This window comes from Lotus japonicus, chromosome 5 (assembly GCF_012489685.1).
Source record: "Lotus japonicus ecotype B-129 chromosome 5, LjGifu_v1.2".
In the NCBI taxonomy this organism is placed as follows: domain Eukaryota; kingdom Viridiplantae; phylum Streptophyta; class Magnoliopsida; order Fabales; family Fabaceae; genus Lotus; species Lotus japonicus.
Genome location: NC_080045.1, coordinates 25,241,613 through 25,313,701, shown reverse-complemented (window position 1 = coordinate 25,313,701; position 72,089 = coordinate 25,241,613). Strand labels below are relative to the sequence as shown.

Here is a 72,089-nt window from a genome sequence, read left to right as displayed (position 1 = left end):
AGGTTTTGTCAAAAACATTGTTTCATTTTTTGTTGTAATATCTCAGACATAAAACCACGCATGAGCCTCAACTTAAACACTTAAGCTTTTGAACGAATTGGCTTTTGACATACTCCCTCCGTTTCAATATAACTGTCCACTTAGTAAAGATGCACACATATTAAGAATGCAATAAATTTTGTTAACTTTTTAAAATATTATATGTACTTTCCTATTTTACCCTATAAAATGCATTATTATCTCTCATCATTTATTTTACTTATATGGGCATTATATAGAAAAACACCAATTAATGCTTCATTGGAATTATAAGTGGATAATTATTATGAAACAATTTTTTTTTTCTCTAAGTTGATAGTTATTTAGAAATGGATGGAATAGTATTTTAGCCTCTGACAAGGTGGTCATGATTTTGATCCTTCCTTACCCATTCTCATAAATGAAGTTGAATTTCACCCCAAGGTAAAACCGGCTTGTGTATGATCCATGCATCAAGCCCAAAAGTTTTTTTGCGTGAGGGAGGGAGTGTATTAAATACACTCCGTTCCAGAAAGTTTGTTGTTTTGCACAATTTTTCAATATCCCAAAATGTTTGTTGTTTTAAAAAACCAATGCATTTTTTGCTAATTTTTTCCACCTATACCCTCATTTAATACATTTTCTCTCACTTATCACCTTTCATATTAACCAATCACAACTCTTCTCTATTAATTACATTCTTTTCTATCTAATTATAATTTAATAGTTGCACATCATACTAGTAAAATTAAATAAGGGTAATGTAGTCAAATTATACTATAAATAATTACTTTCTTACTCTTTGTGCTACAACCTTAAACTATAAACTTTCTGGAACGGAGGGAGTATAAAACTATAATTAGTGAGACTCCATTAATAACTAGAACCTTTTGGGGGTTTGGTCCTTGACAGTTTATTCTAAAGTAGCTGATGCTTTCAGCTTTAGCAAACTAACTAGTGCTGTTATTACTGATTCACACGATGCTTTAAACAGCCTTGGCAAACCGGTATTTCCCTGCGAAAGAGTTGATGCAAGGTGGGGCAAACTGGAGTGTGAGCAGAAAGCATGTGAAATTATTGGAAGCACATCATTTTTTGGGAAGATTTAGCAGAATTTTATTTCAACAATGACAGCTGCATATATCATGTGAAGTATGTCCTGCATTTGGATATTGCTATGAGTAGATATGTGCAGATATTCCCATTAGCCATTTTTTTAGTATTATTCTTAATTTATTAAATTTTCGCGTACCTTAACCCAATTTTAGAAATTTATTTTTTGTATGCGCCCGTTTGGATTGCCGTCTGCCATGCCGCAAACATTAAAACTTACATCCCAACGCATCAACAGAAAAATAGGTTTTTGCTACGTCAACTCAATTGTGGATCTGCTTGAGTTCAACGGCAAACCAATAGGTATATTCTCAATGATTTATAGCTATAGCTATAGCATGGATCCTCATATGGTTTTGGATGAGAACCTAATGGTTAGAAACTAATGGCTGCTTTTGCGTACGTAACTAGAAAGAACCAAAAGCAGGTGAACTTACCGAATGAATGTTTAGAAGTTCAAAATTCAAGAAGCACATAAGCTGATGAAAGTGAGAAGGATCACATTTTAAAGAAGTTTAGCTAACAATTAAGATGGTGGAGGCTTCAGTGAGTCAATCGATCAAGTAAATCACCAAACACAAAAAATAACCCTTTGGCAATTATAATATTTCAAAAATACCCATCACCTCAATCTGACCACAAATAACCCTTTAATATTCCAAAAATACCTATCACCTTTAATTGACTCACCCTCCCCCTTACCATCCCCCTCTGTCGTCCTGTTTCTCTCAAGCTTCTTAATGCTCGAATCTTATGTACGCTGTATGCGTTTTCTTTCCTTATTCACCACAAGGTAAAATGTTTGATGATGTGATTTTGAAGCCATCCTTGTTCACAATGTAGGTACTTTTTCAACCTTTGGATCTTCTCAAGAACTAGTTCTTGTCTGAGTTGGTGCTTAAACTTCATTTTATCGGATAACTAGGTGGCATCGTCGTTGCTGTGAGGTGTAGTCGAGGAAACCTTTCAAGAGATTTATCTCGTCCTAGTCGATTTAGAAATGTTTTTCGCCTTCTTGAAATGCCTGAAAGCTTCTCTTCGATTTACTCTGCGTGTTGTTTTGAATCAGAGGAATTAGCGACGACATTTGTGATTGCTGTTGTTCCTTTGTCTTGGATTATCTAAATTTTAGCTAAGTGTTTCTGTGGCAAAATGTGGGACACGATGTTGTAGCATCTTGGATGGCACATTTGTCCCTATGGGCCTGCTGTGTGAGATTAGTGTTGTATCTCTGAAGCATTGTATTGATCAAGTGTTTTAACATGCTAGGGTTTGTTATAAGGCTTCTGCGCGCTGCTTAATGTTTTTATTAAGTGTGATCAAATCAACTCTATCAGATTTGATCTAACGGTTGTTTATGGAGGGTTTATCTTTTGGTCAAATCTTAATGATAAGAGATTTGCTGCTGGTTTAAAAAGATAGACTTCCTGTTTGTGTTGTGGACTCTTTGTTGCTCAAGCCCATTGAAGACAAGGCCTGATGAACTACTATATGTGACGACCAAGACCTAACTGAGAGTTGACGAGTTTCAGCAGATAAGAAATTAGGGTTTTCTTGTGAGTTCATACTGTGTTCTTGTGTGTAACTCTCTTAGCAGCTTTCACTGAATTTTGTTAGGCTGAGAGTAGTTTGTGTGATTGTTTGATAGTGTGATCCGTCTTTACTTTGTTTGTAAGGGATCAATCACTGTGGCAGTGATTGTGTGAGAAAGTGAGAGGGGTTCTCATACTTAGGGGGAGGACTAAGTAATAAGACTATAGAAATAGGGAAAGAGGCTATGAATAGGGGCTATTCATCTAAGACCTTGTGTACTTGATTATCTGATATAGTTGATTATCTTTCTCGGACTGAAGCCCTCAAGACGTAGGTGATTTTGCACCGAACTAGGTTAACAATCCTATGTGTTTTGTTGCTGTTATTTTTACATTCTGTCAAAGTTGTTTTCTGATTGTAATATGTTATACAAGATGTCATAGACTTCGTGTAAAACATTTGTCCTTACGTGTGCCAGAATTTCAATTGGCATCAGAGCAGGCATCCTGTTCTGCTTAGGGTGAGATCCAGGGAGACTACATTCTGGTATTATGGACAACATCAAGGAAGAAGGGTCTATCAACAGGCCACCCATTTTGGATGGAACCAACTATGATTACTGGAAGGCTCGTATGGTTGCTTTTCTCAAATCCATTGATAGCAAAACTTGGAAGGCAATTGTCAAAGGTTGGAAACATCCGGTGAAGGTTGACAAGGAGGGAACCTCAACAACTGAACTGAAACCTGAGGAGGAGTGGAACAAGGAAGAAGATGAGGAAGCTCTAGGCAACTCAAAGGCACTGAATGCTATTTTTAATGGAGTCGACAAGAATATGTTCCGGCTTATCAACACCTGCACTGTGGCAAAAGATGCTTGGGAAATTCTCAAGGTAGCACATGAAGGTACATTCAGAGTATGCATGTCCAGACTTCAGCTGCTTACCACTCAGTTTGAGAATCTGAGAATGAAGGAAGATGAGACTATCTCTGACTTCCATATGCGAGTACGTGATTTGGCAAATGCATCATTTGCTCTTGGTGAACAAATGTCTGAAAAGAAGCTTGCGAGGAAGATCCTGAGATCACTGCCTAAGAAATATGACATGAAGGTTACTGCGATTGAAGAAGCCCAAGACATCAGTAGTATTAAGGTGGATGAGCTTATTGGATCCCTGCAAACTTTTGAAATGTCTATCAATGAGAGATCTGACAAGAAAAACAAGAGTATAACGTTTGTGTCAAATACTGAAGATGATGACCAAAGTGAGAAAGATGCTGATGAGAATATTGCTGAAGCTATAGCTTTACTTGGGAAGAAATTTAACAAGGTCATGAGGAAGTTTGATAGGAGATCAAAACCCAACACTTCAGTGCTTTGATACTACTAAAATTTTTGTTAATTCTCGCAAGGGCAAGGAAGAAGACAAGACTAGCAAAGGCAAGGGGATCCAATGTCATGATTGTGAAGGCTTTGAGCACATCAAGGCAGAATGTCCAACCTATCTGAAGAAGCAAAGCAAAGGAATGGTAGCAACATGGTCTGATGATGATTCTGAAGAAGATGAAACTCAAGTACTAGGCTTTACAGTGAAGTGCAGTTCAGAAAATGAATCCAGTGATGATGATATCTCTGAGGAAGAGCTTGCTGAAACATATAGGTTGCTGTTCAACAAATGGGAAGAGGCATGCAGTCATGGCAAGAAACTGGAATTGACTGTAGTTGCACTTGAAGCTGACAAGAAGAGACTGAAAGACATGAATAAGAGTCTTCAAGAGGAGATCTCTGTGCTGAAATCAAGACATGAAGAAATGATCAAGTCTGTACGAATGTTGAACAAGGGCAGTGATGTGCTAGGTCAAATACTGGAGACTGAAAAGATGGCTAAAGATATGAAAGGAATTGGTTATGGTCTGGAACCCACATCAGAAGAAGGTAGCAAATCTGAGCACAAGTTCGTTCCCTCAGAGAAAAGAACAGAATTCAAGGTGACCAACCAGATGTTCCAACAAGGTGTAAAACATCCGTACCCTCAGATACCTTATGTGTATCATCAAGTGAGGAGTGGGAGAAACGCTAGCTGGAGATGTCACCATTGTGGTAGAGTTGGGCATATAAGGCCTTACTGTTACAAATTGTTTGGGTTTCCCAGACCAAGTAATAGATACTATGTGAACTATCAGCATGATCAACGAAGACAAGAGTGGAAACCAAAAGGAGGTGTACATGCTCTCATTGCTCATACTTCTCTTAGGGTATCCTCAAAATAAGACTGATATTTTGATAGTGGATGCTCTAGACATATGACTGGGGTAAAGACTCTTCTTGACAAAGTGAAACCTCGTACTACCAGCTATGTAACTTTTGGGAATGGTGCTAAAGGGAAAATCAAAGGATCAGGAAAATTGGTCAACTTTGGGTCACCTAGGATAGATGATGTTCTGCTAGTGGAAGTCCTAACTGCAAATCTGATAAGTATAAGTCAATTATGTGATCTAGATCTTGATGTGTCTTTCAACAAAACTGCTTGCAGGGTCACTGATAGCAATGGTGAAGTGGTTATGAGAGGAACTCGTTCAAAGGACAATTGTTACATGTGGATATCACAAGACAAAGCAATGTCTTCAAAGTGCTTATCAACATTTAAGGAGGAGGTCATTCTATGGCATCAAAAACTGGGTCATCTAAATCCCAAAGGCATGAAGATGATCATTTCAACTGAGGCCATCAGAGGACTGTCCAAACTGAAGATAAAAGAAGACAGAATATGTGGTGAGTGTCAGGTTGGCAAACAAACTAAGGCATCACATAAGAAACTTCAGCAAGTTCCTACATCCAGAACTCTTGAATTATTACACATGGATCTTATGGGTCCAATGCAAGTGGAGAGCCTAGGAGGAAAAATGTATGCATTTGTTTGTGTTGATGACTTTTCTAGATACACTTGGGTTAATTTTACTGCAGAAAAATCAGACACCTTCAGTGTATTTAAAGAACTGTGCCAGCAAGTTCAAAGGGAGAAAGGTTATGGCATTGTGAGGATTCGTAGTGATCATGGGAAAGAGTTTGAAAATGGCAAGTTCTCTGAATATTGCTCAGATGAAGGTATTAATCATGAATTCTCAGCTCCCATCACACCTGAATATCGTAGTGATCAGGTATTAATCATGAATTCTCAACTGAATATTTTTTAAAATAAAATAACAAAAGATACAACAACAAACAAAAGAACTTAGAATGTGCCTCCTCTTCTCTCTCTTATTGAACACTTTCTTCCCTTCTATATAAATAGCTGCAAATATTAAAACCATTATATCACAACTGTAACGTATAATTGATTGAATAAAACTGCTACTCTATTCAATCTATCGAATATAAATATTTTTTAAAAAAGCTGAAGTTTATTTCCAAGAGTAAAATTATTAAAAACAAAGCATTAGGCTTGAGAGTTTAAAAAGTCTTATGCCAGAAATTGAACAACTAAGAAAGAGTACATAGAAAAAGCAAGGCTACTTTAGAATAGAAAACTAAAGCTACCACAAAACAACATGACAGAAAAAGAAAATGAAAGCCTGGACTTCAAGCAATCTTCCAGCAATTTAAAAAGGACCAACATAGGGCAGAATTGTGAGCAAACGCGTGCCAGAAAATATAACAGCAAGAAAACAGCGCTGCAAAATCAAACAAAGCACTCCTGTAGCTCGAGCAGCAAGTATCTCAGCGTTGGAATTGTAAGATCAAGGTTTGATCAGTGGTTGCATCTCTATGTTTTGATGATTACAATTAAGGTTTGTGATGATGAACAATTGTGGTACCCTAACGTTTGTCTCTTTTAGTTGTGACAAACAGGTTCTGAATCTGACCCAAGCCTACTCATTCAGAAGAAGAAGAACCAAGGGTTACTAAAAAGAGAGCTCTAAAGCTTACCATGTTCGTTCAGAACAGTGGCAAATCCTTCAGAAGTTTTGAAGATAGAAGCTCTCAAGAGGTACTGAAGAATCGGAGTCAGAAGTTCTGAAGACCAGATGTTCTAGAGAAACGGTCCAGAAGTAGAAGACTCAAGTTCTGAAGATCTGCAAGAAGTTGGTTCTGAAGACCCAAGCTATTCTAGCTCTGACATTCAGAGGTTCTGAAGAACATGTCCAGAAGCAGAAGTTGCAAGGTCAGAAGAATCCAAGCTTCCGTATAACTTTGATCAGAAGCTTCACCAACGATCATCTGAAGCATTCCAGATCATAAGTTAGCTGGTGAAAGGACAGGTCACTATCATAGTACACATCGTACAGTCTCAGTCTGTCCGCCACCTACCTTGTTCAGCCTAGCAGTCTGATATTACAAGACTGCCATTCAAACGGGCAAAACCCTAGCAACGGCTACACCATATGCCTTGGAGTATTTAAAGGCTGAAGAAAGAAGAAAGAAGCTAAGAAACTTTGCTGAAACCATTCAACTTATTCGAACTAATCTCTTAGCATTATTTCTTCACTGTTCTTAAACATCTGAGTTTACCATTAGCTTTTTAGAAGCATTTCTTGTAAACCCGAAACCTTTTACAAATAATTTGTAAAGTTCCTTAAGAGACCAAGGTTGGTCGGATCTTAAGAGGACTGAATCAAGGTTGATTCAGTGTTTAGCTAGTCTTAAGAGGATCGGTAGATCAGCATCTTAAGAGTACACTAGTGAGAAAATCAGTGTATTGTTAGTCACTTAGCAGGTAGCAAAGTGCAGTTGTAACACTCATTGATTTAGTGAATTGCCTTCATCAGAAGAAGGAAGAAATCACCTTCACGGGTGGACTGGATTAGCTTGAGCTTTTATCTCAAGTGAATCAGGATAAAATACTTGCGTGCTTTACTTCATATCTTTCAGCACCTAGTTCTTATCTTTGAGTTTGGAAAAAGTTCAAAAGTTTATCCCTTATTCAAAAACTCTATTCAAACCCCCCCCCCTTTTCTAGTGTTTGTCGCACCTTCAATTGGTATCAGAGCTCCGGTTCTGATTTAAACACCTAACAGTGTTCTGTGATCCAGAACCTAGTGTGAAAAACAACGATGGCCCAAGCCAATACTTCCGCTGACAACAACAACAACAACAACAACAACCAACTCAGAGCACCAGTCTTTGATGGTGAAAAGTTTGAGTACTGGAAAGATAGAATAGAGAGTTATTTCCTTGGCACTGACCCAGATCTCTGGGATATGGTCATGGAAGGCTATACTGATCCAGTAGATGCTTCAGGAGTGAAGATCCCCCGTTCTGAAATGACTGACGCTCAGAAGAAGCGTTTCAAGGATCATCACAAGGCGAAGTCTATGCTGTTCAGCTCAATATCATATATTGAATATGAGAAGATCTCTGACAAAGAAACAGCAAAATCCATCTATGACTCCTTGGTCTTGACGCATGAAGGAAATGAAGAAGTCAAGGAGACCAAGGCTCTTGCTCTCATACAACAATATGAACAGTTCAAGATGGAATCTGGTGAAACCATTGAGGAGATGTACTCAAGGTTTCAAACTCTGATTGCTGGAATCAGAGTGCTAAACAAGAGCTACTCTACTGGTGACCATGTCAAAAAGATCGTCAGAAGTTTGCCTAAGGAGTGGATGACTTTCGTCACTACACTAAAACTCTCCAGGAATCTGAACTCTTTGAAGCTAGAAGAGCTTGTGAGTCATCTCAGAAGCCATGAGATTGAACTCAAAGAGCACAAGCCTCAAAAGAAAGACAAATCTATTGCTCTTAAATCAAAATCTGACAAAGCGAAAGCTTATGAGGCAGAAGAGGAAGATTCCTCTGAAGAATTGTCAGATGCGTCTGGTGACGAAGAGCTATCTCTTTTCACAAAGAGATTAAGCAAACTTTGGAAGAACATACATAGCAAGGGCAAAGGACTAAAGAAAAGTACAAGAAGATTTGAATCTTCATCTGGTCAGAAGAAGTCATTTGAGAAGGAAGTCACTTGCTTCGAGTGCAAGGAATCTGGGCACTACAAGAGTGACTGTCCCAAGCTAAAGAAGGACAAGAGACCAAGAAAAGTCTTCAAGAAGAAAGCTCTCGTGACCTTCGATGCGACTGATTATGATGAAACTAAGTCAGAAGAAGATGAAGCCGTGGAAGCTCTGATGGCTACCACTAGCAGAGGTGATGAAGCTTCAGAAGATGACTCAGACTCTGAGAATGACGATGAGGTATTCTCTAACTTTTCTCCATCTGAGCTAAGAACTGCTTTATCTGAAATAATGGAGAAACATGATGTTCTTGTAAATAAACATAAAGAGCTTAAAAGAAAATATGCTGTTAAAACCAGTTCATCAGAAGTTCATGAGAAGTCAGTCTCTGAACTCATTGAAGAGAATCATTTTCTCAAAAATGACAACTATTTCCTTCGTGCTAAAAATGTCATGCTAGAAGATCAACTTGCATCATCCGATGTTAAGCAAGAAACTTTATATGAGAAAGCGTTTCAGAGGTTCCTAGCTAAAGGCATAGATAGAAGTCTTATGGCTTCAATGATCTATGACATAAGCAGAAATGGGAACAGTGGCCTTGGCTACTCTAAACCTATGAGAGGTGAGTCATCTGAGCCCAAACGCGAACCTTTGCATAAGCATTTTGTTTCTGCCGGTACTGTTGTTCCAGAAAAGGTTACACCCAAGATGGTAAAACCAAAGGGAAAATTTAAACTTGACATGTCTAAATATTATAATCAAGTTCCCTTGTATTATCCTTCTGTTGCACCCAAAGTTCCAAGAACTTCTGGGAAAACTAACAAGAAAGTACCCAAGATATGGGTACCTAAGACAAAAATTATTCCTGTTGCAGACATCTTATGCAGCTCAGTTAAGACACCTGTCATGGTACCTGGACAGTGGATGCTCGCGACACATGACGGACATAAGGTCTATATTCCAAAAACTGGTGCCGCTTAAGTCAGGAGGAGACGTTGGCTTTGGAGGAAACCAGAAGGGAAAAATTATTGGAAAAGGCTCCATAGGAGATGGAAAAATTCCAGTTATTAATGATGTACTTCTGGTGGAAGGATTATTGCATAACTTGCTCTCCATAAGCCAAATAGCTGACAAAGGTTATGATGTGATCTTCAATCAAACCGGCTGCAAAGCTGTCAGTCAAACAGATGGATCTATTCTGTTTTCTGGGAAGAGAAGAAATGATATTTACAAAATCAAATCTTCTGAACTGCTTTCTCAGAAGGTCAAGTGTCTCATGTCAGTTAACGATGAGCAATGGGTTTGGCACAGACGTCTAGGGCATGCCAGCCTCAGGAAAATCTCTCAACTAAGCAAGCTAAACCTCGTCAGAGGATTGCCTCGTCTGAAGTTCTCATCAGAGGCTCTGTGTGAAGCTTGTCAGAAGGGAAAATTCACTAAGAAGCCCTTTAAAGCAAAGAATGTGGTATCTACAACAAGACCCCTGAAGCTACTTCACATTGATCTCTTTGGACCAGTAAAAACTGAATCCATTGGAGGAAAGAAGTATGGGTTAGTCATTGTGGATGACTACAGCAGATCGACATGGGTAAAGTTCTTAAGGCACAAAGATGAAACACACACTATGTTCACCAACTTCATTACCCAAGTTCAGAAGGAGTTCCAAACTTCAGTGATTACTGTCAGAAGTGATCATGGTGGAGAATTTGAGAACAAAGCATTTGAAGAATTGTTCAACTCTCAAGGGATCTCTCACTACTTCTCCTGTCCACGCACTCCTCAACAAAATGGAGTTGTTGAAAGAAAGAACAGAACTCTTCAGGAGATGGCTCGCACCATGATGCAAGAATCAAGTATGGCCAATCACTTCTGGGCAGAAGCAATCAACACTGCATGCTACATCCAGAACAAAATCTCCATCAGACCAATTATGGAGAAGACTCCTTATGAGCTGTGCAAGGGAAGACAACCTGATATCTCCTACTTTCATCCCTTTGGAAGTACTTGCTACATGCTCAACACTAAGGAGCAATTGGGTAAATTCGATTCTAAAGCTTTAAAATGCTATTTTCTTGGCTATTCTGAAAGATCTAAAGGTTTTAGAATTTATAATATTGTTCCTCAAACTGTTGAGGAATTTATCCAAATTAGATTTGATGACAAGCTTGGCTCAGAAAAGTCAAAGCTGTTTGAAAGATTTGCAGATTTAAGCATTGATCATTCGGAAGCAAATCAACCAAAGAACAGCCCAGAGAATGTTACTTCAGAGGCAGAAACATCAGAAGAAAATCCAACAACTTCTGATCAACTTCAGAAGAAGAAAAGAATAGCTGCCTCTCATGCAGAAGAACTGATTATTGGCAACAAAGATGCTCCCGTCAGAACCAGGTCTATGCTCAAACCTTTAGAAGAGACTCTTCTGAGTCTGAAGGGACTTGTATCTCTCGTTGAGCCCAAATCAGTTGATGAAGCTCTTGAAGATAAAGGCTGGATTCTGGCAATGCAAGAAGAGCTAGATCAGTTCACCAAGAATGATGTATGGTCCTTAATGCCTAAACCCAAAGGTTTTCATGTCATAGGAACCAAGTGGATATTCAGAAACAAGCTGAATGAAAAAGGAGAAGTAACAAGAAACAAGGCAAGACTGGTGGCTCAAGGCTACAGTCAACAAGAGGGGATTGATTACACTGAGACCTTTGCTCCTGTAGCAAGGCTTGAAGCTATAAGGCTACTGATCTCCTTCTTAGTGAATCACAACATCATTCTCCATCAGATGGATGTCAAGAGTGCCTTCCTCAATGGCTACATTTCTGAAGAAGTGTATGTCAAGCAACCTCCTGGCTTTGAAGATGACAAACATCCAGAGCATGTCTACAAGCTCAAGAAGTCACTCTATGGACTGAAACAAGCTCCTAGAGCTTGGTACGAAAGACTCAGCTCCTTTCTTCTACAAAATGAGTTTGTAAGGGGTAAAGGTGACAATACTCTTTTCTGCAGAACCTATAAGGATGATATTCTTATAGTTCAAATTTATGTTGATGACATTATATTTGGCTCTGCTAATCCCTCTCTTTGCAAGGAATTTTCTAAGATGATGCAGGCTGAATTCGAAATGAGCATGATGGGAGAACTCAAATACTTCCTGGGAATTCAAATAGATCAACGACCAGGAGTCACCTATATCCATCAGAAGAAGTACACCTTGGAACTTCTGAAGAAGTTCAACATGAGTGACTGCAATATCTCTAAGACTCCAATGCATCCAACATGCATTCTTGAGAAAGAGGAAGTTTCCCCTAAGGTTTGTCAGAAGCTCTATCGTGGAATGATAGACTCTCTTCTTTACTTAACTGCTTCCAGACCTGATATATTGTTTAGTGTGCATCTCTGTGCTAGATTCCAATCAGATCCTAGAGAGACTCACTTAACTGATGTTAAGAGGATCCTCAAATATCTGAAAGGAATCACTAACCTTGGCTTGATGTATAGAAAAACATCAGAGTATACACTTTCAGGTTTTTATGATGCTGACTTTGCTGGAGATAGAGTGGAAAGGAAAAGCACCTCCGGAAGCTGCCATTTCCTTGGAGAAAATCTTGTTACTTGGTCAAGCAAGAGACAGAACACAATTGCTCTATCAACTGCAGAAGCAGAATATGTCTCAGCTGCCACTTGTTGTACACAAACCATATGGATGAAGAATCATCTGGAGGACTATTGTTTGTCTCTGAAGAAGGTTCCTATTTACTGTGACAACACAGCTGCTATCTCACTCAGCAAGAATCCAATTCTACATTCAAGAGCAAAGCACATAGAGGTAAAGTATCATTATATTCGAGATTATGTTCAGAAGGGCACTTTATCATTAGAGTATGTTGATACTGACCATCAGTGGACAGATATTTTCACTAAGCCCTTAGCAGAAGATAGGTTTTTATTTATTCTTGAAAACCTGAACATGGACTTTTGTCCAGAGTAAGGTTCTCCTCAGAACTTCTGACCATGGTGCCTCTGAAGTCATCAGATGTCACCTTTTCAGAAGGTACTCGATCAGAAGCACTTAACCCACTGGTTAAACTTCTGTGGTAGGCAATAATACACGTGTCACTTCATTTGTGACATAGTTCCTTGAGTCGCGTGGTGTATCTGCTATAATGATGATGCCTACTCTCCTCCACTATGTTATTTTCAGACTAATTATTTTGCTACCGTTGATCTTGCTTTTACTTTTTGCCTCTTAAAATCTCAACGGTTACCATTAAACCCACTATACGCACATTTCACACACGATCTTCCACACACTTACACAAACGGTTTTCAAAAACGCTTGTGTGCATTGATTTTCATTCACTCTTCTCCCTCCAATATTCCCCTCTCTCTGAACCCTAAAACCTCACATTCCTTAGAATCATGGGCAAGTCAAGGAAATCAAGAGCGAATGTTATTGTCTCTTCCAAACTAACTGCTGAAGAGCAAGAGAAACAGAGATTTGAAGAAGCACAGCAGATTCTGAACACGGAAAATGTGGTCACCTGCGTCAAGAAGGCTGAAGAACTGGTTGTATGCAACGAAGCAAGAGTAGACTTCGACAATCTGGCTGAGCATGGGTTCGACATCAGGGATCAAGTAAACTTGCAAGGTTGGTCTGGTTACTTCAATAGGCTATGCGGACCCATCTATTATAAATTAGTTGTTGAATTCTGGAAAAATGCCGTTTGCAACGACTACTTTGTCGTCTCTCATGTACTGGATAGGAAGATTGTTATTTCTGAGGAGTCCATTGCAAAATTGCTGGGAATGGAGTTCCAACAGGGGAAGAGAATAAAAAACGTGGATGCTAATGTTCCTGGCATGAGGAAATTAGTAAATAAAGCCATCTATGACAACTGGTCTTTGGAGAAGACGAAGTATGGCATAAAGGATCTGAAGCCAACAATGAAAATCTGGCAGAAGATTTTCATCCACTGCATTCACCCCAGAACGGGAGGAACTGATTACCTGAATGCAACTCAAAAGGTAATCATGTATTATATTTCTGAGGGTGAGCCCGTATGTCTTCCATTTCTGCTCTTCAACTATCTGAAGGAATGCATTGAAAAGTCAAGAACTACTGGAGTTGAGAACAAGAGGTCTATCTCCTACATTCTGTATGGCAGGCTGCTTTCAGATATCTTCATCCAGAATAAACTGGTCAAGACCTTGTCTGACCTCGGACTTCATGAGGATCTGGCTATGTCCATTAGAGATGCTCTCAATGGGACTAAGTTGAAGAGAATGCAGATCATTGAGAAAGTCCAAGTTGAGCCTACAGAAGATACATCTGAAGAGGTTCGTCAGAAGAACTACCCTATTGATGACTTTCCTCTCTGGTCCAAGAAGGACAATCCAGCCATCATTCTGGAATATGTGAGAATGCTCAGAAGTAAAGGAGATCCAATCACTCTTGAGGAGTTCATCAGGACTCTTCCTGACAGTCATCCTGAGATGCCAACAAGGAGATCCAAGAGAACAACCAGCAAGCCTTCAGATCCCAAAGGCAAAGGGATTCTGATAGAGAAGACCAAGAAGATAAAAGCAGCATCAAAGTCTGTAGTTATTAGGGAACCAATTCCAGAACCCTCTCCTGAAAGAACTCCAGAAGAGTCATCTGAGGAATCTCAATCTGATAATTCTGAGAGCTCTATGGATTCTTCTTCTGGAACCCAAGAAGAAGAAGTTCCACCTAGAAAGGATGTCAAGAGGAAAGCAATCATAGAAGAATCATCTGATGAGGAAACTGAGGATGATGATGTTCCTCTGGTAAAGAGGCAAAGAACTCAAGCAATTCAAGTTGAGGAAGAAGCTGAGCAGGATGATTGTGAAATCATTGGGAACGTGCTTCAAGCTATAAGGGAATCTCCAGAAGCTGGAGAATCCACTGATTCAGATGTAGAGCCCACAGGCAAGAGATTGAAACTGCCTATGAAGGGTCCACTTCAGAAGAAGGAGTCAGAATCAAAGCAAGCTTCTGAAACTGCTGCCGAGGTACAAAGAGAAAGGAGATCAAAGATAGCATCAGATCCTGCAAGGACTGCTAGACTCACCAGATCTACCATACTCAGAGAATCAAGTAAGGAATCTACTAAAAGCATTAATTTAGATTCTGCTTTAGTAATTATTCCTGAACAACCTGTGCCTATATCTACATCTCTGCCAACCTCAACCCAAACAGCCTTACCTCAAACAGAACCTCAAACACAAGCTCCCCACTCAAACATCCAAACTGCTACCACTTCCATTCCATCCATCCCAATTCAAACCTCCTCCACATCCACCGCCACTGAGTTTGCACCTATCTTCAATTCATTCATCAAGGGTATTGCTCAGAGTGGGGCCACCTTGAAGGAGTTGGTTCAACAATTCACACCCAAACATCCATCCACCTCAAGAACCCTCATGATTACTGAATCTGGTGAGATTCCTGCTGAGAAAGAGGATGAAGATGAGGATGTTCAGATCCTAGAGCCTCCCTTCAATGTGCAACCTATCCAGCAGGTAGCATCTTACTTTGAAGACGTGCTTCCAGATGCTGTTGCTGAGTCCTCCTATGTGTCATTGTCTCACTACTCCACAGTGAACTCAAGAGATCTGAGTTTCACCTCACCTGAGAAGACTGCTACATCCAGGCAGAGACAAGAGACCATTCTGGAGATTGAACGAATGGATGAATCAGATCATTCTGGACAAGGAAAAGCTCATGTGGATGAACCAATGCCTTCAGGGCAAATGAGGACTGAAAGCTCTAATACATCAAGATCAAATGCAACCAACACTCCTCAGCCAATCATGGATCTGGCACTCTCCTTCCGGCCACAGAATCTTATTCAGCTCATTCAGGAGTTCTCTGATGAAGCAACCAGAAGACTGCAATGGCTGTATCAGGTAACTGATAATCAATTTGATGCATCTCTGGTTGATGGCATGTGGTATGCTTTTGGAAGATAGTCAGAGAGTAGGGCCTCTGAGATTGAGAAACAGTTGAGCAGGGAGAAGCGTCTGAGAGTTCATGATGCCTCAGAGAGAGCTTATGAGCATAGGCAGAGGGTGTTACACAGGGTTTGTGAGCCCATGAGAAGGGCAATGGCTGCAAGAACTCATGTTGTCTCTGAACGTACCTCAAAAGATGCTGATATGATTTCAGCAGAGGTTGCAGAGGATAGTGCTGAAGAGATCATTATTCATGAGGCTGCAGAGGTTGATGAAGTTCAGATGGAAGTACCTACTCAAGCTGTGGCAGAAGTTCAGGCATCTACAGATGTTCCTACTCAGACTTCAGAACTAGCTCCACATCCAGAAGTTGCTACCCTGGCTGCCAGAATTGATTGGATACAAGATGATCAGCAGAGGCTGTTCCAGATGGTTGAGCAACAAGGACTTGTTCAGAGTGAACAAAGCAGGCACATTCAGGAATCTTCAAGCAGAATGGAAGCTATGATGAAATATCTGATCGAGAACCTTCCTTCTTCATCAAAACCTTGAACCCCTCTCATCTATCCTTCATGCATTTGTTTTAATTGTCTGTGAATTTATTTCATGTTTAACTGTGTTAAATTCTAATTCACTTATTCAATGCACCGTCCACTTAGTAACTCACATGCTTTTATGATTTGATGAGTTTTATGCATGTTTTTATGTTACTTTTCTTCCTTATAATCTGTTGCCTTCCTTCTTCTCCATCACAACGCAATTCACTTCAAATCAGTCATTTCATTCTCTTCTCTTCTAAATCAAAAATGACTTCTGTTGAATTGATCTCTGAACTCAAGACTCTGGTATTTGACCAAGTCTTTCCCTGGAGCGTTAATCTCTCTACTTCTCAGATTTCTCAAGCTCTTGTGAAGATTGAGAATCTTCTGGATTGTTGGCTGACATCCCATCAGACTATTTGTCTTCAGAATCTTCAGGAAGTTCTGAACGACCTCCTTCGCCTGGCCTCTCGCCGGAAGGACCTTGAAGCTCAGTTCGAGGGCATTTGTATGCTTCTTGAACATGAAGAAGATCAAGAATCCACTCCTGCTATCCAGGAAAATGAAGCTCTGAAGGAAGAACTGGCTACCCAGTTAGCCTCCATTGATCAGGACGTTCGTCCCCTGCATCTTCAGCTTCTTTCCATGAAGAACTCCCGTGCTTTCCTATGTATCTAGGACTAGTTTTCTTCGTCTCTTCTATCCTCTGTACTCATCTTCGTTAATTAATAATAACAAGCGTCTTATTTGCATCACTTCCTTGTTTGTTATTGTTATTGGTTTGTTTTTCACTCTTTTTGCTTATGACAAAAAGGGGGAGTACATAAAATGGTTTTGATAAACTTTTTCTTATTATATATAAAACCAGTAGAGGAGAATAAGTATCAAATACTTATAACACATAGATATTGCCAAGCGTCCTAAATAAGGAATACATTTTGTTCATATTCCGAACGTATTTGCTTCTGACGCCTTATTCCAATTATACCTGGACAATACTCTATGTTCTCATGTGATCTACGCGAGTTCTGAACCATCAATTTCTGATGAGTATACATTCTTCTACGCGTATCTTCTGATCACATCACCAAGACTCCGAATCTAGACTCTTCATCATCTCATCAAGTCATAGATTCAGGGGGAGTCAGGGGAGACTCTAGCTCAGAATCAAGTGCAATACTAGATTCAGAATGAGCAACATAAACCATTACACAAGGATAAGTTTAAACTCTGATCTCTTCTCTCTTGTGTATTCAGTTTATTGTTTAAGAATTGTTCATCAAAATACTTGTTTTGTCATCATCAAAAAGGGGGAGATTGTAAGATCAAGGTTTGATCAGTGGTTGCATCTCTATGTTTTGATGATTACAATTAAGGTTTGTGATGATGAACAATTGTGGTACCCTAACGTTTGTCTCTTTTAGTTGTGACAAACAGGTTCTGAATCTGACCCAAGCCTACTCATTCAGAAGAAGAAGAACCAAGGGTTACTAAAAAGAGAGCTCTAAAGCTTACCATGTTCGTTCAGAACAGTGGCAAATCCTTCAGAAGTTCTGAAGATAGAAGCTCTGGAGGTACTGAAGAATCGGAGTCAGAAGTTCTGAAGACCAGATGTTCCAGAGGAACGGTCCAGAAGTAGAAGACTCAAGTTCTGAAGACCTGCAAGAAGTTGGTTCTGAAGACCCAAGCTATTCTAGCTCTGACATTCAGAGGTTCTGAAGAACATGTCCAGAAGCAGAAGTTGAAAGGTCAGAAGAATCCAAGCTTCCGTCTGACTCTGATCAGAAGCTTCACCAACGATCATCTGAAGCATTCTAGATCATAAGTCAGCTGGTGAAAGGACAGGTCACTATCATAGTACACATCGTACAGTCTCAGTCTGTCCGCCACCTACCTTGTTCAGCCTAGCAGTCTGATATTACAAGACTGCCACTCCAACGGGCAAAACCCTAGCAACGGCTACACCATATGCCTTGGAGTATTTAAATGCTGAAGAAAGAAGAAAGAAGCTAAGAAACTTTGCTGAAACCATTCAACTTATTCGAACTAATCTCTTAGCATTATTTCTTCACTGTTCTTAAACATCTGAGTTTACCATTAGCTTTTTAGAAGCATTTCTTGTAAAGCCGAAACCTTTTACAAATACTTTGTAAAGTTCCTTAGGAAACCAAGGTTGGTCGGATCTTAAGAGGACTGAATCAAGGTTGATTCAGTGTTTAGCTAGTCTTAAGAGAATCGGTAGATCAGCATCTTAAGAGTACACTAGTGAGAAAATAAGTGTATTGTTAGTCACTAAGCAGGTAGCAAAGTGCAGTTGTAACACTCATTGATTTAGTGAATTTCCTTCATCAGAAGAAGGAAGAAATCACCTTCACGGGTGGACTGGATTAGCTTGAGCTTTTATCTCAAGTGAACCAGGATAAAATACTTGCGTGCTTTACTTCATATCTTTCAGCACCTAGTTCTTATCTTTGAGTTTGGAAAAAGTTCAAAAGTTTATCCCTTATTCAAAAACTCTATTCAAACCCCCCCTTTCTAGTGTTTTTCGCACCTTCAGGAATCACCAGCAAGCCTTTATGATTATCTAATATGATACTATGATGATAATATTTATTATCCTGAGTTGAATAAATGTTTATTATGATGCATAAGTGATATAGTGATGTTGCATAGAGTAATGCAACTAGAGATTCGCAAACTTGGGGATATAATATTGCTTGTGAAGTGACACACCACAGAGTTGCAGAGTTAGCCTCGATATGGTAAGAACATAGATATGTGATATATTGGTTAACCAGGGACTAATGGAACAATTTGATGTGCCCACTCGGGTAGACGTCTATGCAATTAAAGCTGAGTTTTCAAAATACATTCGCCTTCTTCAAGAGAATCCTATATTTTCAAAAGGTATAATAAAGACGGTTTTTTTTGTAAAAACTCCTAAAGAAGTGAATGAATATTTCAAGAAGTTTATCTTTTGTGTGTTGAGAAAATTTAATAAAAATAAAGACTAATTGCATAGACTAGTTCCCGAGGATATGGATTAGGTTTTTCCACATAACTTGGACTAGTAGATAGACTAAGCAAGGTATGAGATATATTACATAGCACGAAGGTCTAGCTTGTCATCATCATAGGTGTGCGGAATTAACCTCTAACATGTGATCCCCTCGTCGAAGTAGACAGTGCATATGAGGTTATGCCCATTAGAGTTAAAAGATGTCCGTTAGGGGTAACGAATGCCTGTCAGAATTGACAAAGGATGATAGGGGGAGATGATTGATAATATATATTGTATTTGACGTGTATCATTTGTTTTGTGCATAGAAAATGAGGAGCAGGAGAGCGCGAGATCTTCCACAGGGACCCCGAAGTGCACCCAACGTGGATGCTTGATATACCTGAGGCGACACTTCAGAGATGAGGTGATCTGGAGACGATTCAATGGTACGACTCAATAGTAGACCGTTGAGTTTGGGATCCCTATGTTTTCAGCTATTGTAGGGGGAAAACCATGAGCGGTTGTGTCATCCAGACTGAGAGCTAAGATGGTAATCATTGCTCGATAAAGAAAGTGGGTCAGAGTTGGTACATATGTTCCTGAACGGTATTCCAAAGTAAAGTGGTGGCATGCATTGCAGGATTGTATTTTATGTGTGAATGATAACATGATGATTCATTAATGTGTTAGATCATAGAATATTTGATAGGCCGGTAGTACAAACGATACTCATGGTATTATTACCCATGTTTGTAGCTTTGTACTCAGAATATTTATTGACTCATGATGATTCATTAATGTGTGTATGATAGAATTGAGTAAAATATTCCTATAACGTAAAATAGGTTAGAAAATAGAATTGAGAGAAAACAAGAGTAAGTGTGTGTGTTGTCAAAAAGAAAGAGTGAGTGCTTAAGAGTGTGTCAGAGAGTGTGTAGTGTTGTACGTGAGTATGGTGAGAAAAGTTTAAAAAATTCGTGTTTTTGGAGTTGTTACCACATGAATCATGAGTGGATTAGAACTACTAAGAACATAATTAAGAACTAATGAGGTCATACTCTAGGTTCTCCTTCATTATATCATTTACTTCGTTAATTTTCTGTTTAATTATTCGAATTTACTCAACCATTTAATACATTCCTCATGTTCAATCATTCCAATACATTGGAAAATTCTTTACACTTGAAGAAGCTATCACAGTGCTTACCCTAAAATTCAACCTAGATCCACGATTACTACTAATTAGACGTTTGAAAACACTAAAGAGAGAAAAGATACTTCAATCTTCGAGTGCTGATGGTGGGCAAAAGTGGTGTCAGTGTGAATGATGTCCAAAAGTCAATGGTCTACAATTCCTGCCAGGGTAAATGGTCGAATAGTGGGGGTTAAAGGGGGATGCATCAATTTTAGTCATTTTTCTTTTAAAATTGATTTAATCTAAACTATTGATTATTTAATTATTTAATTAATGATTTAAAAAACTTAAAACAACTTTTTAATGGTGGTCAATATGAGTCGAACATGCGAGTTAGACTTTTCCACTTAAAATATCATAATTTAATATTAAATATTATATTTGGTAAAAATATGGTCTACCAATTGTATAACTATTGTTTTTGTCAAAAGTATAATAGAGAAATTAATAAGAATTAAAAGAATGGTCAAACATAAGGATTTATATAGTATAATGAATGCCTTATATACCTGGTCAAATTTCACATAAATTCATTAACATATACCACCTCAGTAAATTTTAGAAATCAATCATATATTCTTATAATTTTTTTTGTATAAATACGCATGATCACAAGAATTTGTACTGATAAGAATAAGCATTATCATTTCAGAAAAAAAAAAAATAAGTAGTAGAGGAAACATGGGTTCTAATCCATGTCTAATATGTAAGCATCTAGGAAAACCTTGTTTTGGAAATTGCGAGTTTGGTCAATACTTTCCTGCTAATAGGGAAAAAGAGTTTGCTAATGCTTGTAGACACTTTGGCATAAGCAACATACTTCGTAACATGAGAGTTGTCCAACCACATGAAAGACAAGCTACTGCTAAGTCCCTACTTATTGAGAGCACAATTCGGAGAAATGATCCAGTTCGTGGTTGTCTTGGCGTTGTGTTGGATCTCCAGAGTGAACTAGAAACTTTAAACAAACTTCTCAAGTTTTACAGAGATCAAGCATGCCCATCAAACTTGAATACTTCAACAACCTCTATTATCCCGGCACCGAGTAACCCAAGTGTTATTGCTTCAAGCACCCAAATACCAACCTTGGTAGAAAGTGTAAGACACGCTTTTCTCTTTGATCCTAATGATTATTTTCTAAACAAAATATTGTCTTTTCTAATTGGAAAAAATATGCTAAATATCATTTTTTCATCAATCTAGCCAAGTAGATCTTTTCCTGGCATACCTATTGATCTGGACACATATTTTAGCACTTTTGAAAAGGGACAATCAAGGTAGTGTTCTAACGTGTTACTGTAGATTCATTTGATTCTCCTTATCCTATTATAACTTTAACAAACAGTTTTATTTATGGGTATTACTACAGCGCTATGGCATCCAAGGGAAAAATGATTGTTGAAGATGAAGAGTTAGAGGTCAATGATGAAGAGGAAAACATAACTTCAGAGGAAGATTAAAGGCAAAACAAGAAGGCCATAATGTGATGATAATAATAATAACATTAATATTATTATTATTATTATTATTATTATTATTATTATTATTTATTTTTATTATGGTATCATTAGTTAAACTTAGTTTTATGAATTTTTCATATGAGAAGTAACAAGTTTGGATTCATAAGTGGAATTAGGATATGTATTTCTTTGTGGTTTCAAAAGTTAGCTTTAATTTACCTTTTATTTGTTGTATTTTTATAAAATTGTAAGAGTTTCCATACTTAAAAAATTATAATGGAAATTGAAAAAAAAATTAAACTTGGTTTGTCAATAGTATTGAGTTCAACAAATATTCTGAGCTCAGAATAAAAGATGAAGAAATAAAAGATTGATCTAACTCGGGGGGAGGGGGGATATTCTTAAATTTCATCATCTACTACATATGGAAAACCTACACGTAATTGAATTTGAAATCCAAATGTAGTTTTGAATAAATAATATTTTTAATTTCTCCCATTTAAATGATATTTGTGGTCACGAAATTATTTTCAATTAAAAAATCGAAATTTTATATTTCAAATCATCATTCTCCTGCATTGACCTTTGTTGCAACGAATGTCGACTCAACTGAATATTTTTTAAAATAAAATAACAAAAGATACAACAACAAATAAAAGAACTTAGAATGTGCCTCCTCTTCTCTCTCTTATGGAACACTTTCTTCCCTTTATATAAATAGCTGCAAATATTAAAACCATTATATTACAACTGTAACGTATAGTTGATTGAATAAAACTGTTACTCTATTGAATCTATCGAATATAAATATTTTTTTAAAAAGCTGAAGTTTATTTCCAAGAGTAAAATTATTAAAAATAAAGCATTAGGCTTGAGAGTTTAAAAAGTATTCTGCAGAAATTGAACAACTAAGAAAGAGTACATAGAAACGCAAGGCTACTTTAGAATATAATGAAGGTATGAAAAACGATAGAAATGGGGGGTTTGAATAGCGTTTTAAAACTAAAAACTCGACCCACTTGAGATTTAATTAAATCTCTTCAACCAACAATGATAAAAGTTCTAAGATAAGAGTTAAGGAAAGCACACAAATGATTTTATCCTGTTTCACTCGATAAATCCCACAAGCTAATCAGGTCCACCCGTTACGGTGATTTCTTCCTTCTTAGAATGAAGGCAATCCACTAATAAGAGTTTTTTACAACTGCACTTGCTACCTGTAAGGTGACTAACAATACACTGACTTAGCTATCACTAAGATTCACTCTCTTTGTCTTCTCTCGGATCCGACCAACCTTGGTCACCTAAAGAAAAATCAAACAACTGTTTGAAGGTTTGGGTTTACAAAGAAATGCTTCTTAGAAAGCTAATAGTAAACACAATTGATACAATGTGAAGAAAGAATGCTTTGAGAGAGTATTTGATTTTCGCGTGAGCTTCTATAAAGTTCTTCCAAAAAGCATCTTTCATCTTTAACCTCTTTATATACTCCAAGGAATTAGGTTTGGAAGTTTGCACGGAATGCTACCGTCAGAGGGCAGATCTGGGTTTTCGAGGTTCTACTGTGGCTGAATCAGTTAGGTAAGGTCGTCAGGAACGGTACAATTGCTTTTGTACTTTGGATAGCGACATGACCTTTATCCTTGTTGACTTCTGATCAGAGTGATGCTTCATCTTGAGACTTGTGAAACTTGGTGATCAGAGTCAGAAGGAAGGTTGGATCCTCTGACCTTTGTACCTTCTGCTTCTGGACTCGGAGGAGAAGTACTTGGTCTTCAGAGCCAGCTTACTCGTGGACTTCAGAATCTTCACTACTCAGCTTCTGGACTTTCAGAGCTTCTTATCCTTTAGAGCTTCTGAACCTTCAGAGCTTCTAGTGAGCTGAATCCATATCATAGTTTTATGATCTTCAGATCTTCTGAAGCTTGATCTACTGTTCAGATTGAACATAGTACGTGCGAAAGCGTCGCAGAGGTTACTCTTTTAGCAAAGTGCTTATGAATTATGTGAAATAAGACCAGAGTCATGGCCTGTCATTAGAACACACAGAAAACAACGTTAGAGTACCATAATTGTCATACATAATAGTTAACATGTAATCATCAAAACATAGAGTTGTACTACTAGACCAAAACTTGATCTTACATAGAAAACTAAAGCTACCACAAAACAACAAGACAAAAAAAGAAAATGAAAGGCTGGACTTCAAGCAATCTTCCAGAAATTTAAAAAGGACCAACATAGGCCAGAATTGTGAGCAAACGCGTGCCAGAAAATAGAACAACAAGAAAACAACGCTGCAAAAACAAACAAAGCACTCCCGTAGCTCGAGCAGCAAGTATCTCAGCGTTGGAATCAGCAGCAAGCCTTTAATCTAATGTGATACTATGATGATAATATTTATTATCCTGAGTTCAATAAATGTTTATTATGATGCATAAGTGATACAGTGATGTTGCATAGAGTAATGCAACTAGAGATTCGCAAACTTGGAGATATAGTATTGCTTGTGAAGTGACACACCACAGAGTTGCAGAGTTAGCCTCGATAAGGTAAGAACATAGATATGTGATATATTGGTTAACCAGGACTGATGGAACAATTTGATGTGCACACACGGGTAGACGTCTATGAAATTAAAGCTGAGTTTTCAAAATACATTAGCCTTCTTCAAGAGAATCCTATATTTTCAAAAGGTATAATAAAGACGGTTTTTTTGTAAAAACTCCTAAAGAAGTGAATGAATATTTCAAGAAGTTTATCTTTTGTGTTTTGAGAAAATTTAATAAAAATAAAGAGTTATTGGATAGACTAGTTCCCGAGGATATGGATTAGGTTTTTCCACATAACTTGGACTAGTAGATAGCCTAAGCAAGGTATGGGATATATTACATAGCACGAAGGTCTAGCTTGTCATCATCATAGGTGTGCGGAATTAACCTCTAACATGTGATTACCTCGTCGAAGTAGACAGTGCATATGAGGTTATGCCCGTTAGAGTTAAAAGATGTCCGTTAGGGGTAACGAATGCCTGTCAGAATTGACAAAGGATGATAGGGGGAGATGATTGATAATATATATTGTATTTGACATGTATCATTTGTTTTGTGCAGAGAAAATGAGGAGCAGGAGCGCGCGAGATCTTCCACAGGGACCCCGAAGTGTACCCTACGTGGATGCTTGATATACCTGAGGTGACAATTCAGAGATGAGGTGATCTGGAGACGATTCAATGGTACGACTCAATAGTAGACCGTTGAGTTTGGGATCCCTGTGTTTTCAGCTATTGTAGGGGGAAGACCATGAGCGGTTGTGTCATCCAGACTGAGAGCTAAGATGGTAATCATTGCTCGATAAAGAAAGTGGGTCAAAGTTGGTACATATATTCCTGAACGGCATTCCAAAGTAAAGTGGCTGAGTATAGCCAATGAGTCTAGCATTCATAAGTCGTTAATCAGTTTCGAGTTACTACACGATAGTGGTGGCATGCATTGCAGGATTGCATTTAATGTGTGAATGATAACATGATGATTCATTAATGTGTTAGATCATAGAATATTTGATAGGCCGGTAGTACAAATGATACTCATGGTATTATTACCCATGTTTGTTGGTTTGTACTCAGAATATTTATTGACTCATGATGATTCATTAATGTGTGTATGATAGAATTGAGTAAATTCCTATAATGTAAAATAGGTTAGAAAATAGAATTGAGAGAAAACAAGAGTAAGTGTGTGTGTTGTAAAAAAGAAAGAGTGAGTGCTTAAGAGTGTGTGAGAGAGTGTGTAGTGTTGTACGTGAGTATGGTGAGAAAAGTTTAAAAAAATCGTGTTTTTGGAGTTGTTACCACATGAATCATGAGTGAATTAGAACTATTAAGAACATAATTACGAACTAATGAAGTCATACTCTAGGTTCTCCTTCTCTATATCATTCACTTCGTTAATTTTCGGTTTAATTATTCGAATTTACTCAATCGTTTAATACAACCCTCATGTTCAATCATTCCAATACATTGGAAAATTCTTTACACTTGAAGAAGCTATCCCAGTGCTTACCCTAAAATTCAACCTAGATCCACGATTACTACTAATTAGACGTTTGAAAACACTAAAGAGAGAAAATATACTTCAATCTTCGAGTGCTGATGGTGGGCAAAAGTGGTGTCAGTGTGAATGATGTCCAAAAGTCAATGGCCTACAATTCCCGCCAGGGTAAATGGTCGAATAGTGGGGTTAATGGGGGATGCATCAATTTTAGTCATTTTGCTTTTAAAATTGATTTAATCTAAACTATTGATTATTTAATTATTTATCTAATGATTTAAAAAACTTAAAACAACTTTTTAATGGTGGTCAATATGAGTCGAACACGCAAGTTAGACTTTTCCACTTAAAATATCATAATTTAATATTAAATATTATATCAGGTAAAAATATGGTCTACCAATTGTATAACTATTGTTTTTGTCAAAAGTATAATAGAGCAATTAATAAGAATTAAAAGAATGGTCAAACATAGGGATTTATATAGTATAAAGAATGCCTTATATTCCTGGTCAAATTTCACATAAATTCATTAACATATATCACCTCAGTAAATTCTAGAAATCAATCATATATTCTTATAATTTTTGTATAAATAAGCATGATCACAAGAATTTGTACTGATAAGAATAAGCATTATCATTTCAGAAAAAAAAAATAAGTGGGAGACGAAACATGGGTTCTAATCCATGTCTAATATGTAAGCATCTAGGAAAACCTTGTTTTGGCAATTGTGAGTTTGGTCAATACTTTCCTGTTAATAGGGAAGAAGAGTTTTCTAATGCTTGTAGACACTTTGGCATAAGCAACATACTTCGTAACATGAGAGTTGTCCAACCACATGAAAGACAAGCTACTGCTAAGTCCCTACTTATTGAGAGTACAATTCGGAGAAATGATCCAGTTCGTGGTTGTCTTGGCGTTGTGTTGGATCTCCAGAGTGAACTAGAAACTTTAAACAAACTTCTCAAGTTTTACAGAGATCAAGCATGCCCATCAAACTTGAATACTTCAACAACCTCTATTATCCCGGCACCGAGTAACCCAAGTGTTATTGCTTCAAGCACCCAAATACCAACCTTGGCAGAAAGTGTAAGACACGCTTTTCTCTTTGATCCTAATGATTATTTTCTAAACAAAATATTGTCGTTTCTAATTGAAAAAATATGCTAAATATCATTTTCTCATCAATCTAGCCAAGTAGATCTTTTCCTGGCATACCTATTGATCTGGACACATATTTCAGCACTTTTGAAAAAGGACAACCAAGGTAGTGTTCTAACGTGTTACTGTAGATTCATTTGATTCTCCTTATCTTATTATAACTTTAACAAACAGTTTTATTTATGGGTTTTACTACAGCGCTATGGCATCCAAGGGAAAATTGATTGTTGAAGATGAAGAGTTAGAGGCCAATGATGAAGAGGAAAACATAACTTCAGAGGAAGATTAAAGGCAAAAGAAGAAGGCCATAATGTGATGATAATAATAATTACATTAATATTATTATTATTTAATTTTATTATGGTATCATTAGTTAAACTTAGTTTTATGAATTTTTCGTATGAGAAATAACAAGTTTCGATTCATAAGTGGAATTAGGATATGTATTTCTTTGTGGTTTCAAAAGTTAGCATTAATATACCTTATATTTGTTGTACTTTTATAAAATTGTAAGAGTTTCCATACTTAAAAATTTATAATGGAAATTGAAAAAAATAATTAAACTTGGTTTGTCAATAGTATTGAGTTCAACAAATATTCTGAACTTAGAATAAAAGATGAAGAAATAAAAGATTGATCTAACTCGGGGGGAGGGGGGATATTCTTAAATTTCATCATCTACTACATATGGAAAACCTACACGTAATTGAATTTGAAATCCAAATGTAGTTTTGAATAAATAATATTTTTAATTTTTCCAATTTAAATGATATTTGTGGTCACGAAATTATTTTCAATTAAAAAATCTAAATTTTATATTTCAAATCATCATTCTCCTGCATTGACCTTTGTTGCAACGAATGTCGACTTAACTGAGTATTTTTTAAAATAAAATAACAAAAGATACAACAACAAATAAAAGAACTTAGAATGTGCCTCCTCTTCTCTATCTTATTGAACACTTTCTTCCCTTTATATAAATAGCTGCAAATATTAAAACCATTATATTACAACTGTAACGTATTATTGATTGAATAAAACTGTTACTCTATTGAATCTATCGAATATAAATATTTTTTTAAAAAGCTGAAGTTTATTTCCAAGAGTAAAATTATTAAAAATTGAGAGTTTAAAAAGTCTTCTGCCAGAAATTGAAAAACTAAGAAAGTGTACATAGAAAACGCATGGCTACTTTAGAATAGAAAACTAAAGCTACCACAAAACAACATGACAGAAAAAGAAAATGAAAGGCTGGACTACAAGCAATCTTCCAGCAATTTATAAAGGACCAACATAGGCCAGAATTGTGAGCAAACGCGTGCCAGAAAATAGAATAGCAAGAAAACAGCGCTGCAAAAACAAACAAAGCACCCCCGTAGCTCGAGCAGCAAGTATCTCAGCGTTGGAATCAGCAGCAAGCCTTTATGATTATCTAATATGATACTATGATGATAATATTTATTATCCTGAGTTGAATAAATGTTTAATATGATGCATAAGTGATATAGTGATGTTGCATAGAGTAATATAACTAGAGATTCGCAAACTTGGGGATATAGTATTGCTTGTGAAGTGACACACCACAAAGTTGCGGAGTTAGCCTCGATAAGGTAAGAACATAGATATGTGATATATTGGTTAATCAGGACTGATGGAACAATTTGATGTGCACACTCGGGTAGACGTCTAGGCAATAAAAGCCGAGTTTTCAAAATACATTAGCCTTCTTCAAGAGAATCCTATATTTTCAAAAGGTATAATATAGACGGTTTTTTTTGTAAAAACTCCTAAAGAAGTGAATGAATATTTCAAGAAGTTTACCTTTTGTGTTTTGAGAAAATTTAATAAAAATAAAGACTAATAGATTAGACTAGTTCCCGAGGATATGGATTAGGTTTTTCCACATAACTTGGACTAGAAGATAGCTTAAGAAAGGTATGGGATATATTACATAGCACGAAGGTCTAGCTTGTCATCATCATAGGTGTGCAGAATTAACCTCTGACATGTGATTACCTCGTCGAAGTAGACAGTGCATATGAGGTTATGCCCGTTAGAGTTAACAGATGTCCGTTAGAGGTAACGAATGCCTGTCAGAATTGACAAAGGATGATAGGGGGAGATGATTGATAGTATATATTGTATTTGACATGTGTCATTTGTTTTGTGCAGAGAAAATGAGGAGCAGGAGCGCGCGAGATCTTCTACAGGGACCCCGAAGCGCACCCAACGTGGATGCTCGATATACTTGAGGCGACACTTCAGAGATGAGGTGATCTGGAGACGATTCAATGGTACAACTCAATAGTAGACCGTTGAGTTTGGGATCCCTGTGTTTTCGGCTATTGTAGTGGGAAGACCATGAGAGGTTGTGTCATCCAGACTGAGAGCTAAGATGGTAATCATTGCTCGATAAAGAAAGTGGGTCAGAGTTGGTACATATGTTCCTGAGCGGCGTTCCAAAGTAAAGTCGCTGAGTTTAGCCAATGAGTCTAGCATTCATAAGTCGTTAAATGGTTTCGAGTTAAGACACGATAGTGGTGGCATGCATTGCAGGATTGCATTTAATGTGTGAATGATAACATGATGATGAAGGTATGAAAAACGATAGAAAGGGGGGGGAGGGTTTGAATAACGTTTTAAATCTAAAACTCGATCCACTTGAGATTTAAACAAATCTCTTCAAACACCAAAGATAAAAGTGCTAAGATAAGAGTTAAGGAAAGCACACAATGATTTTATCCTGGTTCACTTGCTAAATCCCTCAAGCTAATCCAGTCCACCCGTTAAGGAGATTTCTTCCTTCTTAGAATGAAGGCAATCCACTAATCAGAGTTTGTTACAACTGCACTTGCTACCTGCAAAGTGACTAACAATACACTGACTTAGCTATCACTAAGATTCACTCTCTTAGTCTTCTCAAGGATCCGACCAACCTTTGTCTCCTTAAAGAAAATTAAACAACTGTTTGAAAGTTTGAATTTACAAAGAAATGCTTCTTAGAAAGCTGATAGTAAACTCAATTAGTACAATATGAAGAAAGATTGCTTTGAGAGAATATTTGATTTTCGCGTGAGCTTCAACAAAGTTTCTTCAAAAGCTGCATCTTTCATCTTCAGCTTCTTTATATGCTCCAAGGAATTAGGTTTGGAAGTTTGCATGGAATGCTACCGTTGGAGGGCAGATCTGGATTTTCCAAGTTCTACTGTGGCTGAATAAGTTAAGTAAGGTCGTCAGGAATGGTACAATTGCTTTTGTACTTTGGATAGTGACATGACCTTTATCCTAGTTGACTTCTGATCAGAGTGATGCTTCATATTGGAACTTGTGAAGCTTGGTGATCAGAGTCAGAAGGAAGCTTGGATCCTCTGACCTTTGTACCTTCTGCTTCTGCACTCAGAGGAGAAGTACTTGGTCTTCAGAGCCAGCTTACTCTTGGACTTCAAAATCTTCACTACTCAGCTTCTGGACCTTCAGAGCTTCTGGACCTTCTAAGCTTCTGGACCTTCAGAGCCTCTAGACCTTCAGAGCTTCTGATCCTTCAAAGCTTCTGATCCTTCAGAGCTTCTGATCCTTCAGAGCTTCTAGTGAGCTGAATCCATATCAGAGCTTTATGATCTTCTGAAGCTTAATCTACTGTTCAGATTGAACATAGTACGTGCGAAAGCGTTGCAGAGGTTACTCTTTGAGCATTGTGCTTCTGAATTATGTGAAATAAGACCAGAGTCATGGCCTGTAAATAGAACACTCAGAAAACAACGTTAGAGTACCATAATTGTTCATACATAATAGTTAACATGTAATCATCAAAACATAGAGTTGTACTACTAGATCAAAACTTGATTTTACTATCTCCCCCTTTTTGATGATGACAAAACCAAGTATTTTGATGAACAATTCTTAAACAATAGACTGAATTCGCTCAGAGTTTAGATAATAGTAGTAAACTTATCCTGAGGTGAATGGTTTATGTTGCTCATTCTAAATCCAAGTCACAGCTTGATTCTGAGCTTAGCTCCCCCTGAATATAAGACTTAATGAAAACATTAGTAATATCTAGATTCTGAGCTAAATGACAAAAGAGTTCAGAGTGAGAATTTATGACATAGATAATATGTGAATATCAGAGCGCATAAATATTCAGAGTCAAGAGCAAGGTAAAAGTATCAGAGTCAGCTGATTTAGCATATTATCACTTCAAAAGAAGTGAAAATGTATTCCTTGCAAATGCCCACGGACAGATCTATGGTCATAAAGAGTGGAACTATTAATTTCTCCAAAAGAAAAAGAAATCACACTAACATAGATTACACATCAAAAACTGGTTGTATACTCCCCCTTTTTGTCATAAGCAAAAAGCATGGGGTGTGAAAAACTTAGCTTGAAGTACAAGGTACTCCCCCTTAGAAAAGGTCTAAGTTTAAAAAGATGGAGAAAGGAATAATAATTTTTTTTTGAAAGAAAACGTTTTTAATTAATGCATATGCAGAAGATTAAATGAATGAGTGGAACGTTTACCACCAGCCAAGGAGTTAAAGGTAAACATCTGTTACCAATAAACAATCCTCGAGAAACTGCTTCAGCATTAACTTCTGTAGACTGAACTGAGCTTATAAATAGCGGTTAAAGTATATCAGTCTTCACATCTTGTTTTCACTTGAATTCAATATTGCAATGGCATCCTTCATAGCATGCATCGAGCAATTGAGGAAGAAGGCCTTTGATGAAGATCTCTTCATCAATGTGCGCCATCCAGAGGAGTCGAGTGTCTATAGTCTGACAAACCAGCTACTAGGCATGAGCCTGAGTCCAGAAATGGACAACATCCTCAGAGGCTTCCTCAGATTCGTGGAGGAAATGCAAGTATTCTTCCAGAAGGAGCTGGACCTTTATGAGGAGATCAGAGCAATAGAGGTGGCTCTGGAGACTGTGACGGAGGGTCCTGAGAGGCAGGAGCTGCGCCAGAGCTTGGTCCACTTAGAACATAGGCAGCATCGACTGGAGCTTGAGAAAGCAGCGATGCGTAGGCGATGTAGAGTATTGAGGAAAAATCCTCCTTTTTAGATGTATCAATGCATTGTATGAATTATCTTATTAATAAATAAAAAAACTTGTTTGTTGATTAATGTGTATGAGTGAAAATTAAGTAATGATAAACAAGAATTATGCAAGCATATAAAAAAAGATAATTGAATAGAAGAACCAGAGTCAAACGCGAAAACATAGTAACATAGTAGAAAAGCAGAATAAAGAGAGTTCCTAAAGACTAAGGCTTGGGTGTCCTCTTCAGAAGTTCTGTGCACATCTCTTTAAGACTCTGAAGAAGAGCTTCATGAGAATCAAGTCTTTGTTCAATTAGATCAAGTCTTGAATCTGACTGAGGTTGAGCAGATGGAACATCTTGATCAGAGTGAGGAACTTGAGCAGATGTGGAGGCAACATTAGTAAATGGAATAATTCCAAGTGTCTGATTTCTAAGTGCCTCAGCTTCAGCTTGTAATTTAGTTGCTTGTTCTAGAGCTTGCAACCTTGCAGCTTCACGTTGTTCTGCTTCAAGCCTTGCAACTTCTTCTTCTTGTTCTTTCTTCTTTCTAGCTTCTTCAATAGTAGCATGAAGTTGATTTCTCAACATTAGTTCATTCAGAGCTGCTCTTCTTCTGAAACGCTGACTGACAGCTTCAACTCTTTGATCCCTTTCAGTAGTAAGGAAACCCAGCATCACTGCCGCTTGGTCAAGCATCCAAGTGCAAAGACGATCACAGTCTTCAGCAACCAAGTCTGGTTTCTCACTGAGGTCAGTGCGACCTTGCACATTGGGAACCCTTAAAGATGCTTCATGATTAAATAAGTTGATGCAATCAAGCAGGGTGTTCGGTCTGAGTTGGGTATAGGGAACAATGGAAAGATGGGTTTCAGATGAAGAGGGATGATTGCTACTTGTAGCTTCAGAAACACCATGAGGAGAACCAATTTGCACAGTTTGGGGTTCAGAGTGATTGGTCTCAGGGTTTTGATGAGAAACTTCAGTCTCAGGATTTGGAGATTGGTCAGAGACAAAGTTGTCATTTTGAGGTGGAGGAGAAAGAGGACGGGGTGGTGCTACTGAAGACAGAGGGACTGCATGGATTGGAAAATCAGGAGCTTCTAGAGGTTCTGGCCTTGGTCCAGAGTAACGGTTTGGACTGGGAACATTTAAGAAATGTTCAGGAAGTTCTGAAACTCTTTCTCTGGCAAGTTGAAAGAATTGGCGAGAAGCTTTATATTTATTTGAAGGAGAGGAAAATGGAACATTTGTGGGAAAAGAAACAGATGGAGCAGGAGAGAGAATTTCTCTATCAGAGGGTTCCTGATTTGAGTGATCAGAGGGTTGAGGCTCAGAGTTGGACTTTTCAGTGTTTGGTATCTCTTGAGCTTGTGTCTCAGAAACCATTGGTTTAGAGGTTTGTGGAGTGTATGGAAGAATAATGGGTGAGGTTGGTGTAGTGGACTTAGGGGTTTGAAGCATTTTCAAGAGAGGTTCTTCCTCAATGGAGGGTTGAAAGAATGAGGCCCTAGGTGGGGAAGTGTGTGAAGTGGGTTGATAAATTTGTGTGGGTTCAGGGTTGGAAACAACAGGAATTGCATCAATCAGATTTAAATCATCATCATCAGAAAGAGCAATAAACTTACTTGAAGCTCTGACTCCAGATCCGGTGACTCTGGTAGAGATTGCAGGTTCCAGATGAATGACTTGCGTTGCAATTTCGACCTTCTTTGCTTTCTTCTGAGGTGAAGGTGCATCATCATCATTATCATCACCATCAGAGGAATCTTGTGTCTCAGAAGGTTCCACTTGCTTTCTCTTGGTCTTCTTCTTCCTGGGAGACGCAAAGTTTGGAGGATCTTGAAGATTTCTGAAGAATTCATCCACATCAATCACAAAGCCTTGCTGCTTTAGATCATCAAGATAGTACTTGATAGCCTCTGGATCATCAGCCTTTGACCAGAGAGGGTAGTCCTTCAGAGGGATTCTTCTTCCTCTTGACTTTGCAGTGGCATAGTTAACCTCAACTTTTGTTTCTACTAAGCCCATTCTCTTCAATGATGTGGGAGTTAAGAGATCTCCAACAATTGTTGTTAGGTCTTCTGTGCATCCAGCTTTGGTCAGAGCAGATATCAGTTTGCTCAAATTGAAGAAGTCAGACAGTAATCTGCCAAAGGGTATGTATTTGATGGCAGACTTTGGTGAAGCAGTAGTCCTTGACTTTTTAATGCACTCCTTCAGACAGGAGAAGAGAAAGTAAGGCAGACAGACTTTGGTGTGCTCCTTGATGAAGAAAAGCATCACCTTCTGAGTGAAATTGATGTAATCTGGAGAGCTTCCCTTTGGTCTTTGATTCATGCAGTTCAGGAGGATCTTGTGCCAGATTCTCAGGTCAGGATGAAGATCCTTAGTCTTGCAATCAGTTTTGTCCGGTCTCCATGTAGAGTATAAGGCCTTGTTGACCTTCTCCTTGGTGCTTGTCTTGACTTTTGACTCTTGCAACTGAAATCTGTAGCCACGACTTGTATCTGCACCAAGAAGTCTTGCAAAAGACTTCTCTGAGATGATGATCCGTTTTCCCAGAACAAAAGACACAACCTGATACTCGTTGCAATCAGCATGCTTCCAGAATTCCTTCACCAGTTTATCATAGATTGGACCATGTAATCTGTTGAAGTATCCTTCCCAGCCTTGAGCCTGTACTTCAGGACGAAGATCGACCCCATTAGCAGCACTGTTGTCTAGGTCGAAACACCATTCAGCAAGAACTTGAAGTTCTTCTGGAGGGAAGACACATGTAACTGCACAGCTCCTTTGGGAAAAAGGAACAACATCCTCAGCATCTTGGATTTGTGCTTGAGCACCCTCTGTCGATCTGAGACGCAGAACATGACCTACTTGCCCTGTTGGAAGACCCACAACCATCCTTGGGAACACTCTTCCATCGGCTGAATCAGCCCTTTCACCGGAATCAGCTCTTTCAGATCTCACCATTGTTGAAGGTTGGAGGTTTGGGTAGAAGAGGGATGAACGAGAGAGAGAGAATTGGAGATAAGAGTTTTTGCAAACAGGAGAGAGAAGCGAATAACACAAGTGAGGGAGAACGTGTGTGCGTAGTGGGTTTTAGAAAGTAACCGTTGTTGATTATAAAACAAAAGTAAAATCAACGGTTGAAAATTAAAGACATCATTATGAACAGTTAATACACAAAACACACGGTGGAGAATAAGCACATCTACACTCATTACAACAGATTATCCGGAGGGCACAAGGAACGAGGCATCAGAATGAACTGACACACGTTTACTGTCTTATCTCAGAGTAAGCACCAATGGGTACTCAACTTCTGACTAAGTTACCTTCTGACGAGGAAGCATCATAGTCAGAGGTTCTGATCCATCTTCATACTGGACAAAAGTCCATATTCATATTTTTCAGTATAAAATTAAATCTATCCTCTGCTAAGGGCTTTGTAAAGATATCTGCCCATTGATGGTCAGTATCAATAAACTTCAGAAGTAGTACGCCCTTCTGAACATAATCTCTAATAAAGTGATACTTTACCTCAATGTGTTTTTCCCTTGAGTGTAAGATTGGATTCTTACTGAGTGAGATTGCAACAGTATTATCACAATAAATTGGAATGTTGCTCTCAAGGATTTGATAATCCTCTAGCAGATGTTTCATCCAGAGCATCTGAGTGCTGCAAATAGCTGCTGAGATATATTCTGCCTCTGTAGTGGATAGTGCAATAGTAGACTGCCTCTTGCTTGCCCATGAGACTAAGTTACTTCCCAGAAATTGACAATTTCCAGAAGTACTCTTTATTTCAGTTCTATCTCCAGCATAATCAGCATCACAGTAACCTGAAAGCTTATACTCTGATGTTTTCTTATACATCAAGCCAAGGTTAGTGGTACCTTTCAGATATCTGAGAATTCTCTTAACAACAGTTAAGTGAGTTTCTCTTGGATCTGATTGGAATCGAGCACATAAAGGTACACTAAACAGAATATCTGTCCTAGATGCAGTTAAGTATAGAAGTGAACCTATCATTCCACGATAGAGCTTCTGACATACTTTTCAACTGGCATCTTCTTTCTCCAGAATTCATGTAGGATGCATAGGAGTCTTAACAATTATTGATTATGTCATATTGAACTTCTTCAGAAGTTCCTTTGTGTACTTGCTCTGATGGATGTAAGTAGCTTCTAGTTTTTTATCAACTTGTATTCCCAGAAAGTACTTGAGTTCTCCCATCATACTCATTTCAAATTCAGCCTGCATCATCTCAGAAAATTCCTTGCAAAGAGATGGATTAGCAGATCCAAATATAATATCATCAACATAAATTTGCACAATTAAGATGTCATCTTTGTAAGTTTTGCAAAAGAGAGTTGTATCTACTTTACCCCTTACAAACTCATTATCCAGAAGGAATGAGCTAAGTCTCTCATACCATGCTCTGGGAGCTTGCTTCAAACCATAGAGAGATTTCTTCAATTTGAAAACATGGTCAGGGTTCTTCTCATCTTCAAAACCAGGAGGTTGGTGCACATACACTTCCTCTGAGATGTATCCATTCAGGAAGGCACTCTTAACATCCATCTGATGAAGAATTATGTTGTGATTCACTGAGAATGAGATCAGCAGTCTGATAGCTTCCAGTCTTCTACTGGAGCAAATGTTTCAATATAATCTATTCCTTCTTGCTGACTGTAGCCTTGAGCAACTAGCCTTGCTTTGTTTCTGACTACATCTCCTTTTTCATTTAGCTTGTTTCTGAAAATCCATTTGGATCCAATGATGTGAGCGCCTTGAGGTTTCTTGACAAGGTTCCAGACATCATTCTTGGAGAATTGATTCAATTCTTCTTCCATTGCTAGAATCCAGTCTTTGTCTTGAAGAGCTTCATCAATTGACTTTGGTTCAATTAAGGATACCAATCCCTTCAGACTAAGTAGAGTCTCTTCAGAGGGTCTAAATGTTGATCTGGTTCTGACTGTTCCATCTTTGTTTCCCAGAATCAACTCCTTAGGGTGAGAGGCAACAATTTTGCTTTTCCTCTGAGGCTGTGAATCAGAGGGACCAACTTCCTCTGGAGAGTCTTCCTCTGGCTCAGCTTCCTCTGGAGCTTTGCCTTTATCAGAAACATTTATACTCATATCTGCAAACTTTTCAACTAGCTTTGACTGATTAGAGTCAAGCTTATCATCAAATCTAACATGAATAGATTCTTCAATAGTTTTAGCATCAGTGTTATATATTCTAAAGCCTTTAGAACGTTCAGAGTAACCAAGTAATAGACATTTAGAAGATTTAGAATCAATCTTATGTAATCTATCCTTAGTATTCAGAGCATAGCAAACACAACCAAAAGGATGAAAGTAAGAAATGTTGGGTTTTACTTTCTTCCACAATTCATAAGGAGTCTTATTCAGAATTGGTCTGATAGAGATCCTATTCTGAATGTAACATGCTGTGTTTATTGCCTCAGCCCAAAAGTGCTTTGCCATGTCAGTTTCTTGAAGCATGGTTCTAGCCATCTCTTGAAGAGTTCTATTCTTCCTCTCAACAACCCCATTCTGTTGAGGAGTTATAGGACAAGAGAAATCATGTGCAATTCCATAGGAATCAAACAGACTCTCAAACTTGTCATTCTCAAACTCTCCACCATGAGCACTTCTGACACGCATAATTCTGCAAGCCTTCTCGTTTTGCACTTGGGCAATAAAGGTAGAGAACACATAATGAGACTCATCCTTGCAGGATAGAAATTTTACCCATGTCCAGCGGCTATAGTCATCAACAATGACCATCCCATATCTTTTTCCACCTATAGACTCAGTTTTCACGGGTCCAAAGAGGTCGATATGCAGAAGTTCCAACGGCCTTGAGGTGGAAACAACATTCTTTGCCTTGAAAGCGACTTTTGTAAATTTGCCTTTCTGACATGCTTCACAAAGAGCATCTGAAGAGAACTTCAGAGTGGGTAAGCCCCTGACAAGGTCAAGCTTACTCAGGTGGGAAATATTTCTCATGCTGGCATGCCCTAACCGTCTATGTCATACCCATTGCTCTTCATTAACAAAAGAATGCACTTTACTTTCTGAGTTTCCAACTCAGACAGTCTGATCTTATAAGTATTGTTCCTCCTCTTGCTGTTAAAACAAAATAGAGCCATCAATCTGACTTATAGCCCTGCAAGACTTTTGATTGAAGATTATATCATAACCCTTGTCAGCTAATTGACTTTTGATTTAAGCCATCTACCAACAGAACATTATCAATGCATGGACTATTATCAACACCAATAGTACCAGAACCAACAATTTTACCCTTCTCATTACCACCAAAGCCAACTTCGCCTCCAGGCTTAAGTTTTAGCTCTTCGAACATACGCCTTTCTCCCGTCATATGACGCGAGCATCCATTGTCCAGATACCATGACTGGTGTTTCAGTGGAGCGATCAATGATATCTGCAACATAGATAATCTTATCCTTAGGTACCCATTTTCTGGGTCCTTTCTTGTTAGTTACCCTAGAGGTTCTGATGACCTTGGGTTTCTCAACATGATAATGTAAAGGGATTTGAGCATGATATTTTAGCATAGAAGGAGTTCCCTTTTTACGAGAGGGTTTAGCAACTTTAGTAGGCAATGATTCAGGCAAAATAGTACCAGAGGGTACAAAATGTTCATGCAGAGGTTTGGCCTTAGGCATAGGAGGCTCATTTCTACTGGGTCCAGAATAGCCAATGTCACACATTCCATTTCTGCTTACGCCATAGATCATTGAAGCCATCAAGCTTCTATCTACGCTTTTAGCTAGGAATCTTTGAAAATATTTTTCATATTTGGATTCATTTTTAATATCAGAGGCATCACAAGCAACAAATTTTTCTAACTTAAGGATCTAGTTTTTAAGCACATAGTTAGAGTTTGCTAAAGCATGATTATTTTCTTTTAACTCAGAAATAATTTTATCATGTTCAGCAGAAGTCTTAGAAACAGCAGAAAAATCATTTTTCACCTTTTTATGCTTAGTCAGGAGAGAGTTATATTTATCCATGATATCAGACAAAGCACATTTAAGTTCAGAGGTTGAGAAAGAAGCGAATACCTCATTTTCATCGTCAGAGTCTGGATCTTCCTCTGATGCAGATTCAGAGTTAGTTGCTTCTTTTGACTCTGCTTCCTTGTTCTCGACAATAGCCATGAGTCCTTCAACAACTTCTCCATCAGAGTCAACATCCTCTGACTCTGATTCATCAAAAGTCACCATGATGCCTTTCTTAGCTTTGAAATGCTTCTTTGGCTTCTTGTCCTTTTTCAGCTTAGGACAATCATTGTTGTAGTGCCCTGAATCTTTGCATTCAAAGCATGTGACTTCCTTTGATGAAGACTTCTTCTGACCAGAAGAAGATTCATTCTTTCCTTTATTCTTTCCAGAGCCTCTATACTTGCTCTGCTTGTGCTTCCAGATGCGGTTGAGCTTTCTGGAGATCAGGGTTAGCTCATCTTCATCAGAATCCTCAGAGTTTTCTTCAGATTCTTCTTCTTCTGCTTGGAGAGCTTTAGCCTTTTCAGATTTGGATTTCAAGGCTATAGACTTCTTCTTCTGATCCTGATGTTCAGCACGCTTCAGTTCATGACAATTCAGTATGCTTATGAGTTCTTCCAGACTCATCTGATCAACATCTCTTGTGAGCTCCAAGGAAGTTATCAGAGGCATCCAGCTTTCAGGAAGGCCTCTAAGAATCCTCATGACATGATCAGCAGTTGTGTAACTCTTGTTGAGAGGTCTAATTCCAGCAATGAGTAACTGAAATCTGGAGAACATGTCCTCAATGGACTCACTGGATTCCATTTGGAAGGATTCATACTTTCTGATCAAGGACAACGCCTTTGACTCCTTCATCTTCTTGTTTCCTTCATGGGTCATCTTCAAGGAATCAAAGATACCCTTAGCATACTCACGATCTGTGATCTTTTGATATTCTTCATAAGAAATAGCACTTAGAAGAATAGTTCTAGCTTTATGATGCAGTGAGTAAAGCTTCTTCTGCTCTGCATTCATCTCTGTTCGGGAGATCTTCTTGCCATCACCATCAACTGGACGCTCATAGCCATCCACTATAATATCCCAGAGATCTGCATCAAAGCCCAGAAAAAAGCTTTCAATCCTATCTTTCCAGTACTCAAATCTTTGACCATCGAACATAGGAGGCTTTGCCCTGTAGACATCTTTTTACGCTTCAATGGTGGCAGCAATCTTAGTTTTTCACACCGGCTCGGATCACTGAACACTGTTAGGTGTGGTAATCAGAACTTGCGCTCTAATACCAATTGAAGGTATGAAAAACGATAGAAACGGGGGGGGGGGGTTTGAATAACGTTTTAAATCTAAAACTAGATCCACTTGAGATTTAAACAAATCTCTTCAAACACCAAAGATAAAAGTGCTAAGATAAGAGTTAAGGAAAACACACAATGATTTTATCCTGGTTCACTTGATAAATCCCGCAAGCTAATCCAGTCCAAACATTAAGGTGATTTCTTCCTTCTTAGAATGAAGGCAATCCACTAATCAGAGTTTGTTACAACTGCACTTGCTACCTGCAAAGTGACTAACAATACACTGACTTAGCTATCACTAAGATTCACTCTCTTAGTCTTCTCAAGGATCCAACCAACCTTGGTCTCCTTAAGGAAAATCAAACAACTATTTGAAAGTTTGAGTTTACAAAGAAATGCTTCTTAGAAAGCTGATAGTAAACACAATTAGTACAATATGAAGAAAGATTGCTTTGAGAGAATATTTGATTTTCGCGTGAGCTTCAACAAAGTTTCTTCAAAAGCTGCATCTTTCATCTTTAGCCTCTTTATATACTCCAAGGAATTAGGTTTGGAAGTTTGCATGGAATGCTATCGTTCGAGGGCAGATCTGGGTTTTCCAGGTTCTGTTGTGGCTGAATAAGTTAGGTAAGGTCGTCAGGAATGGTACAATTGCTTTTGTACTTTGTATAGTGACATGACCTTTATACTAGTTGACTTCTGATCAGAGTGATGCATATTGGAACTTCTGAAGCTTGGTGATCAGAGTCAGAAGGAAGCTTGGATCCTCTGACCTTTGAACCTTCTGCTTCTTGACTCAGAGGAGAAGTACTTGGTCTTCAGAGCCAGCTTACTCTTGGACTTCAGAATCTTCACTACTCAGCTTCTGGACCTTCAGAGCTTCTGGACATTCAGAGCTTCTGGACTCATCTTTTGTGTTTTGAGAAAATTTAATAAAAATAAAGACTAATTGCATAGACTGGTTCCCGAGGATATGGATTAGGTTTTTCCACATAACTTGGACTAGTAGATAGCCTAAGCAAGGTATGGGATATATTACATAGCACGAAGGTCTAGCTTGTCATCATCATAGGTGTGCGGAATTAACCTCTAACATGTGATTACCTCGTCGAAGTAGACAATGCATATGAGGTTATGCCCGTTAGAGTTAATAGATGTCCGTTAGAGGTGACGAATGCCTGTCAGAATTGACAAAGGATGATAGGGGAGATGATTGAGAATATATATTGTATTTGACATGTATCATTTGTTTTGTGCAGAGAAAATGAGGAGCAGGAGCGCGCGAGATCTTCTACAGGGACCCCGAAGTGCACCCAACGTGGATACTCGATATACCTGAGGCGACACTTCAGAGATGAGGTGATCTGGAGACGATTCAATGGTGCCACTCAATAGTAGACCGTTGAGTTTGGGATCCCTGTGTTTTCGGCTATTGTAGTGGGAAGACCATGAGCGGTTGTGTCATCCAGACTGAGAGCTAAGATGGTAATCATTGCTCGATAAAGAAAGTGGGTCAGAGTTGGTACATATGATCCTAAGCGGCGTTCCAAAGTAAAGTGGCTGAGTTTAGCCAATGAGTCTAGCATTCATAAGTCGTTAATCGGTTTCGAGTTACGACACGATAGTGGTGGCATGCATTGCAGGATTGCATTTAATGTGTGAATGATGACATGATGATTCATTAATGTGTTAGATCATAGAATATTTGATAGGCCGGTAGTACAAATGATACTCATGGTATTATTACCCATGTTTGTTGGTTTGTACTCAGAATATTTATTGACTCATGATGATTCATTAATGTGTGTATGATAGAATTGAGTAAAATATTCATATAATGTAAAATAGGTTAGAAAATAGAATTGAGAGAAAACAAGAGTAAGTGTGTGTGTCGTAATAAAGAAAGAGTGAGTGCTTAAGAGTGTGTGTAGTGTTGTACGTGAGTATGGTGAGAAAAGTTTTAAAAATTCGTGTTTTTGGAGTTGTTACCACATGAATCATGAGTGGATTAGAACTATTAAGAACATAATTACGAACTTATGAAGTCATACTCTAGGTTCTGCTTCTCTATATCATTTACTTCGTTAATTTTCGGTTTAATTATTCGAATTTACTCAACCATTTAATACAACCCTCATGTTCAATCATTCCAATACATTGGAAAATTCTTTACACTTGAAGAAGCTATCACAGTGCTTACCCTAAAATTCAACCTAGATCCACGACTACTACTAATTAGACTTTTGAAAACACTACAGAGAGAAAAGATACTTCAATCTTCGAGTGCTGATGGTGGGAAAAAATGGTGTCAGTGTGAATGATTTTCAAAAGTCAATGGTCTACAATTGCTTTTAAAATTGATTTAATCTAAACTATTGATTATTTAGTTATTTATCTAATGATTTAAAAAACTTAAAACAACTTTTTAATGGTGGTCAATATGAGTCGCACACGCAAGTTAGACTTTTCCACTTAAAATATCATAATTTAATATTAAATATTATATCAGGTAAAAATATGGTCTACCAATTGTATAACTATTGTTTTTGTCAAAAGTATAATTGAGCAATTAATAAGAATTAAAAGAATGGTCAAACATAAGGATTTATATAGTATAAAGAATGCCTTATATACCTGGTCCAATTTCACATAAATTCATTAACATATATCACCTCAGTAAATTCTAGAAATCAATCATATATTCTTATAATTTTTGTATAAATACGCATGATCACAAGAATTTGTACTGATAAGAATAAGCATTATCATTTCAGAAAAAAAAAAGATAAGTAGGAGAGGAAACATGGGTTCTAATCCATGTCTAATATGTAAGCATCTAGGAAAACCTTGTTTTGGCAATTGCGAGTTTGGTCAATACTTTCCTGCTAATAGGGAAGAAGAGTTTGCTAATGCTTGTAGACACTTTGGAATAAGCAACATACTTCGTAACATGAGAGTTGTCCAACCACATGAAAGACAAGCTACTGCTAAGTCCCTACTTATTGAGAGTACAATTCGGAGAAATGATCCAGTTCGTGGTTGTCTTGGCGTTGTGTTGGATCTCTAGAGTGAACTAGAAACTTTAAACAAGCTTCTCAAGTTTTACAGAAATCAAGCATGCCCATCAAACTTGAATACTTCAACAACCTCTATAATCTCGGTACCGAGTAACCCAGGTGATATTGCTTCAAGCACCCAAATACCAACCTTGGCAGAAAGTGTAAGACACACTTTTCTCTTTGATCCTAATGATTATTTTCTAAACAAAATATTGTTTTTTCTAATCGGAAAAAATATGCTAAATATCGTTTTCTCATCAATCTAGCCAAGTAGATCTTTTCCTGGCATACCTATTGATCTGGACACATATTTCAGCAGTTTTGAAAAAGGACAATCAAGGTAGTGTTCTAACGTGTTACTGTAGATTCATTTGATTCTCCTTATCTTATTATAACTTTAACAAACATTTTTATTTATGGGTTTGACTACAGCGCTATGGCATCCAAGGGAAAAATGATTGTTGAAGATGAAGAGTTAGAGGCCAATGATGAAGAGGAAAACATAACTTCAGAGGAAGATTAAATGATAATAATAATAACATTAATATTATTATTATTTAATTTTACTATGGTATCATTAGTTAAACTTAGTTTTATGAATTTTTCATATGAGAAATAACAAGTTTGGATTCATAAGTGGAATTAGGATATGTATTTCTTTGTGGTTTCAAAAGTTAGCTTTAATTTACCTTTTATTTGTTGTATTTTTATAAAATTGTAAGAGTTTCATACTTAAAAATTTATAATGGAAATTGAAAAAAATAATTAAGCTTGGTTTGTCAATAGTATTGAGTTCAACAAATATTCTGAACTCAGAATAAAAGATGAAGAAATAAAAGATTGATCTAACTCGGGGGGGGGGGGGATATTCTTAAATTTCATCATCTACTACATATGGAAAACCTACACGTAATTGAATTTGACATCCAAATGTAGTTTTGAATAAATAATATTTTTTATTTTTCCCATTTAAATGATATTTGTGGTCACGAAATTATTTTCAATTAAAAAATCTAAATTTTATATTTCAAATCATCATTCTCCTGCATTGACCTTTGTTGCAACGAATGTCGACTCAACTGAATATTTTTTAAAATAAGATAACAGAAGATACAACAACAAATAAAAGAACTTAGAATGTGCCTCCTCTTCTCTCTCTTATTGAACACTTTCTTCCCTTTATATAAATACCTGCAAATATTAAAACCATTATATTACAACTGTAACGTATAATTGATTGAATAAAACTGTTACTCTATTGAATCTATCGAATATAAATATTTTTTAAAAAGCTGAAGTTTATTTCCAAGAGTAAAATTATTAAAAACAAAGCATTAGGCTTGTGATTTTAAAAAGTCTTCTGCCAGAAATTGAACAACTAAGAAAGAGTACATAGAAAAAGCAAGGCTACTTTAGAATAGAAAACTAAAGCTACCACAAAACAACATGATAGAAGAAGAAAATGAAAGGCTGGACTACATGCAATCTTCCAGCAATTTATAAAGGACCAACATAGGCCAGAATTGTGAGCAAACGTGTGCCAGAAAATAGAACAACAAGAAAACAGCGTTGCAAAAACAAACAAAGCCCTCCCGTAGCTCGAGCAGCAAGTATCTCAGCGTTGGAATCAGCAGCAAGCCTTTATGATTATCTAATATGATACTATGATGATAATATTTATTATCCTGAGTTGAATAAATGTTTATTATGATGCATAAGTGATATAGTGATGTTGCATAGAGTAATGCAACAAGAGATTCACAAACTTGGGGGTATAGTATTGCTTGTGAAGTGACACACCACAGAGTTGGGAGTTAGCCTCGATAAGGTAAGAACATAGATATGTGATATATTGGTTAACCAGGACTGATGGAACAATTTGATGTGCACACTCAGGTAGACGTCTATGCAATTAAAGCTGAGTTTTAAAAATACATTAGCCTTCTTCAAGAGAATCCTATATTTTCAAAAGGTATAATAAAGACGGTTTTTTTGTAAAAACTCCTAAAGAAGTGAACGAATATTTCAAGAAGTTTATCTTTTGTGTTTTGAGAAAATTTAATAATAATAAAGACTAGTTGCATAGACTAGTTCCCGAGGATATGGATTAGGTTTTTCCACATAACTTGGACTAGTAGATAGCCTAAGAAAGGTATGGGATATATTACATAGCACGAAGGTCTAGCTTGTCATCATCATAGGTGTGCGGAATTAACCTCTGACATGTGATTACCTCGTCGAAGTAGACAGTGCATATGAGGTTATGCCCGTTAGAGTAAACAGATGTCCGTTAGAGGTAACAAATGCCTGTCAGAATTGACAAAGGATGATAGGGGAGATGATTGATAATATATATTGTATTTGACATGTATCATTTGTTTATTGCAGAGAAAATGAGGAGCAGGAGCGCGCGAGATCTTCTACAGGGACCTCGAAGTGCACCCAACGTGGATGCTTGATATACCTGAGGCGACACTTTAGAGATGAGGTGATCTGGAGACGATTCAATGGTACGACTCAATAGTAGACCGTTGAGTTTGGGTTCCCTGTGTTTTCGGCTATTGTAGTGGGAAGACCATGAGCGGTTGTGTCATCCAGACTGAGAGCTAAGATGGTAATCATTGCTCGATAAAGAAAGTGGGTCAGAGTTGGTACATATGTTCCTGAGCGGCGTTCCAAAGTAAAGTGGCTGAGTTTAGCCAATGAGTCTAGCATTCATAAGTCGTTAATCGGTTTCGAGTTACGACACGATAGTGGTGGCATGCGTTGCAGGATTGCATTTTATGTGTGAATGATGACATGATGATTCATTAATGTGTTAGATCATAGAATATTTGATAGGCCGGTAGTACAAATGATACTCATGGTATTATTACCCATGTTTGTAGCTTTGTACTCAGAATATTTATTGACTCATGATGATTCATTAATGTGTGTATGATAGAATTGAGTAAAATATTCATATAATGTAAAATAGGTTAGAAAATAGAATTGAGAGAAAACAAGAGTAAGTGTGTGTGTTGTAAAAAAGAAAGAGTGAGTGCTTAAGAGTGTGTGTAGTGTTGTACGTGAGTATGGTGAGAAAAGTTTAAAAAATTCGTGTTTTTGGAGTTGTTACCACATGAATCATGAGTGGATTAGAACTATTAAGAACATAATTACGAACTAGTGAAGTCATACTCTAGGTTCTCCTTCTCTATATCATTTACTTCGTTAATTTTCTGTTTAATTATTCGAATTTACTCAACCATTTAATACAACCCTCATGTTCAATCATTCCAATACATTGGAAAATTCTTTACACTTGAAGAAGCTATCACAGTGCTTACCCTAAAATTCAACCTAGATTTACGAATACTACTAATTAGACTTTTGAAAACACTACAGAGAGAAAAGATACTTCAATCTTCGAGTGCTGATGGTGGGCAAAAATGGTGTCAGTGTGAATGATGTCCAAAAGTCAATGGTCTACAATTCCTGCCAAGGTAAATGGTCGAATAGTGGGGTTAAAGAGGGAGGCATCAATTTTAGTCATTTTGCTTTTAAAATTGATTTAATCTAAACTATTGATCCCAGTCATTACATAAGAAGTACTTGCTCCTCCATGAGTCCCAACATAGCCATTATACCAGTTTTCATCTTCAGATCTTGGAGCATCTACCACTTTTTCTTTCTGAAATTAAATACAATGGTTAGCAGAATTATATTTTTTCTCAATGAAATTGCAGATTATCTGGTTTAGCAGAATACCATTTTTCCAGAATTATGAAGGAGTGGGGCTGTGACATTGGAATTGACAGGCTCCCTTATAACAATCCCAGGAAGAGAGCGTGGTTGTGGTACTACAATCAACTCTGGGATGTTCTGACATTTGTTTTTATAATGTCTATATTGCTTGCATTTACTACACTTTTTAAACCCTCTTTTCTGAAACAATAAACAAGATCTATCATTATAGGTTTCATAGCAACAATATAAACCAATGTTAGGATTAGTTATCTTTGGTTTCTTTTGAGCAGTTGTAGGTTGAACTCCATCATTTTGTGCTTTAGGTTGAACTCCATCACCTTGTGCTTGTCCTGCCACAGATTCATCAGTTTGTGCTTCAACTTCAGATTGCTCCTCTGGAACAGGGTTCTTACACCCTCTCTTGTTGTGTCCATATTGCTTGCACCTACTACACTTCCAAGATGCCCCCCTCTCTGCAATTTACTTGGGTTGGGATCATCTTATGGGTCTCTCTTCCTCAATTTCTTTGGTCTCCCTGCACTTCTCTTATACATGGGTGGCAGAATGCAGACAGGATCATGAGGGGTGACAATCCACTGGTTAGGGCCAGGTAATGGAGTCACATAATTTTCATATGTTGCACGGTAGGCATGCCTCTTGTAGCATTCATCCACAAACTCCTTAGGATCATTGCCATGGAAATTTATTCCAGACACAACATGTCTACAAGGAAAGCCATTCAGGTCCCAGAATCTGCAGGTACAACTCCTATCCCTCATGCTTATTACATGTCTCTCCAAAGTGAAAGTATGACGAACCTCATACTTTTTATCACCAACCTGTCTAGGGATCCAGTTCTTACTATGTTCAACCTCATGTGAGATCCTCTTCAATGGCCTAGGCATGATCTGTCCATTATGCTTGTGCAGCTTCTCCATCATTGTTGGAAACCTTACCATTACATAGGTCCTAATCCACTCCATCATAGTTAAAATAGGTTTGTCCCTGGCCAACATAATTTCTGCATTGAAAGCCTCTGATAGGTTGTTCATGACCACATCACATCTTGAGTAAAGGCTAAATGCATGTCTGCACCAGCTTGAAGTTGGCTTATCCATCAACGACTCGTAAGCAATCTCATTTTTTCCTTTATCAGAAGCATCTTTTCTTTCCAGGCAGCTTCATATGTAGCCTTGGCAACAGCCATCATCAGGTCTCTTAGAAGGACTCCACCTCCAAATTTATTCTTGAAATTTGCATATAGATGCCTCACACATAGTCTGTGTTCGCAACCTTGTAGAATTTCTTCTTTGAAAATCTCCATCAAACCCTATTAAAAGAAGAAGTTAAACCAAAAATCATGAGAAATACTATATTTGGTTTCAAACTAAGAAAGCATGACAGTATACCAGAAATTAAATCTTGATGTTAGACAATTACCTTTTGTTGGTCTGATATAAAGACCCATCTTCTTGACCTTTCAGGGTCAATGTCATCCATCAACAGCTCCATAAACCACATCCAACTTTCTTTGGTTTCAGACTCAACCACACCAAAGGCTAATGGGAAATACTACTCATTCGCATCTCTAGCAACTGCTGCCAACAATATCCCTCTATGTTTAGTCTTCAAATGACAACTATCCAAGCCAATAATGGCCTACACCCACCTAGAAATCCTCTCTTACATCCTTCCAGGCACATGTAAAATCTACTGAATCTAGGAAATAAAGTGCTTCTTGGTGTTTAAAAATTCATTTTGCATGTGTTTCCTGCTGCCCTCCTCCTCAATTCATTGCTAAATCTCCACAGAAGAGTATACTGCATTTCAATGGCTCCCTCAACCTCTTCAATTGCCAACTGCTTACCCTTCCATGCTCTGTATCTAGTTATTCCAGTGCCAAGATTAACTCTGAAATCATCCACAATTTCATTTGTGCTGATCTTATTCATTGTACTCACTTTATTCAACAGCTTCTGCTTGACCCACCTTACATTAGCTGACTTATTATCAAACACTCTAGCACTCTTTGTTGCCAACCTTGCTGCACAAGATGACAAATGGACAATCCTCACTTCTGCACTTTATCCTGACCCTTATGCTGTCATTTTTCATGTATTTGAATTCTCTGCCTTGAGCAACACAATGATCAACTAGTGCATTTTTGAATTGTTGCAGTGATGAAAAGTCCATTCCAAGCCTGAATTTGAAATCTGGGCCCAATTGTTCCTTAACAAACTTTGGGAATCTTCTTCTAGGAACATCTTCCACCTCAGAATCAGTTGGCACACTCTCCAGATCTTCACTCTGATAACCATGTTCACCATCTGATTCATCCCCAAAAGCCAACCCTATACCTTCTTCACTCCTACCATTAAGCATCTGTTTGATATGCTCATTCAAAAGAGCCTCTGCCTCAGCAAAAGTTGTGTTGTCCAGTACATCTTCAGTCCCTAAGTCTCTTTCTTCATCACTGTCATGAAGCCTTTCTCTTTGGACAGAAACATCACTGTCAGAATTTTCACCATCTCCACCAATCTCTCCATCAATGACTTCAGGAACATTGTTGTCAGGACTTATGTTCTCAGGAGCAACATCTACCTCAGGAACCTGCTCTAGACCAGGAACATTGTTGTCAGGACTTATGTTCTCAGGAGCAACATCTACCTCAGGAACCTGCTCTGGACCAGGAACATTGTTGTCAGGATAAATGTTCTCAGGAGCAGCACCATCTACCTCATGAAGCTGCACTGGACTAATGTTGACATTAATAGGCAGCTCTAATTTTGGACCAGTAGGAGTGTAGTCAACTTGCTCCATTTGTTCATTTTGCAACTCATCATCATCATCATCAGAGAGAACCACTAAAGATGGCTTGCCATAATTTTTTGATTTGGTCACCACTGCTTGTATTCTACAGGACCTTCTCACAGATTTCATCTTTGTTGGTTGAACTTTCTTCTTTTGTGGTGGAACCTTCATCTCATCTGGTTTTTTCTTTTCATGGACAACAATGGGAACATAGGCAGTAGTGGGATGCTCTTCTGCTAGATTTTGTACAAACAACAAACCTTCACCAAGTTTAGCAGCATAATTAGCAAATTCCAGAGCATCAACATCAGTTTTGTACTCCCTGAATACATGTCAAGCAGCATCCTCAGCATTAAACCACCATAAATTAAACTCATTGTATCCCAACCCTTTGACAGTGGCAACAGTATCAATGAATGACCACAAATCTTCATCTTGATCAGGATGAACACTTCGACCACCACCAAAGTAATGCAAGTAAGGAGAGGTACCAAACCAACCACCATGACGAACAATCAGTTTAAACACCATCCTGCAACCCCACAAAAAGCAACCCAAGTCAAGATTTATCCCTAAAAAGCAACTCAAGATTTGTCCCTAAATAGCAACCCAAAGTCAAAATTTATCCCTAAATAGCAACCCAAAGTCGAACACCACACCACACCACACAAAAACAAAGGCCTCAAAGCAAAGTGACAGTCGAACAAAATACAGGCAACGAAGAAGAGAGAATAGCGTTACTGTCGGAACTTACTTGGTAATCGAAGAAGAAAAGCCTTCTCCTAAAACCTGATCTTCTCGAACGAACACGACCACAGCCACGAGAGGAAGAAGAACTCGATTCTGCAGCTTCAGGAAATGGGGAAGAAGAAGGAGCTCCGGAGAGATGGAGGAGATGGAGGAGTATGAACCCTAATTTCTGAGTGTTAGATGAATTGGGAATTGGGGTAATTGGTTAGGGAATTAGGATTAGTTGGGGGGATTAAGAATGTTTAATTAGTTTTGGTTTATAATTATAATTAGGTTAATTATATGTTAATTATTGTATGTGTAAATTAATTTATTTTTTTTTTGCCATGTCAGCTTCATTTACACAGTCAGCACGCTACATCATCACTCGCCGGAGATTGGAGCTCAGGCGAGGACTGGCTCCATACAGTTTTAAAAGAGAGGGATTTAATCCACAAATTTTTCCGGTCAGGGACCTGGTTCAGACGGCGACACAAAGACAGTGACTAATATGAGGATTAAGCCTTTGAAGTTTGAGTAAACTAAATGACAAAAAACCCATATCTTTATTACTTTTAAACATAAAAGTGGGTTTAATTTTGTCAAAAAAAAGGTGTTAGTTGCTAACTTACTCCTTCACAAAATCAAGTGGGAGTAAGTTAACATTCCCCTTACCTAATTATTTTACTTTTGGTTTTGATATAACCACAAAATGTCTTTATTAACAAAATCATATTCGACTTAGTGAAGATATATATGGCTAATCAGTTTAATTTGCGCATAAAAGAAATCAGTTTAATTTTAACATTTCAAGAAACAATAAAGAACACACAAATATTTTCACTTTTTTATTGCATTATGACGAACCTCGATCTTAATATAATTAAATACATTCTTCAAGACTTTACTGAAATGCATATTTTATACTTATTCAATACAAAGAAAGGATCAACAGAAGCAAACAAGCAATAAAAAGAAAGGATCAACAGAAGCAAACAAGCATTTCAATTATACGTGTCATAACCTTCACACAGGAAATTGATAAGCACTTATCCTCAAACCAAGCCTATTTATTTCTTAGTATTGTTTTTTCTTGATCTGGATCTATTCCTTGAGAAGATTGGCATCAACATCTCTAGTGCACCTATTCTTAAAGTCCATCCAGCCATTTGGAGGTTCTTTATCGTCATGGAGCTTCTCATATTCAACAGTCCACTTAGCAACAGCATGACTATCATTGTTATCAATCACTTAAAGAATGAGGAAAAAGGTCTTATAGTGTTCACTGACATCTCCACCGAAAAGGTTCCACTTCGCTGTTTTGTTCTCCTCATCAATGGCTTCAACACGCTCCTCACATGTGTGTACCTGGCCATCTGCGGTTTCACAATATAAAATAAAATACAAATGGATCCATATCTTATGTAGCTGAATGCCTAAATATATAGTGTTCCATTTCCTGTTCTGCCATTGAAATTGTGTGATATAGTGATGATCACATATATAAGTGTCTTATTCATGCATGCATTTAATGAAAAAAAATTAATGTGAAGTTGTGAACCACACTTTTTTTTACTTGAATGTCATTTTACGATAATTTTATCACTTTCCGCATCAAAAATTGTGATAACAAGCCAATAATTTCATTAGTTATTGGATGAGTCGAAGTTATCATGTGGATCATCAAACCCGTTCAATTTCAAAAGTAGAAAGATTTAATTTGACCAATTAAAATTATAAGGACAAAACCATTCGTTTTTGAATCTATATAAAGACCAAAATGTTATTAAACCTTTTTAGTATTGTATAATATATTGAATGATTTATTAACATACAATATAATTAATAAGAAACTAAGCCAATTTTATATTCTTTACGCATGTAAAAAAAGAAAATTAATTTTTATATTACAATATAAAAGCATGATAATTTATTATAAGATGGAAATGAATAATAAAAAGATAAAATAACAATGAGTTATGTATATGTGGTATTTAATGTTATATTAGACATCTATTTGAACAAAATATATTTTATTAAATCTCTAATAGGATTTTTTTAATTATTACAGGTTCTAACAGGTTCAATTAATATCACGAGTTTTCAACGATTTTTAGTGGTTGCGTTGATATTGAGATTTACTCCTTCTTCTGTTACTATATATAAGTCACAAATAACTAATTATCTTAGATTAAGAAAAGTTGTTTGTAAGACCCAAGTTTTTAAGCTTATGCTAAGTGAATAAAATCTTATTCACGATTAGGGTTGATGTATTGTGAAGGGAAACCTGAACAAGAGTTTACCAAATGAAATAAATTTATGAAGGAGAAAGTTCAGGAAAAGTCAAAGGATTGCATCATGATCGATAAAAGTTATAGCACGATCGTTATACGCTTAAACCTAGGTCAGAAACCCTAGTATATAGCTAATTTTCACTTTTAGGCACGATGGGAGTTAATTCCAAAAATCTTCAGAGAAATGTTAGAACTTCTCTTTTTCCATATATCACAATCGTTTCGAGGCGAAACTCTAGGATCTACGAACGTCCGATTCCAATCATCGGAAGTTTGCCGAAACCGAATCCCTGGTATTTCAAAACCCTAGAATCAACCGACAATGAAGACTTTTTCTATTCAGAGCTTCAAATGAAGATTCCACACGCGAACACCCATTTCTCTTGATGATTTCAATCTTTCTTCAGAAGGAAGTTTTCCATTCCGACATTCGATGCAAAAAGCAACTTATCGGGTAAAATAGTTTTACACCGACTATGCATTAGTTGCCAAAAATACAAGGAGACATCTTTATAGTTTTGGAATTCTTTTGCCAAAACATATCTATTAATTCACGGAGTATGACGCCGGAAAAATCAGATTCGCGAAACTTTCATTTTCCCGCGAATTTCCATCTTCTATATATAGCAAACAAGTGAGAAAAAAACACAAAACTCCTCCATTTTCTCTCCAAGGCCGCGAGCTCCATAGAAGGAAGAGGAAGAAGAGCTTTTCTTCATTACTTGCTTGATCGTCGATCAATCAGTTGCTGCTTCAAGGTTTCGAGGTATAGTCGCTAATCCTTACCTCTGATCGCTTTTTCCATAGCTTTTCTGTAGACTTTTCTGAGCTGATAGTTTTGAGGTTTTTGCAAAACTATCCTGAATATTTCATTTCTGATTCTAAACCTCTTCCTTATGTGCCCAAGATCACTTCTGCCGGGTTAGATTTTCCGTTATGTCGCCGGAATTCCGCCGGAATCAATTTTAGCCTAAAATACCCATTTTTGGAGTTTTTGGAGTAAAGCTTCAACCTTTAGGCTGAAAACTATCGCCTTAGCTTAGTGCTAGTAGGATTAGTTGTCATAAACGTCGTTGGTGACGTCCCTGCAAAATTTGGTTTTTGGGATTTCAGTTTTGAAAATCCTAAGTTAAAAATCATGACCAAAATACCCCTGCGACAGTTTTTGATCCGATAATTTTTCCGAGTTCAGAATACCCTTAGTTACGGCTAATGATAGCATAGGAACCAAGTTTGATCGAAGAAAAATCGAGTCTCCTAATTGTGAAAAGTGGCCGAACCTATTAGGGGGGAGGAGGAAAATTCCTTTTTCGAAAACTTGTTCTTTCGCGCTAGATTATCGTACCTCGGAGTATGTACTACTTCGGGTGACCTTAGTAAGTATTGGTAGCTTAGTTTCCGATAGATTCTGATAGTATTTCTGTGGTTTTGCTCTAAAGGTGATTTTGAGGAATTTCCAGCGGAGCAAGGCTTTGATTGTGAAGGAGCTTTAGGAGATAACTCTGGAGAACCTACAGGTGAGGGCTTCTCACTGAATCTCTAGTTAATGCTTAGGGTCGATGCTTTCGACATTGTTTACTGTTTATGCACTTGTTTGTGTTTGATTGGAAAAACGTTTTCTGAGGCTTCGGCTGACAATGTAGATGATTCATCTACTGAATGTTTCTGAGACTGACTTACATGCTATGTGCTATGTGGGTAATCTAGGATGTGTGGTGCATGCTTTATATGCTAAATGCTAAGTGTTTATAATGAGATTTATTGATATATGACATGTTGTTGATTGTGATGATTTAAATATGCTTTGCACTGGAATCTGAGATTCTGAATGGTGAGAATAGCGGGCAGGTCATGCCGATTTTATTTTGAAAGTTTTGAGAAAGTTTGATAGGACGAACGAGGTTCGGGCCTAAATTTTGTTTAGTGGATCGAGACATTCTCTGGAAGCGACTTGGGATTGGGAGATCCTGAAAATGTATAAGACTTGCGATAAGACAAAATGGAATCTATTTTATAAAGAAAACTCATAAGACATTAAACAACCTCTAAATCTTTAATTAATGATAATAAACTCGAAAGGAAGGCGTGGAAGTCAAATCTTAGTTTTGGAAAACGAGAAGTGTCGTCGGATCCCAGTGTTTGAGAAAGTTGAGAGGCTTGAGTATGTAGATGTTGTTGTGCTGTTGGTGCAGCTGTCGTTATTGTGCTGTTGGAGCAGCTGTTGTTGTTATGCTGTTGGAGCAGCTATGTTGTTGGGCTATCCTGGGGATAAGTCCGGGAAACCGTTAGTTTCCGAGAGTGTGATACTCTGTGCTCGTTGAGCAGTTGCGACCATCGGATTGAGATGAGTCGGATGATTTGGAGATCATCGTGGGTTATGTGTCGTTGTGAAGAAGTGTCTTTTGTCGCAGAATCGACTTTACCTTAGGGTAAGCTTTTAGAGACTTTAATTTACCTAGAACACGTGGCGACGTGTCGAGTAAGATTCAGTATTAACACAGGACGTACTCTGGACCTCGTCGGTTTCCAAAATGGTCATAAGACCCGGAATGCCGTGTAAGAGCGTTTGTAGACGTCTCTTGTAGCAGACCGAAATGGCAGACCTACGGGTTTACTGCTGATCTGACTACCGCTGATGTTGGAGTAAAAGGCACGCAGGCCGAAATGGCTCCACCGTGGCTGGTGTTAGGGCTGATCCGTTGATGTCCATCCGTTCCGGATTGCATATTGGTTGACTGGGTTAACCTGCATATCATTTCATGCAACATGCATACTGACTTAGTTGTCGAATGTGATTGTTATTTGTTAATCCTATTTGGAACATGTTAAGTGTTTTTATTGTCATTTATGTTCGTTATGGAATATGTAACCCTAGGATGTTATCCCTAGCTATAAGCCTAAGTGGCTATTCTATTATCTGTATCTATCGATGTTATTATTTACATAATTCTTTGGAGTTGACCCTCGCGTCTTCTGTGTGTGCTTTGGCGGACAAACGCCCTTTGTCAGATGTCCACGGCGGACTAGATCATGATGGTTCACCCTTCGGGGGGAACTAGAGTTGAGATACTGGAACAGGAGCGCATCGCGGTAGCGAGAGGAGGACGGATGGTGTACTTAGACTAGGTCGTTCTGAATTCAGATTCGGACGACGATCATGCTAGCATGTAGGTTTTAGTGCTGGTGTGAGCTCCTCGAGATGGGATTAGTGTAGGAGTAGAGTCTTAGCTCTGAACATCATTTGTTTTCTTTGGGGACAGGGTAGTTTCCCACCTATAGCTTTTTGTGTGGTTTCTTTACAGGAATCACAGAGAGTTGGTTGGACTTAAGAGGTCTTATTTTCAGGCCATTGGGTCAGCTTATTCTCAGTTTTGAGGGATAGTGTTGCGGACACTTACCTTTATATTCGGTTTGTACATATTGTCTACGGGCGCTACTCTTCTATTACCCGTCACTGGAGGTTTACTCGTGACGTGGCTAGCTACTTACAGCGGGGGGCTGTTCTATATATTGTATATTAGTTCTGTTTATCGTTACTGTTGGGTTTTGTTTAATTCAGTTATGTCTTAGTTATTATCAAAAAAAAATATTCACGTTTTTCCGCATTAAGTTTACTTTTGGTTACTAAAGTGACGCCACCGAAATCGGGGTGTTACATTGTGGTATCAGAGCACGGTCGAGTCTTTGGGGAGTTGTTGGGGAATAGGTCTTCTGTGCTAGGTTGTGTGACTCTGCAAAGAGTGAAAATTGATTGTCTGCAAGCGATTTTTCGCTTAAAAATTGATTGAAGTTATTGCTTAATCATATTGTATAGTTATACTAGATGCTATCTTATGATGAGTACTAACTGTTTGTTTAACTTAACAGAACATGGTGAATACTAATCAGCTAGCTGAGATGATGGCCACTATGGCCCAAGCTGTGACGGCACAGGCGAATGATAATGCGATGAGGCGGGCTGCTGAAGAAGCACGTGAACAGCATCAGCGTCATAGGGAAGTAACTCTGGACCAGAACAAAGGCCTCAATGACTTTAGGAGGCAAAATCCACCAAAGTTCTCGGGTGGTACTGACCCAGACAAAGCGGATCTCTGGATCCAGGAAATCGAGAAGATTTTCGGCGTTCTGCAAACTGTTGAGGGTGCCAAGGTGGGCATGGCGACTTATCTTCTGCTAGGAGATGCTGAGTACTGGTGGAAGGGCACCAGGGGAATCATGGAAGCCAACCATGAAGAGATTAACTGGAACTCGTTCCGGACCGCATTCGTGGAAAAGTATTTTCCAACAAGTGCTCGGGATGAGAGGGAGGCACAGTTTCTGACACTCCGTCAGGGAGGTATGTCTGTACCGGAATTTGCTTCGAAGCTGGAATCCTTGGCGAAGCATTTCCAATTCTTTCATGACCACGTGAACGAGTGCTACATGTGCAAGCGCTTCGTTAATGGACTGAGGCCGGATATTGAGGACTCAGTGAGGCCACTGGGAATCATGCGATTCCAATCCTTGGTTGAGAAAGCCACGGAGGTGGAACTGATGAAGAACCAGAGGCTAAACCGGGCTGGAACTGGAGGGCCGATGAGGTCGGACTCTCAGAATTTTCAGAATAGAGGGAGGTTTCAAAACAGGAAGCCGTATCAGCGTCCTGCTGGTAGAGGGTTTACTTCAGGATCTTACAGGCCCATGGTGGGTGCTGCTGGTGGTTCTGGAGATCAGACTCAGAACAGGGAACTGACTTGCTTCAAGTGTGGGAAGCCGGGGCATTATGCTCGTGCTTGTCCCGACACGAGACCCCAATGCTTCAATTGTAACAAGATGGGGCACACTGCCGATCAGTGCAGAGCACCCAAGGCTGAACCAACTGTCAACACTGCTCGTGGTAAGCGTTCTGCTGCTAAAGCAAGAGTTTACACCATGGACGGTGAGAGAGCTGAGGGGTTTGTCAGAGGAGAGCGCAAGAATGATGGTAACTTTCTAACCATTCTTCCTCATTTCAGTATAATATATTCCATTACTCTCGTAGCGTGTGCAAACACACCTAACTTACTTACACTGTCTAAGCTTTGACCTTATAGTTATTACGCCTATTAATACCTTATTTGATCGTAGCTCGTATTTTAGCTATAGAAGTTATACGAGGTTTAGAATGACACGCTAAGCCTAGAAAGTAGTCTTGCAGCGATGCGTTTAACAAGAAGCGAGAAGCTAAAGAATGAATCTTAGAGAGATTCTGTATGGATAGTATACGTATGATGTCGAGAGTGTATAGTTCCGTAGCGGCATCATTGAGGATTTAATATCAAGGTAGTGGACTTTGATAGTGGGATGTATAAGATGAATTTGAATTGGTCGAGGATTAGTCGTACTTGGGAGGAAAGTTCGTGTTAAGTAATTGATTTTCCTTGGGAAGGAGTCGTCGTTATAAGAAATGAATATTCATTTAAGAAGTATTGAAGAATTAAAGGATATTAGAGGTCCAAACTTAGTGAAGGTTTAGATTTTAAGTCAATCGATTTGACCACGAACGCATGAGACATGAAGTCTTGTCAAGTTTTGATCGAGAGACTAAGTATTGGAATGATTGGAGGATGGTCAAATTACAGAAAGGGAAGTGTTCGTATCAAGATGAATACTTGAGGTATAGTTATGATTGGATCTTCTACAGGATAATTCTCGATTTATGCGAAGTGTTAGGGATTTCAGTAAGTTTAAATTGGTTTGAGTGAGGAAGGTTTTGAGGACGAAGACAACAATAATGGATTGTTAGATAGTAAGAGGATGATTAGCTTATGAGTGGTTGATGAATTTATGATTAAGGGGATGAGTCTGGTCATGCACGAGGTATTAAGACTCAAGTCGAGTTTTAATTGGATTGGTGACTAAGGAGAAGATCAAAGAATAATATCCGGAGCTTTTACTGAACCCTAAGTGTCGAGGACGAAACTTTCTTTTTGGAGGGTGGTAATGTAAGACCCAAGTTTTTAAGCTTATGCTAAGTGAATAAAATCTTATTCACGATTAGGGTTGATGTATTGTGAAGGGAAACCTGAACAAGAGTTTACCAAATGAAATAAATTTATGAAGGAGAAAGTTCAGGAAAAGTCAAAGGATTGCATCATGATCGATAAAAGTTATAGCACGATCGTTATACGCTTAAACCTAGGTCAGAAACCCTAGTATATAGCTAATTTTCACTTTTAGGCACGATGGGAGTTAATTCCAAAAATCTTCAGAGAAATGTTAGAACTTCTCTTTTTCCATATATCACAATCGTTTCGAGGCGAAACTCTAGGATCTACGAACGTCCGATTCCAATCATCGGAAGTTTGCCGAAACCGAATCCCTGGTATTTCAAAACCCTAGAATCAACCGACAATGAAGACTTTTTCTATTCAGAGCTTCAAATGAAGATTCCACACGCGTACACCCATTTCTCTTGATGATTTCAATCTTTCTTCAGAAGGAAGTTTTCCATTCCGACATTCGATGCAAAAAGCAACTTATCGGGTAAAATAGTTTTACACCGACTATGCATTAGTTGCCAAAAATACAAGGAGACATCTTTATAGTTTTGGAATTCTTTTGCCAAAACATATCTATTAATTCACGGAGTATGACGCCGGAAAAATCAGATTCGCGAAACTTTCATTTTCCCGCGAATTTCCATCTTCTATATATAGCAAACAAGTGAGAAAAAAACACAAAACTCCTCCATTTTCTCTCCAAGGCCGCGAGCTCCATAGAAGGAAGAGGAAGAAGAGCTTTTCTTCATTACTTGCTTGATCGTCGATCAATCAGTTGCTGCTTCAAGGTTTCGAGGTATAGTCGCTAATCCTTACCTCTAATCGCTTTTTCCATAGCTTTTCTGTAGACTTTTCTGAGCTGATAGTTTTGAGGTTTTTGCAAAACTATCCTGAATATTTCATTTCTGATTCTAAACCTCTTCCTTATGTGCCCAAGATCACTTCTGCCGGGTTAGATTTTCCGTTATGTCGCCGGAATTCCGCCGGAATCAATTTTAGCCTAAAATACCCATTTTTGGAGTTTTTGGAGTAAAGCTTCAACCTTTAGGCTGAAAACTATCGCCTTAGCTTAGTGCTAGTAGGATTAGTTGTCATAAACGTCGTTGGTGACGTCCCTGCAAAATTTGGTTTTTGGGATTTCAGTTTTGAAAATCCTAAGTTAAAAATCATGACCAAAATACCCCTGCGACAGTTTTTGATCCGATAATTTTTCCGAGTTCAGAATACCCTTAGTTACGGCTAATGATAGCATAGGAACCAAGTTTGATCGAAGAAAAATCGAGTCTCCTAATTGTGAAAAGTGGCCGAACCTATTAGGGGGGAGGAGGAAAATTCCTTTTTCGAAAACTTGTTCTTTCGCGCTAGATTATCGTACCTCGGAGTATGTACTACTTCGGGTGACCTTAGTAAGTATTGGTAGCTTAGTTTCCGATAGATTCTGATAGTATTTCTGTGGTTTTGCTCTAAAGGTGATTTTGAGGAATTTCCAGCGGAGCAAGGCTTTGATTGTGAAGGAGCTTTAGGAGATAACTCTGGAGAACCTACAGGTGAGGGCTTCTCACTGAATCTCTAGTTAATGCTTAGGGTCGATGCTTTCGACATTGTTTACTGTTTATGCACTTGTTTGTGTTTGATTGGAAAAACGTTTTCTGAGGCTTCGGCTGACAATGTAGATGATTCATCTACTGAATGTTTTTGAGACTGACTTACATGCTATGTGCTATGTGGGTAATCTAGGATGTGTGGTGCATGCTTTATATGCTAAATGTTAAGTGTTTATAATGAGATTTATTGATATATGACATGTTGTTGATTGTGATGATTTAAATATGCTTTGCACTGGAATCTGAGATTCTGAATGGTGAGAATAGCGGGCAGGTCATGCCGATTTTATTTTGAGAGTTTTGAGAAAGTTTGATAGGACGAACGAGGTTCGGGCCTAAATTTTGTTTAGTGGATCGAGACATTCTCTGGAAGCGACTTGGGATTGGGAGATCCTGAAAATGTATAAGACTTGCGATAAGACAAAATGGAATCTATTTTATAAAGAAAACTCATAAGACATTAAACAACCTCTAAATCTTTAATTAATGATAATAAACTCGAAAGGAAGGCGTGGAAGTCAAATCTTAGTTTTGGAAAACGAGAAGTGTCGTCGGATCCCAGTGTTTGAGAAAGTTGAGAGGCTTGAGTATGTAGATGTTGTTGTGCTGTTGGTGCAGCTGTCGTTATTGTGCTGTTGGAGCAGCTGTTGTTGTTATGCTGTTGGAGCAGCTATGTTGTTGGGCTATCCTGGGGATAAGTCCGGGAAACCGTTAGTTTCCGAGAGTGTGATACTCTGTGCTCGTTGAGCAGTTGCGACCATCGGATTGAGATGAGTCGGATGATTTGGAGATCATCGTGGGTTATGTGTCGTTGTGAAGAAGTGTCTTTTGTCGCAGAATCGACTTTACCTTAGGGTAAGCTTTTAGAGACTTTAATTTACCTAGAACACGTGGCGACGTGTCGAGTAAGATTCAGTATTAACACAGGACGTACTCTGGACCTCGTCGGTTTCCAAAATGGTCATAAGACCCGGAATGCCGTGTAAGAGCGTTTGTAGACGTCTCTTGTAGCAGACCGAAATGGCAGACCTACGGGTTTACTGCTGATCTGACTACCGCTGATGTTGGAGTAAAAGGCACGCAGGCCGAAATGGCTCCACCGTGGCTGGTGTTAGGGCTGATCCGTTGATGTCCATCCGTTCCGGATTGCATATTGGTTGACTGGGTTAACCTGCATATCATTTCATGCAACATGCATACTGACTTAGTTGTCGAATGTGATTGTTATTTGTTAATCCTATTTGGAACATGTTAAGTGTTTTTATTGTCATTTATGTTCGTTATGGAATATGTAACCCTAGGATGTTATCCCTAGCTATAAGCCTAAGTGGCTATTCTATTATCTGTATCTATCGATGTTATTATTTACATAATTCTTTGGAGTTGACCCTCGCGTCTTCTGTGTGTGCTTTGGCGGACAAACGCCCTTTGTCAGATGTCCACGGCGGACTAGATCATGATGGTTCACCCTTCGGGGGGAACTAGAGTTGAGATACTGGAACAGGAGCGCATCGCGGTAGCGAGAGGAGGACGGATGGTGTACTTAGACTAGGTCGTTCTGAATTCAGATTCGGACGACGATCATGCTAGCATGTAGGTTTTAGTGCTGGTGTGAGCTCCTCGAGATGGGATTAGTGTAGGAGTAGAGTCTTAGCTCTGAACATCATTTGTTTTCTTTGGGGACAGGGTAGTTTCCCACCTATAGCTTTTTGTGTGGTTTCTTTACAGGAATCACAGAGAGTTGGTTGGACTTAAGAGGTCTTATTTTCAGGCCATTGGGTCAGCTTATTCTCAGTTTTGAGGGATAGTGTTGCGGACACTTACCTTTATATTCGGTTTGTACATATTGTCTACGGGCGCTACTCTTCTATTACCCGTCACTGGAGGTTTACTCGTGACGTGGCTAGCTACTTACAGCGGGGGGGCTGTTCTATATATTGTATATTAGTTCTGTTTATCGTTACTGTTGGGTTTTGTTTAATTCAGTTATGTCTTAGTTATTATCAAAAAAAAATATTCACGTTTTTCCGCATTAAGTTTACTTTTGGTTACTAAAGTGACGCCACCGAAATCGGGGTGTTACATTGTGGTATCAGAGCACGGTCGAGTCTTTGGGGAGTTGTTGGGGAATAGGTCTTCTGTGCTAGGTTGTGTGACTCTGCAAAGAGTGAAAATTGATTGTCTGCAAGCGATTTTTCGCTTAAAAATTGATTGAAGTTATTGCTTAATCATATTGTATAGTTATACTAGATGCTATCTTATGATGAGTACTAACTGTTTGTTTAACTTAACAGAACATGGTGAATACTAATCAGCTAGCTGAGATGATGGCCACTATGGCCCAAGCTGTGACGGCACAGGCGAATGATAATGCGATGAGGCGGGCTGCTGAAGAAGCACGTGAACAGCATCAGCGTCATAGGGAAGTAACTCTGGACCAGAACAAAGGCCTCAATGACTTTAGGAGGCAAAATCCACCAAAGTTCTCGGGTGGTACTGACCCAGACAAAGCGGATCTCTGGATCCAGGAAATCGAGAAGATTTTCGGCGTTCTGCAAACTGTTGAGGGTGCCAAGGTGGGCATGGCGACTTATCTTCTGCTAGGAGATGCTGAGTACTGGTGGAAGGGCACCAGGGGAATCATGGAAGCCAACCATGAAGAGATTAACTGGAACTCGTTCCGGACCGCATTCGTGGAAAAGTATTTTCCAACAAGTGCTCGGGATGAGAGGGAGGCACAGTTTCTGACACTCCGTCAGGGAGGTATGTCTGTACCGGAATTTGCTTCGAAGCTGGAATCCTTGGCGAAGCATTTCCAATTCTTTCATGACCACGTGAACGAGTGCTACATGTGCAAGCGCTTCGTTAATGGACTGAGGCCGGATATTGAGGACTCAGTGAGGCCACTGGGAATCATGCGATTCCAATCCTTGGTTGAGAAAGCCACGGAGGTGGAACTGATGAAGAACCAGAGGCTAAACCGGGCTGGAACTGGAGGGCCGATGAGGTCGGACTCTCAGAATTTTCAGAATAGAGGGAGGTTTCAAAACAGGAAGCCGTATCAGCGTCCTGCTGGTAGAGGGTTTACTTCAGGATCTTACAGGCCCATGGTGGGTGCTGCTGGTGGTTCTGGAGATCAGACTCAGAACAGGGAACTGACTTGCTTCAAGTGTGGGAAGCCGGGGCATTATGCTCGTGCTTGTCCCGACACGAGACCCCAATGCTTCAATTGTAACAAGATGGGGCACACTGCCGATCAGTGCAGAGCACCCAAGGCTGAACCAACTGTCAACACTGCTCGTGGTAAGCGTTCTGCTGCTAAAGCAAGAGTTTACACCATGGACGGTGAGAGAGCTGAGGGGTTTGTCAGAGGAGAGCGCAAGAATGATGGTAACTTTCTAACCATTCTTCCTCATTTCAGTATAATATATTCCATTACTCTCGTAGCGTGTGCAAACACACCTAACTTACTTACACTGTCTAAGCTTTGACCTTATAGTTATTACGCCTATTAATACCTTATTTGATCGTAGCTCGTATTTTAGCTATAGAAGTTATACGAGGTTTAGAATGACACGCTAAGCCTAGAAAGTAGTCTTGCAGCGATGCGTTTAACAAGAAGCGAGAAGCTAAAGAATGAATCTTAGAGAGATTCTGTATGGATAGTATACGTATGATGTCGAGAGTGTATAGTTCCGTAGCGGCATCATTGAGGATTTAATATCAAGGTAGTGGACTTTGATAGTGGGATGTATAAGATGAATTTGAATTGGTCGAGGATTAGTCGTACTTGGGAGGAAAGTTCGTGTTAAGTAATTGATTTTCCTTGGGAAGGAGTCGTCGTTATAAGAAATGAATATTCATTTAAGAAGTATTGAAGAATTAAAGGATATTAGAGGTCCAAACTTAGTGAAGGTTTAGATTTTAAGTCAATCGATTTGACCACGAACGCATGAGACATGAAGTCTTGTCAAGTTTTGATCGAGAGACTAAGTATTGGAATGATTGGAGGATGGTCAAATTACAGAAAGGGAAGTGTTCGTATCAAGATGAATACTTGAGGTATAGTTATGATTGGATCTTCTACAGGATAATTCTCGATTTATGCGAAGTGTTAGGGATTTCAGTAAGTTTAAATTGGTTTGAGTGAGGAAGGTTTTGAGGACGAAGACAACAATAATGGATTGTTAGATAGTAAGAGGATGATTAGCTTATGAGTGGTTGATGAATTTATGATTAAGGGGATGAGTCTGGTCATGCACGAGGTATTAAGACTCAAGTCGAGTTTTAATTGGATTGGTGACTAAGGAGAAGATCAAAGAATAATATCCGGAGCTTTTACTGAACCCTAAGTTTCGAGGACGAAAATTTCTTTTTGGAGGGTGGTAATGTAAGACCCAAGTTTTTAAGCTTATGCTAAGTGAATAAAATCTTATTCACGATTAGGGTTGATGTATTGTGAAGGGAAACCTGAACAAGAGTTTACCAAATGAAATAAATTTATGAAGGAGAAAGTTCAGGAAAAGTCAAAGGATTGCATCATGATCGATAAAAGTTATAGCACGATCGTTATACGCTTAAACCTAGGTCAGAAACCCTAGTATATAGCTAATTTTCACTTTTAGGCACGATGGGAGTTAATTCCAAAAATCTTCAGAGAAATGTTAGAACTTCTCTTTTTCCATATATCACAATCGTTTCGAGGCGAAACTCTAGGATCTACGAACGTCCGATTCCAATCATCGGAAGTTTGCCGAAACCGAATCCCTGGTATTTCAAAACCCTAGAATCAACCGACAATGAAGACTTTTTCTATTCAGAGCTTCAAATGAAGATTCCACACGCGTACACCCATTTCTCTTGATGATTTCAATCTTTCTTCAGAAGGAAGTTTTCCATTCCGACATTCGATGCAAAAAGCAACTTATCGGGTAAAATAGTTTTACACCGACTATGCATTAGTTGCCAAAAATACAAGGAGACATCTTTATAGTTTTGGAATTCTTTTGCCAAAACATATCTATTAATTCACGGAGTATGACGCCGGAAAAATCAGATTCGCGAAACTTTCATTTTCCCGCGAATTTCCATCTTCTATATATAGCAAACAAGTGAGAAAAAAACACAAAACTCCTCCATTTTCTCTCCAAGGCCGCGAGCTCCATAGAAGGAAGAGGAAGAAGAGCTTTTCTTCATTACTTGCTTGATCGTCGATCAATCAGTTGCTGCTTCAAGGTTTCGAGGTATAGTCGCTAATCCTTACCTCTGATCGCTTTTTCCATAGCTTTTCTGTAGACTTTTCTGAGCTGATAGTTTTGAGGTTTTTGCAAAACTATCCTGAATATTTCATTTCTGATTCTAAACCTCTTCCTTATGTGCCCAAGATCACTTCTGCCGGGTTAGATTTTCCGTTATGTCGCCGGAATTCCGCCGGAATCAATTTTAGCCTAAAATACCCATTTTTGGAGTTTTTGGAGTAAAGCTTCAACCTTTAGGCTGAAAACTATCGCCTTAGCTTAGTGCTAGTAGGATTAGTTGTCATAAACGTCGTTGGTGACGTCCCTGCAAAATTTGGTTTTTGGGATTTCAGTTTTGAAAATCCTAAGTTAAAAATCATGACCAAAATACCCCTGCGACAGTTTTTGATCCGATAATTTTTCCGAGTTCAGAATACCCTTAGTTACGGCTAATGATAGCATAGGAACCAAGTTTGATCGAAGAAAAATCGAGTCTCCTAATTGTGAAAAGTGGCCGAACCTATTAGGGGGGAGGAGGAAAATTCCTTTTTCGAAAACTTGTTCTTTCGCGCTAGATTATCGTACCTCGGAGTATGTACTACTTCGGGTGACCTTAGTAAGTATTGGTAGCTTAGTTTCCGATAGATTCTGATAGTATTTCTGTGGTTTTGCTCTAAAGGTGATTTTGAGGAATTTCCAGCGGAGCAAGGCTTTGATTGTGAAGGAGCTTTAGGAGATAACTCTGGAGAACCTACAGGTGAGGGCTTCTCACTGAATCTCTAGTTAATGCTTAGGGTCGATGCTTTCGACATTGTTTACTGTTTATGCACTTGTTTGTGTTTGATTGGAAAAACGTTTTCTGAGGCTTCGGCTGACAATGTAGATGATTCATCTACTGAATGTTTTTGAGACTGACTTACATGCTATGTGCTATGTGGGTAATCTAGGATGTGTGGTGCATGCTTTATATGCTAAATGCTAAGTGTTTATAATGAGATTTATTGATATATGACATGTTGTTGATTGTGATGATTTAAATATGCTTTGCACTGGAATCTGAGATTCTGAATGGTGAGAATAGCGGGCAGGTCATGCCGATTTTATTTTGAGAGTTTTGAGAAAGTTTGATAGGACGAACGAGGTTCGGGCCTAAATTTTGTTTAGTGGATCGAGACATTCTCTGGAAGCGACTTGGGATTGGGAGATCCTGAAAATGTATAAGACTTGCGATAAGACAAAATGGAATCTATTTTATAAAGAAAACTCATAAGACATTAAACAACCTCTAAATCTTTAATTAATGATAATAAACTCGAAAGGAAGGCGTGGAAGTCAAATCTTAGTTTTGGAAAACGAGAAGTGTCGTCGGATCCCAGTGTTTGAGAAAGTTGAGAGGCTTGAGTATGTAGATGTTGTTGTGCTGTTGGTGCAGCTGTCGTTATTGTGCTGTTGGAGCAGCTGTTGTTGTTATGCTGTTGGAGCAGCTATGTTGTTGGGCTATCCTGGGGATAAGTCCGGGAAACCGTTAGTTTCCGAGAGTGTGATACTCTGTGCTCGTTGAGCAGTTGCGACCATCGGATTGAGATGAGTCGGATGATTTGGAGATCATCGTGGGTTATGTGTCGTTGTGAAGAAGTGTCTTTTGTCGCAGAATCGACTTTACCTTAGGGTAAGCTTTTAGAGACTTTAATTTACCTAGAACACGTGGCGACGTGTCGAGTAAGATTCGGTATTAACACAGGACGTACTCTGGACCTCGTCGGTTTCCAAAATGGTCATAAGACCCGGAATGCCGTGTAAGAGCGTTTGTAGACGTCTCTTGTAGCAGACCGAAATGGCAGACCTACGGGTTTACTGCTGATCTGACTACCGCTGATGTTGGAGTAAAAGGCACGCGGGCCGAAATGGCTCCACCGTGGCTGGTGTTAGGGCTGATCCGTTGATGTCCATCCGTTCCGGATTGCATATTGGTTGACTAGGTTAACCTGCATATCATTTCATGCAACATGCATACTGACCTAGTTGTCGAATGTGATTGTTATTTGTTAATCCTATTTGGAACATGTTAAGTGTTTTTATTGTCATTTATGTTCGTTATGGAATATGTAACCCTAGGATGTTATCCCTAGCTATAAGCCTAAGTAGCTATTCTATTATCTGTATCTATCGATGTTATTATTTACATAATTCTTTGGAGTTGACCCTCGCGTCTTCTGTGTGTGCTTTGGCGGACAAACACCCTTTGTCAGATGTCCACGGCGGACTAGATCATGATGGTTCACCCTTCGGGGGGAACTAGAGTTGAGATACTGGAACAGGAGCGCATCGCGGTAGCGAGAGGAGGACGGATGGTGTACTTAGACTAGGTCGTTCTGAATTCAGATTCGGACGACGATCATGCTAGCATGTAGGTTTTAGTGCTGGTGTGAGCTCCTCGAGATGGGATTAGTGTAGGAGTAGAGTCTTAGCTCTGAACATCATTTGTTTTCTTTGGGGACAGGGTAGTTTCCCACCTATAGCTTTTTGTGTGGTTTCTTTACAGGAATCACAGAGAGTTGGTTGGACTTAGGAGGTCTTATTTTCAGGCCATTGGGTCAGCTTATTCTCAGTTTTGAGGAATAGTGTTGCAGACACTTACCTTTATATTCGGTTTGTACATATTGTCTACGAGCGCTACTCTTCTATTACCCGTCACTGGAGGTTTACTCGTGACGTGGCTAGCTACTTACAGCGGGGGGGCTGTTCTATATATTGTATATTAGTTCTGTTTATCGTTACTGTTGGGTTTTGTTTAATTCAGTTATGTCTTAGTTATTATCAAAAAAAATATTCACGTTTTTCCGCATTAAGTTTACTTTTGGTTACTAAAGTGACGCCACCGAAATCGGGTGTTACATTGTTACTAATAATAAATTTGTAAAGGAAATGCTTAACTTTCCTGGTTTACCTTTATTTATATTTCTATGATTTTCTCTCTCCAAATATTCCAAAAGTTCATCATCTGTTTCATATTAAATATGAGGGTGTACTTGAAAAAAAAAATTAATGCTTCCTAGATATAAGAAAGTGACTTATATGTAGGAACAAATTTTTTTTAAAAATAACGGAGGAAGTACTAGTTTTTCCCTCTAATTAAATGAATCAGAAACTTGACCGGATCCCAATTTAATTATTCGGATTAGCACGTCCAGCTAATTTTCTTAATTATGGCATAAACATAATTCATAAGTGAAATGATTTTTTAACGATTGAATTGTTCATTTTTTTTTTTGAAAAGCACGATTGAATTGTTCACACTTTAGAAAAAATAGTTCATAAAGGACATATTTTCGTTTGCATATATACAGATAAATTGAGTTATAAAACATATTGAATTACCTATAACATAAGTCCAGTGTTTAAGTGAGGAACCAACTTCATGCTAGTCATCGCCTTCCTTAAGCTTGGTCTGATGCACTCTCTCGCAGTGGGTTTGAACATCGTGAAGCTGCTTTGTGAAGAGGTTGTAGAACTTGTCAGCTGGGGATTTGATCCCAATTTCAGTACTAAGCTTACCAGCAAGTACCATGACTGTTGATGAAGAACGAAATCAAAGCAAAAGTAATAGCTAGAAGGAAGGAACACTAGTGGAACTAGAAAGGGATGAGTGAGGAAGGGTGTGCACTATATATGCCGCCTTATATAGAAAAAGGAAATGTAGAGATGGACACCCTTTTAACTAAGAGTCTATTTTGTGGCAAAAATCTAGGGTTAAGTGGATTACGGGTGGGGATAGTAATTCAAAATACTTTCATGCTGTAATTAATAAAAGAAGGAGATCAAGTGCAATTAATGCGTTATATATGGGGGGTGAATGGGTTGAAGACCCAACAAGAGTTAAAAATGAGGTTAGAGTGTTCTTTGAGAAAAAATTTAATGAGGTGCCTTGGGGTAGACCAAAACTTGATGGGTTAGATTTCAAAACCTTGAGCGAGGGAGCAAGGGCCTCCTTGAATAGGAAATTTGAGGTGGAGGAGATTAGAAGGGCCGTTTGGGAGTGTGATGGTAGTAAATGCCATGGCCCGGATGGATTTAATTTTAATTCATCAAAGCCAATTGGCATATAATGAAAGATGACATATGTAGGCTCATGCATGAATTTTGGGAAAATGCAAAGCTTGCTAAGGGGTGCAATCCATCCTTTGTAACGCTGATCCCAAAAGTAGAGGCCCCAAGAGGGCTAGGAGATTATAGACCTATTTCCCTTATTGGATGTTTATATAAGATCATTGCAAAAACTTTAGCGGCAAGAATTAAGGAAGTAATAGGACCAGTTATTGAGGAGAATCAGTTTGCATTTGTAGGGGAAGGAATATGCTAGATGGGGTAGTCATCGCTAATGAGGTGGTGGAGGATGCTAGACAATCTAATAGGCCTTGTTGTGTGTTTAAAATCGACTTTGAAAAGGCTTACGATTCAGTGAATAGAGATTTCTTGTATTACATGTTAGATAGATTGGGTTTTGGGGATAAATGGGTTACATGGATAAAAAGTTGTGTGGAGTCTGGCTCAGTGTCCGTTTTGGTCAATGATTGCCCATCCGAAGAGTTCAAGATGGGCAGGGGCATAAGACAAGGTGACCCCCTTGCTCCGTTTCTCTTTTTGATAGTTGTTGAAGGTTTGGGGGGTCTCATGAAGAGGGCTACAGATCTGAATCTGTTTGAGGGGTACAAAGTGGGGAAGAATCGAGTAGAAATTTCGCATTTACAGTTTGCGGACGATACCTTAATCATTGGGAACATGACAGCAGCAAATATTGGTGTAATCAAAGGAATTCTGAGATGGTTTGAGCTAATTTCTGGACTTAAAGTCAACTTTTGCAAAAGCAAATTGGCGGCAATAGCAACTTGTGAGGTGGATTTGAGAAGGTATGCTGGTATGTTGAATTGTAGAACCATGGATATCCCGTTTGTATACTTGGGAATCCCAGTGGGGGCAAACCCAAGGAAGATGGCTACTTGGGAGTGTGTAATTAGAAAATTCCAAAAGATGCTATCCCCGTGGAAGATGAAGTGCTTGTCCTTCGGCGGCCACTTATGTTTGGTTAACTCGGTATTAACCTCCTTGCCTCTTTACTTTCTTTCTTTTTTCAAAATCCCTATCTCTATAGCTAACAAGTTAAAAAGTATGCAGAGAAATTTTCTTTGGGGGGGGGAGTGAAGAGGCGAGGAAAGTCCCTTGGGTTGAATGGGATGTAGCGTGTCAACCAAAAAGGTTAGGGGGTATGGGGGTGAAGGATATTGTCAAATTTAATGTCGCCTTATTGGGGAAGTGGAGGTGGAGGATGTTGAGGGAGAGAGAGAGCTTATGGGTAAGGGTTCTTGAGTCAAAATATGGGGGAGAGGGGGGGGGGGTTAGTAGTCTAGGTAATAAGGAGTGTTTTCTTAGGGGTTCTAAGTGGTGGAAAGATATTGGGAAAAGTTGGTGCCATGGGAAATATGGGGATTGGTTTGAGAGAAATGTGAAGAGAAAAGTGGGGGATGGAATAGGGACTAAATTCTGGTTGGATATATGGGTGGGGAATGAGAGTTTGGAATCAAGATATAAAAGATTATTTCAAATTTCTGTTCAAAAAGAAAAATGTATCGGGGAGATGGGGAATTGGGGGAGTGAGGGTTGGAGGTGGGAATTAGAGTGGAGGAGACCACTGTTTGAGTGGGAAAAGCAACCTTTTCATGACTTTTTGCAGGAAATTGAAGGGGTTCAACTCACAAGAGGGTGCAAGGATAGCTGGTGCTGGGTCAAAGAATCCACTGGAATATTTTCTGTTAAATCTGCCTACCAAGAACTCATGTCAGCAGATGCTTCTCCAGTGGTTTGTGGTGCTGCCATGTCCAATGAATCGTTCTTCAAACAAGTGTGGTGTTGTCTTGTACCATCAAAGGTTACCGCACTAGCGTGGAGGATCGGATTACAAAGGCTACCAACACTAGACAACTTACAAAGACGTGGAGTCATTTTTCAGAATAACAGTGGAGGCTTGTGTGGCTTATGCATGGAGCATGTGGAATCCTCAAATCATTTGTTCTTTGCATGTAAATTCCCATACTCTATCTGGGTTGAGTGTTACAAATGGATGGGCATTGTTGGTTCTATTTTCCCGCGGGATGGGATAAACCATTTTCATCAACACGTATATGTGGCCAGAAACAAGAAGGAAGGTCAGATGTTGAAAGTAATCTGGTTTGCAACTGTATGG

At 38.5% G+C, this 72,089-nt stretch overlaps 2 protein-coding genes and 1 pseudogene across 6 annotated transcripts in view; 2 read left to right on the top strand and 1 right to left on the bottom strand.

The window, feature by feature from the left end:
• LOC130720250 (FAD-linked sulfhydryl oxidase ERV1-like) overlaps window positions 1-1,275 on the top strand; it is an 8,386-nt gene extending 7,111 nt beyond the window's left edge. For all 5 annotated transcript variants that reach the window (XM_057570878.1, XM_057570879.1, XM_057570876.1 and 2 more), the window contains one exon: window positions 1,013-1,275. In XM_057570878.1, coding sequence (XP_057426861.1) covers window positions 1,013-1,127 — 115 coding nt within the window. In that variant the 3' untranslated portion in view covers window positions 1,128-1,275. The remainder of the gene's footprint in view (window positions 1-1,012) is intronic.
• A 25,223-nt stretch (window positions 1,276-26,498) lies between these two features.
• Window positions 26,499-27,276, top strand: LOC130719382 (LOB domain-containing protein 25-like). Its single transcript, XM_057570006.1, has 3 exons — window positions 26,499-26,915; window positions 27,020-27,093; window positions 27,186-27,276. Exons 1-3 carry the CDS (start codon window positions 26,499-26,501, stop codon window positions 27,274-27,276), a joined length of 582 nt encoding a protein of 193 aa, XP_057425989.1.
• A 24,524-nt stretch (window positions 27,277-51,800) lies between these two features.
• On the bottom strand, window positions 51,801-69,422 carry LOC130720168 (MLP-like protein 34; annotated as a pseudogene).
• Between the last annotated feature and the right edge of the window lie 2,667 nt (window positions 69,423-72,089).

Excerpts from the sequence above, each read along its gene's own strand:
- LOC130719382 (XM_057570006.1), top strand. The coding sequence starts at position 26,499 with ATGGGTTCTAATCCATGTCTAATATGTAAGCATCTAGGAAAACCTTGT. Across the intron at positions 26,916-27,019 it reads TACCAACCTTGGCAGAAAGT|CCAAGTAGATCTTTTCCTGG; the intron begins GTAAGACACGCT and ends TCATCAATCTAG. Across the intron at positions 27,094-27,185 it reads TTTGAAAAAGGACAACCAAG|CGCTATGGCATCCAAGGGAA; the intron begins GTAGTGTTCTAA and ends GTTTTACTACAG.